The sequence below is a fragment of the Dipodomys merriami genome, unplaced genomic scaffold, assembly GCF_024711535.1.
Source record: "Dipodomys merriami isolate MVZ:Mamm:240054 unplaced genomic scaffold, mDipMer1.0.p SCAF_40, whole genome shotgun sequence".
NCBI classification, from domain to species: Eukaryota; Metazoa; Chordata; class Mammalia; order Rodentia; family Heteromyidae; genus Dipodomys; species Dipodomys merriami.
Window position 1 is genome coordinate 1,252,788 of NW_027205604.1, and position 71,691 is coordinate 1,324,478.

A 71,691-nucleotide genomic window follows, 5' to 3' on the forward strand; every position below is an offset into this window, starting at 1 on the left:
TACGGGGACCAGCCTATCTGGCTGCCAAGCCTGAATGTTTGCAACCGCGGCAGAGCTAGGCAGGCGCAATCGTGCAGCAATGGAAACTGCATAACCTGGCCAAATTTCACGGGTGTACAAGAAACCACGGGGGATTTACAAGGAGATGTTCACCCGGACCAGCTGGAGGCCTACGGGAAGCAAGATTCCGGAATTCTTCCTAAGAAGCCTTGAAAGCAGTGAAACGCTCCTATGTTGCAATAACTCAGAACCTCATTCTGACTGTTCCCGGCAGAGGTCATTCGGCTGAACACAACCGTGGACTAATTAGATCCAGATGTAGGCAGTGCCGTCCATAGTGCTGGATGGACAGTGGTGGCGTGCCCAACAACTGAGCTCTAGTTCTCAACACTGTCACAAAGTGCCATAAGTTGAGGTTCAGCTTACTGCTCCGGTTGAGTAGAGTGTAGCTGTCAAAGGTGGAATCAGTAGCACTCAGGTGAGAAGAACGAGAAGCAGATATACCCAGTCCGCTGGCAGTGTCTTCCGGGGACCAGCCTATCTGGCTGCCACGCCTGAATGTTTGCAACCGCGGCAGAGCTAGGCAGGCGCAATTGTGCAACAATGCAAACTGCATAACCTGGCCAAATTTCACGGGTGTACAAGAAACCACGGGGGATTTACAAGCAGATGTTCACCCGGAACCGCCGGAGGCCTCCGGGCAGCAAGATTCCGGAATTCTTCCTAAAAAGCCTTGAAAGCAGTGAAACGATCCTATGTTGCAATACCTCAGAACCTCATTCTGAGTGTTCCCGGCAGAGGTCATTCAGCTGAACACAACCGTGGACTAATTAGAGCCAGATGTAGGCAGTGCCGTCCATAGTGCTGGATGGACAGTGGTGGCGTGCCCAACAACTGAGCTCTAGTTCTCAACACTTTCACAAAGTGCCATAAGTTGAGGTTCAGCTTACTGCTCCGGTTGAGTAGAGTGTAGCTTTCAAAGCTGGAATCAGTAGCACTCAGGTTAGAAGAACGAGAAGCAGATATACCCAGTCTGCTGGCCGTGTCTTCTGGGGACCAGCCTATCTGGCTGCCACGCCTGAATGTTTGCAACCGCGGCAGAGCTAGGCAGGCGCAATTGTGCAGCAATGCAAACTGCATAACCTGGCCAAATTTCACGGGTGTACAAGAAACCTCGGGGCATTTACAAGGAGATGTTCACCCGGAACCGCCGTAGGCCGGTCGAGAGCAAGATTACGGAATTCTTCCTAAGAAGCCTTGAAAGCAATGAAACGCTCCCATGTTGCAATAACTCAGACCATCTTTCTGAGTGTTCCCGGCAGAGGTCATTCAGCTGAACACAACCGTGGACTAATTAGATCAAGATATAGGCAGTGCCGTCCATAGTGCTGGATGGACAGTGGTGGCGTGCCCAAAAACTGAGCTCTAGTTCTCAACACTTTCACAAAGTGCCATAAGTTGAGGTTCAGCTTACTGCTCCGGTTGAGTAGAGTGTAGCTGTCAAAGCTGGAATCAGTAGCACTCAGGTGAGAAGAACGAGAAGCAGATATACCCAGTCCGCTGGCCATGTCTTCCGGGGACCAGCCTATCTGGCTGCCACGCCTGAATGTTTGCAACCGTGGCAGAGCTAGGCAGGCGCAATTGTGCAGCAATGCAAACTGCATAACCTGGCTAAATTTCACGGGTGTACAAGAAACCACGGGGGATTTACAAGGAGATGTTCACCCGGAACCGCCGGAGGCTCGCCGGCAGCAAGATTCCGGAATTCTTCCTTAGAAGCCTTGAAAGCAGTGAAACGCTCCTATGTTGCAATAACTCAGAACCTCATTCTGAGTGTTCCCGGCAGAGGTCATTCAGCTGAACACAACCGTGGACTAATTAGAGCCAGATGTAGGCAGTGCCGTCCATAGTGCTGGATGGACAGTGTTAGCGTGCCCAACAACTGAGCTCTAGTTCTCAACACTTTCACAAAGTGCCATAAGTTGAGGTTCAGCTTACTGCTCCGGTTGAGTAGAGTGTAGCTTTCAAAGCTGGAATCAGTAGCACTCAGGTGAGAAGAACGAGAAGCAGATATACCCAGTCTGCTGGCCGTGTCTTCCGGGGACCAGCCTATCTGGCTGCCACGCCTGAATGTTTGCAACCGCGGCAGAGCTAGGCAGGCGCAATTGTGCAGCAATGCAAACTGCATAACCTGGCCAAATTTCACGGGTGTACAAGAAACCTCGGGGGATTTACAAGCAGATGTTCACCCGGAACCGCCGGAGGCCGGTCGGCAGCAAGATTCCGGAATTCTTCCTAAGAAGCCTTGAAAGCAATGAAACGCTCCCATGTTGCAATAACTCAGAACCTCTTTCTGAGTGTTCCCGGCAGAGGTCATTCAGCTGAACACAACCGTGGACTAATTAGATCAAGATATAGGTAGTGCCGTCCATAGTGCTGGATGGACAGTGGTGGAGTGCCCAACAACTGAGCTCTAGTTCTCAACACTTTCACAAAGTGCCATAAGTTGAGGTTCAGCTTACTGCTCCTGTTGAGTAGAGTGTAGCTGTCAAAGCTGGAATCAGTAGCACTCAGGTGAGAAGAACGAGAAGCAGGTATACCCAGTCCGCTGGCCCTGTCTTCCGGGGACCAGCCTATCTGGCTGCCATGCCTGAATGTTTGCAACTGTGGCAGAGCTAGGCAGGAGCAATTGTGCAGCAATGCAAACTGCATAACCTGGCCAAATTTCACGGGTGTACAAGAAACCATGGGGAATTTACAAGCAGATGTTCACCCGGAACCGCCGGAGGCCTTGCCTGCAGCAAGTTTCCGGAATACTTCCAAAGAAGCCTTGAAAGCCGTGAAACGATCCTATGTTGCAATACCTCAGAACCTCATTCTGACTGTTCCCGGCAGAGGTCATTCAGCTGAACACAACCGTGGACTAATTAGAGCCAGATGTAGGCAGTGCCGTCCATAGTGCTGGATGGACAGTGGTGGCGTGCCCAACAACTGATCTCTAGTTCTCAATACTTTCACAAAGTGCCATAAGTTGAGGTTCAGATTACTGCTCCGGTTGAGTAGAGTGTAGCTTTCAAAGCTGGAATCAGTAGCACTCAGGTGAGAAGAACGAGAAGCAGATATACCCAGTTCGCTGGCCTTGTCTTCCGGGGACCAGCCTATCTGGCTGCCACGCCTGAATGTTTGCAACCGCGGCAGAGCTAGGCAGGCGCAATTGTGCAGCAATGCAAACTGCATGACCTGGCCAAATTTCACGGGTGTACAAGAAACCACGGGGGATTTACAAGCAGATGTTCCCCCGGAACCGCCGGAGGCCTTGCCGGCAGCAAGATTCCGGAATTCTTCCTAAGAAGCCTTGAAAGCAGTGAAACGCTCCTATGTTGCAATAACTCAGAACCTCATTCTGAGTGATTCCGGCAGAGGTCATTCAGCTGAACACAACCGTGGACTAATTAGAGCCAGATGTAAGCAGTGCCGTCCATAGTGCTGGATGGACTGTGGTGGCGTGCCCAACAACTGAGCTCTAGTTCTCAACACTTTCACAAAGTGCCATAATTTGAGGTTCAGCTTACTGCTCCGGTTGAGTAGAGTGTAGCTGTCAAAGCTGGAATCAGTAGCACTCAGGTGAGAAGAACGAGAAGCAGATATACCCAGTCCGCTGGCCGTGTCCTACGGGGACCAGCCTATCTGGCTGCCACGCCTGAATGTTTGCAACCGCGGCAGAGCTAGGCAGGCGCAATTGTGCAGCAATGCAAACTGCATAACCTGGCCAAATTTCACCGGTGTACAAGAAACCACGGGGGATTTACAAGCAGATGTTCACCCAGAACAGCCGGAGGCCTGCCGGCAGCAAGATTCCGGAATACTTCCAAAGAAGCCTTGAAAGCAGTGAAACGCTCCTATGTTGCAATACTTCAGAACCTCATTCTGAGTGTTCCCGGCAGAGGTCATTCAGCTGAACACAACCGTGGACTAATTAGAGCCAGATGTAGGCAGTGCCGTCCATAGTGCTGGATGGACAGTGGTGGAGTGCCCAACAACTGAGCTCTAGTTCTCAACACTTTCACAAAGTGCCATAAGTTGAGGTTCAGCTTACTGCTCCGGTTGAGTAGAGTGTAGCTGTCAAAGCTGGAATCAGTAGCACTCAGGTGAGAAGAACGAGAAGCAGATATACCCAGTCTGCTGGCCGTGTCTTCTGGGGACCAGCCTATCTGGCTGCCACGCCTGAATGTTTGAAACCGCGGCAGAGCTAGGTAGGCGCAATTGTGCAGCAATGCAAACTGCATAACCTGGCCAAATTTCACGGGTGTACAAGAAACCTCGGGGGATTTACAAGGAGATGTTCACCCGGAACCGCCGGAGGCCGGTCGGCAGCAAGATTACGGAATTCTTCCTAAGAAGCCTTGAAAGCAATGAAACGCTCCCATGTTGCAATAACTCAGAACATCTTTCTGAGTGTTCCCGGCAGAGGTCATTCAGCTGAACACAACCGTGGACTAATTAGATCAAGATATAGGCAGTGCCGTCCATAGTGCTGGATGGACAGTGGTGGCGTGCCCAACAACTGAGCTCTAGTTCTCAACACTTTCACAAAGTGCCATAAGTTGAGGTTCAGCTTACTGCTCCGGTTGAGTAGAGTGTAGTTGTCAAAGCTGGAATCAGTAGCACTCAGGTGAGAAGAAGGAGAAGCAGATATACCCAGTCCGCTAGCCCTGTCTTCCGGGGACCAGCCTATCTGGCTGCCACGCCTGAATGTTTGCAACCGTGGCAGAGCTAGGCAGGCGCAATTGTGCAGCAATGCAAACTGCATAACCTGGCCAAATTTCACGGGTGTACAAGAAACCACGGGGGATTTACAAGCAGATGTTCACCCGGAACCGCCGGAGGCCCGCCGGCAGCAAGATTCCGGAATTCTTCCTAAGAAGCCTTGAAAGCAGTGAAACGCTCCTATGTTGCAATAACTCCGAACCTCATTCTGAGTGTTCCCGGCAGAGGTCATTCAGCTGAACACAACCGTGGACTAATTAGAGCCAGATGTAGGCAGTGCCGTCCATAGTGCTGGATGGACAGTGTTGGCGTGCACAACAACTGAGCTCTAGTTCTCAACACTTTCACAAAGTGCCATAAGTTGAGGTTCAGCTTACTGCTCCGGTTGAGTAGAGTGTAGCTGTCAAAGCTGGAATCAGTAGCACTCAGGTGAGAAGAACGAGAAGCAGATATACCCAGTCCGCTGGCCGTGTCTTCCGGGGACCAGCCTATCTGACTGCCACGCCTGAATGTTTGCAACCATGGCAGAGCTAGGCAGGCGCAATTGTGCAGCAATGCAAACTGCATAACCTGGCCAAATTTTACGGGTGTACAAGGAACCACGGGGGATTTACAAGCAGATGTTCACCCAGAACAGCCGGAGGCCTGCCGGCAGCAAGATTCCGGAATTCTTCCAAAGAAGCCTTGAAAGCAGTGAAAATCTCCTATGTTGCAATAACTCAGAACCTTATTCTGAGTGTTCCCGGCAGAGGTCATTCAGCTGAACACAACCATGGACTAATTAGAGCCAGATGTAGGCAGTGCCGTCCATAGTGCTGGATGGACAGTGGTGGCGTGCCCAACAACTGAGCTCTAGTTCTCAACACTTTCACAAAGTGCCATAAGTTGAGGTTCAGCTTACTGCTCCGGTTGAGTAGAGTGTAGCTGTCAAAGCTGGAATCAGTAGCACTCAGGTGAGAAGAACGAAAAGCAGATAGACCCAGTTCGCTGGCCGTGTCTTCCGGGGACCAGCCTATCTGGCTGCCACGCCTGAATGTTTGCAACCGTGTCAGAGGTAGGCAGGCCCAATTGTGCAGCAATGCAAACTGCATAACTTGGCCAAATTTCACGGGTGTACAAGAAACCACGGGGGATTTACAAGGAGATGTTCACCCGGAACCGCCGGAGGCCTGCCGGCAGCAAGATTCCGGAATTCTTCCTAAAAAGCCTTGAAAGCAGTGAAACGATCCTATGTTGCAATACCTCAGAACGTCATTCTGACTGTTCCCGGCAGAGGTCATTCGGCTGAACACAACCGTGGACTAATTAGAGCTAGATGTAGGCAGTGCCGTCCATAGTGCTGGATCGACAGTGGTGGCGTGCCCAACAACTGAGCTCTAGTTCTCAACACTTTCACAAAGTGCCATAAGTTGAGGTTCAGCTTACTGCTCCGGTTGAGTAGAGTGTAGCTTTCAAAGCTGGAATCAGTAGCACTCAGGTGAGAAGAACGAGAAGCAGATATACCCAGTCTGCTGGCCGTGTCTTCCGGGGACCAGCCTATCTGGCTGCCACGCCTGAATGTTTGCAACGGCGGCAGAGCTAGGCAGGCGCAATTGTGCAGCAATGCAAACTGCATAACCTGGCCAAATTTCACGGGTGTACAAGAAACCTCGGGGGATTTACAAGCAGATGTTCACCCGGAACCGCCGGAGGCCCGTCGGCAGCAAGATTCCGGAATTCTTCCTAAGAAGCCTTGAAAGCAATGAAACGCTCCCATGTTGCAATAACTCAGAACCTCTTTCTGAGTGTTCCCGGCAGAGGTCATTCAGCTGAACACAACCGTGAACTAATTAGATCAAGATATAGGCAGTGCCGTCCATAGTGCTGGATGGACAGTGGTGGAGTGCCCAACAACTGAGCTCTAGTTCTCAACACTTTCACAAAGTGCCATAAGTTGAGGTTCAGCTTACTGCTCCGGTTGAGTAGAGTGTAGCTGTCAAAGCTGGAATCAGTAGCACTCAGGTGAGAAGAACGAGAAGCAGGTATACCCAGTCCGCTGGCCCTGTCTTCCGGGGACCAGCCTATCTGGCTGCCACGCCTGAATGTTTGCAACTGTGGCAGAGCTAGGCAGGCGCAATTGTGCAGCAATGCAAACTGCATAACCTGGCCAAATTTCACGGGTGTACAATTAACCATGGGGGATTTACAAGCAGATGTTCACCCGGAACCGCCGGAGGCCTTGCCTGCAACAAGATTCCGGAATACTTCCAAAGAAGCCTTGAAAGCCGTGAAACGATCCTATGTTGCAATACCTCAGAACCTCATTCTGACTGTTCCCGGCAGAGGCCATTCAGCTGAAGACAACCGTGGACTAATTAGAGCCAGATGTAGGCAGTGCCGTCCATAGTGCTGGATGGACAGTGGTGGCGTGCCCAACAACTGAGCTCTAGTTCTCAACACTTTCACAAAGTGCCATAAGTTGAGGTTCAGCTTACTGCTCCGGTTGAGTAGAGTGTAGCTGTCAAAGCTGGAATCAGTAGCACTCAGGTGAGAAGAACGAGAAGCAGATATACCCAGTCCGCTGGCCTTGTCTTCCGGGGACCAGCCTATCTGGCTGCCACGCCTGAATGTTTGCAACCATGGCAGAGCTAGGCAGGCGCAATTGTGCAGCAATGCAAACTGCATGACCTGGCCAAATTTCACGGGTGTACAAGAAACCACGGGGGATTTACAAGCAGATGTTCACCCGGAACCGCCGGAGGCCTTGCCGGCAGCAAGATTCCGGAATTCTTCCTAAGAAGCCTTGAAAGCAGTGAAACGCTCCTATGTTGCAATAACTCAGAACCTCATTCTGAGTGATTCCGGCAGAGGTCATTCAGCTGAACACAACCGTGGACTAATTAGAGCCAGATGTAAGCAGTCCCGTCCATAGTGCTGGATGGACTGTGGTGGCGTGCCCAACAACTGAGCTCTAGTTCTCAACACTTTCACAAAGTGCCATAATTTGAGGTTCCGCTTACTGCTCCGGTTGAGTAGAGTGTAGCTGTCAAAGCTGGAATCAGTAGCACTCAGGTGAGAAGAACGAGAAGCAGATATACCCAGTCCGCTGGCCGTGTCCTACGGGGACCAGCCTATCTGGCTGCCACGCCTGAATGTTTGCAACCGCGGCAGAGCTAGGCAGGCGCAATTGTGCAGCAATGCAAACTGCATAACCTGGCCAAATTTCACCGGTGTACAAGAAACCACGGGGGATTTACAAGCAGATGTTCACCCAGAACAGCCGGAGGCCTGCCGGCAGCAAGATTCCGGAATACTTCCAAAGAAGCCTTGAAAGCAGTGAAACGCTCCTATGTTGCAATACCTCAGAACCTCATTCTGACTGTTCCCGGCAGAGGTCATTCAGCTGAACACAACCGTGGACTAATTAGAGCCAGATGTAGGCAGTGCCGTCCATAGTGCTGGATGGACAGTGGTGGCGTGCCCAACAACTGAGCTCTAGTTCTCAACACTTTCACAAAGTGCCATAAGTTGAGGTTCAGCTTACTGCTCCGGTTGAGTAGAGTGTAGCTTTCAAAGCTGGAATCAGTAGCATACAGGTGAGAAGAACGAGAAGCAGATATACCCAGTCTGCTGGACGTGTCTTCCGGGGACCAGCCTATCTGGCTGCCACGCCTGAATGTTTGCAACCGTGGCAGAGCTAGGCAGGCGCAATTGTGCAGCAATGCAAACTGCATAACCTGGCCAAATTTCACGGGTGTACAAGAAACCACGGGGGATTTACAAGGAGATGTTCACCCGGAACAGCTGGAGGCCGGTCGGCAGCAAGATTACCGAATTCTTCCTAAGAAGCCTTGAAAGCAATGAAACGCTCCCATGTTGCAGTAACTCAGAACATCTTTCTGAGTGTTCCCGGCAGAGGTCATTCAGCTGAACACAACCGTGGACTAATTAGAGCCAGATGTAGGCAGTGCCGTCCATAGTGCTGGATGGACAGTGGTGGCGTGCCCAACAACTGAGCTCTAGTTCTCAACACTTTCACAAAGTGCCATAAGTTGAGGTTCAGCTTACTGCTCCGGTTGAGTAGAGTGTAGCTGTCAAAGCTGGAATCAGTAGCACTCAGGTAAGAAGAACGAGAAGCAGATATACCCAGTCCGCTGGCCGTGTCTTCCGGGGACCAGCCTATCTGGCTGCCACGCCTGAATGTTTGCAACCATGGCAGAGCTAGGCAGGCGCAATTGTGCAGCAATGCAAACTGCATAACCTGGCCAAATTTCACGGGTGTACAATAAACCATGGGGGATTTACAAGCAGATATTCACCCGGAACCGCCGGAGGCCTTGCCGGCAGCAAGTTTCCGGAATTCTTCCTAAGAAGCCTTGAAAGCAGTGAAACGCTCCTATGTTGCAATAACTCGGAACCTCATACTGAGTGTTGCCGGCAGAAGTCATTCAGCTGAACAGAACCGTGGACTAATTAGAGCCAGATGTAAGCAATGCCGTCCATAGTGCTGGATGGACAGTGGTGGCGTGCCCAACAACTGAGCTCTAGTTCTCAACACTTTCACAAAGTGCCATAAGTTGAGGTTCAGCTTACTGCTCCGGTTGAGTAGAGTGTAGCTGTCAAAGCTGGAATCAGTAGCACTCAGGTGAGAAGAACGACAAGCAGATATACCCAGTCTGCTGGCCGTGTCTTCCGGGGACCAGCCTATCTGGCTGCCACGCCTGAATGTTTGCAACCGCGGCAGAGCTAGGCAGGCGCAATTGTGCAGCAATGCAAACTGCATAACCTGGCCAAATTTCACGGGTGTACAAGAAACCTCGGGGGATTTACCAGGAGATGTTCACCCGGAACCGCCGGAGGCCAGTCGGCAGCAAGATTCCGGAATTCTTCCTAAGAAGCCTTGAAAGCAATGAAACGCTCCCATGTTGCAATAACTCAGAACATCTTTCTGAGTGTTCCCGGCAGAGGTCATTCAGCTGAACACAACCGTGGACTAATTAGATCAAGATATAGGCAGTGCCGTCCATAGTGCTGGATGGACAGTGGTGGCGTGCCCAACAACTGAGCTCTAGTTCTCAACACTTTCACAAAGTGCCATAAGTTGAGGTTCAGCTTACTGCTCCGGTTGAGTAGAGTGTAGCTGTCAAAGCTGGAATCAGTAGCACTCAGGTAAGAAGAACGAGAAGCAGATATACCCAGTCCGCTGGCCGTGTCTTCCGGGGACCAGCCTATCTGGCTGCCACGCCTGAATGTTTGCAACCATGGCAGAGCTAGGCAGGCGCAATTGTGCAGCAATGCAAACTGCATAACCTGGCCAAATTTCACGGGTGTACAATAAACCATGGGGGATTTACAAGCAGATGTTCACCCGGAACCGCCGGTGGCCTTGCCGGCAGCAAGTTTCCGGAATTCTTCCTAAGAAGCCTTGAAAGCAGTGAAACGCTCCTATGTTGCAATAACTCGGAACCTCATACTGAGTGTTGCCGGCAGAAGTCATTCAGCTGAACAGAACCGTGGACTAATTAGAGCCAGATGTAAGCAATGCCGTCCATAGTGCTGGATGGACAGTGGTGGCGTGCCCAACAACTGAGCTCTAGTTCTCAACACTTTCACAAAGTGCCATAAGTTGAGGTTCAGCTTACTGCTCCGGTTGAGTAGAGTGTAGCTGTCAAAGCTGGAATCAGTAGCACTCAGGTGAGAAGAACGAGAAGCAGATATACCCAGTCTGCTGGCCGTGTCTTCCGGGGACCAGCCTATCTGGCTGCCACGCCTGAATGTTTGCAACCATGGCAGAGCTACGCAGGTGCAATTGTGCAGCAATGCAAACTGCATAACCTGGCCAAATTTCACCGGTGTACAAGAAACCACGGGGGATTTACAAGCAGATGTTCACCCGGAACCCCCGGAGGCCTTGCCGGCAGCAAGTTTCCGGGATTCTTCCTAAGAAGCCTTGAAAGCAGTGAAACGCTCCTATGTTGCAATAACTCAGAACCTCATTCTGAGTGTTCCCGGCAGAGGTCATTCAGCTGAACAGAACCGTGGACTAATTAGAGCCAGATGTAGGCAGTGCCGTCCATAGTGCTGGATGGACAGTGGTGGCGTGCCCAACAACTGAGCTCTAGTTCTCAACACTTTCACAAAGTGCCATCAGTTGAGGTTCCGCTTAGTGCTCCAGTTGAGTAGAGTGTAGCTGTCAAAGCTGGAATCAGTAGCACTCAGGTGAGAAGAACGAGAAGCAGATATACCCAGTCCACTGGCCGTGTCGTCCGGGGACCAGCCTATCTGGCTGCCACGCCTGAATGTTTGCAACAGCGGCAGAGCTAGGCAGGCGCAATTGTGCAGAATTGCAAACTGCATAACCTGGCCAAATTTCACGGGTGTACAAGAAACCTCGGGGGATTTACAAGGAGATGTTCACCCGGAACCGCCGGAGGCCGGTTGGCAGCAAGATTCCGGAATTCTTTCTAAGAAGCCTTGAAAGCAATGAATCGCTCCCATGTTGCAATAACTCAGAACATCTTTCTGAGTGTTCCCGGCAGAGGTCATTCAGCTGAACACAACCGTGGACTAATTAGATCAAGATATAGGCAGTGCCGTCCATAGTGCTGGATGGACAGTGGTGGCGTGCCCAACAACTGAGCTCTAGTTCTCAACACTTTCACAAAGTGCCATAAGTTGAGGTTCAGCTTACTGCTCCGGTTGAGTAGAGTGTAGCTGTCAAAGTTGGAATCAGAAGCACTCAGGTGAGAAGAACGAGAAGCAGATATACCCAGTCCACTGGCCCTGTCCTACGGGGACCAGCCTATCTGGCTGCCAAGCCTGAATGTTTGCAACCGCGGCAGAGCTAGGCAGGCGCAATCGTGCAGCAATGCAAACTGCATAACCTGGCCAAATTTCACGGGTGTACAAGCAACCACGGGGGATTTACAAGCAGATGTTCACCCGGAACAGCTGGAGGCCTGCGGTCAGCAAGATTCCGGAATTCTTCCTAAGAAGCCTTGAAAGCAGTGAAACGCTCCTATGTTGCAATAACTCAGAACCTCATTCTGACTGTTCCCGGCAGAGGTCATTCGGCTGAACACAACCGTGGACTAATTAGATCCAGATGTAGGCAGTGCCGTCCATAGTGCTGGATGGACAGTGGTGGCGTGCCCAACAACTGAGCTCTAGTTCTCAACACTGTCACAAAGTGCCATAAGTTGAGGTTCAGCTTACTGCTCCGGTTGAGTAGAGTGTAGCTGTCAAAGCTGGAATCAGTAGCACTCAGGTGAGAAGAACGAGAAGCAGATATACCCAGTCTGCTGGCCGTGTCTTCCGGGGACCAGCCTATCTGGCTGCCACGCCTGAATGTTTGCAATCATGGCAGAGCTACGCAGGTGCAATTGTGCAGCAATGCAAACTGCATAACCTGGCCAAATTTCACCGGTGTACAAGAAACCACGGGGGATTTACAAGCAGATGTTCACCCGGAACCGCCGGAGGCCTTGCCGGCAGCAAGTTTCCGGGATTCTTCCTAAGAAGCCTTGAAAGCAGTGAAACGCTCCTATGTTGCAATAACTCAGAACCTCATTCTGAGTGTTCCCGGCAGAGGTCATTCAGCTGAACAGAACCGTGGACTAATTAGACCCAGATGTAGGCAGTGCCGTCCATAGTGCTGGATGGACAGTGGTGGCGTGCCCAACAACTGAGCTCTAGTTCTCAACACTTTCACAAAGTGCCATCAGTTGAGGTTCCGCTTAGTGCTCCAGTTGAGTAGAGTGTAGCTGTCAAAGCTGGAATCAGTAGCACTCAGGTGAGAAGAACGAGAAGCAGATATACCCAGTCCACTGGCCGTGTCGTCCGGGGACCAGCCTATCTGGCTGCCACGCCTGAATGTTTGCAACAGCGGCAGAGCTAGGCAGGCGCAATTGTGCAGAATTGCAAACTGCATAACCTGGCCAAATTTCACGGGTGTACAAGAAACCTCGGGGGATTTACAAGGAGATGTTCACCCGGAACCGCCGGAGGCCGGTTGGCAGCAAGATTCCGGAATTCTTTCTAAGAAGCCTTGAAAGCAATGAATCGCTCCCATGTTGCAATAACTGAGAACATCTTTCTGAGTGTTCCCGGCAGAGGTCATTCAGCTGAACACAACCGTGGACTAATTAGATCAAGATATAGGCAGTGCCGTCCATAGTGCTGGATGGACAGTGGTGGCGTGCCCAACAACTGAGCTCTAGTTCTCAACACTTTCACAAAGTGCCATAAGTTGAGGTTCAGCTTACTGCTCCGGTTGAGTAGAGTGTAGCTGTCAAAGTTGGAATCAGAAGCACTCAGGTGAGAAGAACGAGAAGCAGATATACCCAGTCCACTGGCCCTGTCCTACGGGGACCAGCCTATCTGGCTGCCAAGCCTGAATGTTTGCAACCGCGGCAGAGCTAGGCAGGCGCAATTGTGCAGCAATGCAAACTGCATAACCTGGCCAAATTTCACGGGTGTACAAGCAACCACGGGGGATTTACAAGCAGATGTTCACCCGGAACAGCTGGAGGCCTGCGGTCAGCAAGATTCCGGAATTCTTCCTAAGAAGCCTTGAAAGCAGTGAAACGCTCCTATGTTGCAATAACTCAGAACCTCATTCTGACTGTTCCCGGCAGAGGTCATTCGGCTGAACACAACCGTGGACTAATTAGATCCAGATGTAGGCAGTGCCGTCCATAGTGCTGGATGGACAGTGGTGGCGTGCCCAACAACTGAGCTCTAGTTCTCAACACTGTCACAAAGTGCCATAAGTTGAGGTTCAGCTTACTGCTCCGGTTGAGTAGAGTGTAGCTGTCAAAGCTGGAATCAGTAGCACTCAGGTGATAAGAACGAGAAGCAGATATACCCAGTCTGCTGGCCGTGTCTTCTGGGGACCAGCCTATCTGGCTGCCACGCCTGAATGTTTGCAACCGTGGCAGAGCTAGGCAGGCGCAATTGTGCAGCAATGCAAACTGCATAACCTGGCCAAATTTCACGGGTATACAAGAAACCTCGGGGGATTTACAAGGAGATGTTCACCCGGAACCGCCGGAGGCCGGTCGGCAGCAAGATTCCGGAATTCTTCCTAAGAATCCTTGAAAGCAATGAAACGCTCCCATGTTGCAATAACTCAGAACATCTTTCTGAGTGTTCCCGGCAGAGGTCATTCAGCTGAACACAACCGTGGACTAATTAGATCAAGATATAGGCAGTGCCGTCCATAGTGCTGGATGGACAGTGGTGGAGTGCCCAACAACTGAGCTCTAGTTCTCAACACTTTCACAAAGTGCCATAATTTGAGGTTCAGCTTACTGTTCCGGTTGAGTAGAGTGTAGCTGTCAAAGCTGGAATCAGTAGCACTCAGGTGAGAAGAACGAGAAGCAGATATACCCAGTCCGCTGGCCCTGTCTTCCGGGGACCAGCCTATCTGGCTGCCACGCCTGAATGTTTGCAACCGTGGCAGAGCTAGGCAGGCGCAATTGTGCAGCAATGCTCCTGCATAACCTGGCCAAATTTCACGGGTGTACAAGAAACCACGGGGGATTTACAAGGAGATGTTCACCCGGAACCGCCGGAGGCCCGCCGGCAGCAAGATTCCGGAATTCTTCCTAAGAAGCCTTGAAAGCAGTGAAACGCTCCTATGTTGCAATAACTCAGAATCTCATTCTGAGTGTTCCCGGCAGAGGTCATTCAGCTGAACACAACCGTGGACTAATTAGAGCCAGATGTAGGCAGTGCCGTCCATAGTGCTGGATGGACAGTGGTGGTGTGCCCAACAACTGAGCTCTAGTTCTCAACACTTTCACAAAGTGCCATAAGTTGAGGTTCAGCTTACTGCTCCGGTTGAGTAGAGTGTAGCTGTCAAAGCTGGAATCAGTAGCACTCAGGTGAGAAGAACGAGAAGCAGATATACCCAGTCCGCTGGCCCTGTCTTCCGGGGACCAGCCTGTCTGGCTGCCACGCCTGAATGTTTGCAACCATGGCAGAGCTAGGCAGGCGCAATTGTGCAGCAATGCAAACTGCATAACCTGGCCAAATTTCACGGGTGTACAATAAACCATGGGGGATTTACAAGCAGATGTTCATCCGGAACCGCCGGAGGCCTTGCCGGCAGCAAGTTTCCGGAATTCTTCCTAAGAAGCCTTGATAGCAGTGAAACGCTCCTATGTTGCAATAACTCGGAACCTCATTCTGAGTGTTCCCGGCAGAAGTCATTCAGCTGAACAGAACCGTGGACTAATTAGAGCCAGATGTAAGCAATGCCGTCCATAGTGCTGGATGGACAGTGGTGGCGAGCCCAACAACTGAGCTCTAGTTCTCAACACTTTCACACAGTGCCATAAGTTGAGGTTCAGCTTACTGCTCCAGTTGAGTAGAGTGTAGCTGTCAAAGCTGGAATCAGTAGCACTCAGGTGAGAAGAACGAGAAGCAGATATACCCAGTCTGCTGGCCGTGTCTTCCGGGGACCAGCCAATCTGGCTGCCACGCCTGAATGTTTGCAACCATGGCAGAGCTAGGCAGGCGCAATTGTGCAGCAATGCAAACTGCATAACCTGGCCAAATTTCACGGGTGTACAATAAACCACGGGGGATTTACAAGGAGATGTTCACCCGGAACAGCCGGAGGCCTTCCGGCAGCAAGATTCCGGAATTGTTCCAAGGAAGCCTTGAAAGCACTGAAAAGCTCCTATGTTGCAGGAACTCAGAACCTTATTCTGAGTGTTCCCGGCAGAGGTCATTCAGCTGAACACAACCGTGGACTAATTAGAGCCAGATTTAGCAGTGCCGTCCATAGTGCTGGATGGACAGTGGTGGCGTGCCCAACAACTGAGCTCTAGTTCTCAACACTTTCACAAAGTGCCATAAGTTGAGGTTCAGTTTACTGCTCCGGTTTTGTAGAGTGTAGCCTTCAGAGCTGGAATCAGTAGCACTCAGGTGAGAAGAAGGGGAAGGAGATATACCCAGTCCGCTGTCCGTGTCCTACGGGGACCAGCCTATCTGGCTGCCACGACTGAATGTTTGCAACGGCGGCATAGCTAGGCAGGCGCAATTGTGCAGCAATGCAAACTGCATAACCTGGCCAAATTTCACGGGTGTACAAGAAACCTCGGGGGATTTACAAGGAGATGTTCACCCGGAACCTCCGGAGGCCGGTCGGCAGCAAGATTCCGGAATCCTTCCTAAGAAGCCTTGAAAGCAATGAAACGCTCCCATGTTGCAATAACTCAGAACCTCTTTCTGAGTGTTCCCGGCAGAGGTCATTCAGGTGAACACAACGGTGGACTAATTAGATCAATATATAGGCAGTGCCGTCCATAGTGCTGGATCGACAGTGGTGGCGTGCCCAACAACTGAGCTCTAGTTCTCAACACTTTCACAAAGTGCCATACGTTGAGGTTCAGCTTACTGCTCCGGTTGAGTAGAGTGTAGCTGTCAAAGCTGGAATCAGTAGCACTCAGGTGAGAAGAACGAGAAGCAGATATACCCAGTCCGCTGGCCGTGTCATCCGGGGACCAGCCTATCTGGCTGCCTCGCCTGAATGTTTGCAACCGCGGCAGAGCTAGGCAGGCGCAATTGTGCAGCAATGCAAACTGCATAACCTGGCCAAATTTCACGGGTGTACAAGGAACCACGGGGGATTTACAAGGAGATGTTCACCCGGTACCGCCGGAGGCCTGCCGGCAGCAAGATTCTGGGAATTCTTCCTAAGAAGCCTTGAAAGCAGTGAAACGCTCCTATGTTGCAATAACTCAGAACCTCATTCTGACTGTTCCCGGCAGAGGTCATTCAGCTGAACACAACCGTGGACTAATTAGAGGCAGATGTAGGCAGTGCCGTCCATAGTGCTGGATGGACAGTGGTGGCGTGCACAACATTGAGCTCTAGTTCTCAACACTTTCACAAAGTGCCATAAGTTGAGGTTCAGCTTACTGCTCCAGTTGAGTAGAGTGTAGCTGTCAAAGCTGGAATCAGAAGCACTCAGGTGAAAAGAACGAGAAGCAGATATACCCAGTCCTCTGGCCCTGTCCTACGGGGACCAGCCTATCTGGCTGCCACGCCTGAATGTTTGCAACCGCGGCAGAGCTAGGCAGGCGCAATTGTGCAGCAATGCAAACTGCATAACCTGGCCAAATTTCACGGGTGTACAAGAAACCACGGGGGATTTACAAGCAGATGTTCACCCGGAACCGCCGGAGGCCTTGCCGGCAGCAAGTTTCCGGAATTCTTCCTAAGAAGCCTTGAAAGCAGTGAAACGCTCCTATGTTGCAGTAACTCAGAACCTCATTCTGACGGTTCCCGGCAGAGGTCATTCAGCTGAACACAACCGTGGACTAATTAGAGCCAGATGTAGGCAGTGCCGTCCATAGTGCTGGATGGACAGTGGTGGCGTGCCCAACAACTGAGCTCTAGTTCTCAACACTTTCACAAAGTGCCATAAGTTGAGGTTCAGCTTACTGCTCCGGTTGAGTAGAGTGTAGCTGTCAAAGCTGGAATCAGTAGCACTCAGGTGAGAAGAACGAGAAGCAGATATACCCAGTCTGCTGGCCGTGTCTTCCGGGGACCAGCCTATCTGGCTGCCACGCCTGAATGTTTGCAACCGCGGCAGAGCTAGGCAGGCGCAATTGTGCAGCAATGCAAACTGCATAACCTGGCCAAATTTCACGGGTGTACAAGAAACCACGGGGGATTTACAAGGAGATGTTCACCCGGAACCGCCGGAGGCCGGTCGGCAGCAAGATTCCGGAATTCTTCCTAAGAATCCTTGAAAGCAATGAAACGCTCCCATGTTGCAATAACTCAGAACATCTTTCTGAGTGTTCCCGGCAGAGGTCATTCAGCTGAACACAACCGTGGACTAATTAGATCAAGATATAGGCAGTGCCGTCCATAGTGCTGGATGGACAGTGGTGGCGTGCCCAACTGAGCTCTAGTTCTCAACACTTTCACAAAGTGCCATAAGTTGAGGTTCAGCTTACTGCTCCGGTTGAGTAGAGTGTAGCTGTCAAAGCTGGAATCAGTAGCACTCAGGTGAGAAGAACGAGAAGCAGATATACCCAGTCCGCTGGCCCTGTCTTCCGGGGACCAGCCTATCTGGCTGCCACGCCTGAATGTTTGCAACTGTGGCAGAGCTAGGCAGGCGCAATTGTGCAGAATTGCAAACTGCATAACCTGGCCAAATTTCACGTTTGTACAAGAAACCACGGGGGATTTACAAGCAGATGTTCACCCAGAACAGCCGGAGGCCTGCCGGCAGCAAGATTCCGGAATACTTCCAAAGAAGCCTTGAAAGCAGTGAAACGATCCTATGTTGCAATACCTCAGAACTTCATTCTGACTGTTCCCGGCAGAGGTCATTCAGCTGAACACAACCGTGGACTAATTAGAGCCAGATGTAGGCAGTGCCGTCCATAGTGCTGGAGGGACAGTGGTGGCGTGCCCAACAACTGAGCTCTAGTTCTCAACACTTTCACAAATTGCCATAAGTTGAGGTTCAGCTTACTGCTCCGGTTGAGTAGAGTGTAGCTGTCAAAGCTGGAATCAGTAGCACTCAGGTGAGAAGAACAAGAAGCAGATATACCCAGTCCGCTGGCCTTGTCTTCCGGGGACCAGCCTATCTGGCTGCCACGCCTGAATGTTTGCAACCATGGCAGAGCTAGGCAGGCGCAATTGTGCAGCAATGCAAACTGCATAACCTGGCCAAATTTCACGGGTGTACAAGAAACCACGGGGGATTTATAAGCAGATGTTCACCCGGAACCGCCGGAGGCCTTGCCGGCAGCAAGATTCCGGAATTCTTCCTAAGAAGCCTTGAAAGCAATGAAACGCTCCTAAGTTGCAATAACTCAGAACCTCATTCTGAGTGATTCCGGCAGAGGTCATTCAGCTGAACACAACCGTGGACTAATTAGAGCCAGATGTAGGCAGTGCCGTCCATAGTGCTGGATGGACAGTGGTGGCGTGCCCAACAACTGAGCTCTAGTTCTCAACACTTTCACAAAGTGCCATAATTTGAGGTTCCGCTTACTGCTCCGGTTGAGTAGAGTGTAGCTGTCAAAGCTGGAATCAGTAGCACTCAGGTGAGAAGAACGAGAAGCAGATATACCCAGTCCGCTGGCCGTGTCCTACGGGGACCAGCCTATCTGGCTGCCACGCCTGAATGTTTGCAACCGCGGCAGAGCTAGGCAGGCGCAATTGTGCAGCAATGCAAACTGCATAACCTGGCCAAATTTCACCGGTGTACAAGAAACCACGGGGGATTTACAAGCAGATGTTCACCCAGAACAGCCGGAGGCCTGCCGGCAGCAAGATTCCGGAATACTTCCAAAGAAGCCTTGAAAGCAGTGAAACGCTCCTATGTTGCAATACCTCAGAACCTCATTCTGACTGTTCCCGGCAGAGGTCATTCAGCTGAACACAACCTTGGACTAATTAGAGCCAGATGTAGGCAGTGCCGTCCATAGTGCTGGATGGACAGTGGTGGCGTGCCCAACAACTGAGCTCTAGTTCTCAACACTTTCACAAAGTGCCATAAGTTGAGGTTCAGCTTACTGCTCCGGTTGAGTAGAGTGTAGCTGTCAAAGCTGGAATCAGTAGCACTCAGGTGAGAAGAACGAGAAGCAGATATACCCAGTCTGCTGGCCGTATCTTCCGGGGACCAGCCTATCTGGCTGCCACGCCTGAATGTTTGCAACCATGGCAGAGCTAGGCAGGTGCAATTGTGCAGCAATGCAAACTGCATAACCTGGCCAAATTTCACGGGTGTACAAGAAACCACGGGGGATTTACAAGCAGATGTTCACCGGGAACCGCCGGAGGCCGTGCCGGCAGCAAGTTTGCGGGATTCTTCCTAAGAAGCCTTGAAAGCAGTGAAACGCTCCTATGTTGCAATAACTCAGAACATCTTTCTGAGTGTTCCCGGCAGAGGTCATTCAGCTGAACACAACCGTGGACTAATTAGATCAAGATATAGGCAGTGCCGTCCATAGTGCTGGATGGACAGTGGTGGCGTGCCCAACAACTGAGCTCTAGTTCTCAACACTTTCACAAAGTGCCATAAGTTGAGGTTCAGCTTACTGCTCCGGTTGAGTAGAGTGTAGGTGTCAAAGCTGGAATCAGTAGCACTCAGGTGAGAAGAACGAGAAGCAGATATACCCAGTCCGCTGGCCCTGTCTTCCGGGGACCAGCCTATCTGGCTGCCACGCCTGAATGTTTGCAACCGTGGCAGAGCTAGGCAGGCGCAATTGTGCAGCAATGCAAACTGCATAACCTGGCCAAATTTCACGGGTGTACAAGAAACCACGGGGGATTTACAAGCAGATGTTCACCCGGAACCGCCGGAGTCCCGCCGGCAGCAAGATTCCGGAATTCTTCCTAAGAAGCCTTGAAAGCAGTGAAACGCTCCTATGTTGCAGTAACTCAGAATCTCATTCTGACTGTTCCCGGCAGACGTCATTCAGCTGAACACAACCGTGGACTAATTAGAGCCAGATGTAGGCAGTGCCGTCCATAGTGCTGGATGGACAGTGGTGGCGTGCACAACATTGAGCTCTAGTTCTCAACACTTTCACAAAGTGCCATAAGTTGAGGTTCAGCTTACTGCTCCAGTTGAGTAGAGTGTAGCTGTCAAAGCTGGAATCAGAAGCACTCAGGTGAGAAGAACGAGAAGCAGATATACCCAGTCCACTGGCCCTGTCCTACGGGGACCAGCCTATCTGGCTGCCAAGCCTGAATGTTTGCAACCGCGGCAGAGCTAGGCAGGCGCAATCGTGCAGCAATGCAAACTGCATAACCTGGCCAAATTTCACGGGTGTACAAGAAACCACGGGGGATTTACAAGCAGATGTTCACCCGGAACAGCTGGAGGCCTGCCGGCAGCAAGATTCCGGAATTCTTCCTAAGAAGCCTTGAAAGCAGTGAAACGCTCCTATGTTGCAATAACTGAGAACCTCATTCTGACTGTTCCCGGCAGAGGTCATTCGGCTGAACACAACCGTGGACTAATTAGATCCAGATGTAGGCAGTGCCGTCCATAGTGCTGGATGGACAGTGGTGGCGTGCCCAACAACTGAGCTCTAGTTCTCAACACTGTCACAAAGTGCCATAAGTTGAGGTTCAGCTTACTGCTCCGGTTGAGTAGAGTGTAGCTGTCAAAGCTGGAATAAGTAGCACTCAGGTGAGAAGAACGAGAAGCAGATATACCCAGTCCGCTGGCCGTGTCTTCCGGGGACCAGCCTATCTGGCTGCCACGCCTGAATGTTTGCAACCGCGGCAGAGCTAGGCAGGCGCAATTGTGCAGCAATGCAAACTGCATAACCTGGCCAAATTTCACGGGTGTACAAGAAACCACGGGGGATTTACAAGCAGATGTTCACCTGGAACCGCCGGAGGCCTCCGGGCAGCAAGATTCCGGAATTCTTCCTAAAAAGCCTTGAAAGCAGTGAAACGCTCCTATGTTGCAATACCTCAGAAGCTCATTCTGAGTGTTCCCGGCAGAGGTCATTCAGCTGAACACAACCGTGGACTAATTAGAGCCAGATGTAGGCAGTGCCGTCCATAGTGCTGGATGGACAGTGGTGGCGTGCCCAACAACTGAGCTCTAGTTCTCAACACTTTCACAAAGTGCCATAAGTTGAGGTTCAGCTTACTGCTCCGGTTGAGTAGAGTGTAGCTGTCAAAGCTGGAATCAGTAGCACTCAGGTGAGAAGAACGAGAAGCAGATATACCCAGTCTGCTGGCCGTGTCTTCCGGGGAGCAGCCTATCTGGCTGCCACGCCTGAATGATTGCAACCGCGGCAGAGCTAGGCAGGCGCAATTGTGCAGCAATGCAAACTGCATAACCTGGCCAAATTTCACGGGTGTACAAGAAACCTCGGGTGATTTACAAGGAGATGTTCACCCGGAACCGCCGGAGGCCGGTCGGCAGCAAGATTCCGGAATTCTTCCTAAGAAGCCTTGAAAGCAATGAAACGCTCCCATGTTGCAATAACTCAGAACATCTTTCTGAGTGTTCCCGGCAGAGGTCATTCAGCTGAACACAACCGTGGACTAATTAGAGCCAGATGTAGGCAGTGCCGTCCATAGTGCTGGATGGACAGTGGTGGCGTGCCCAACAACTGAGCTCTAGTTCTCAACACTTTCACAAAGTGCCATAAGTTGAGGTTCAGCTTACTGCTCCGGTTGAGTAGAGTGTAGCTGTCAAAGCTGGAATCAGTAGCACTCAGGTGAGAAGAACGAGAAGCAGATATACCCAGTCCGCTGGCCCTGTCTTCCGGGGACCAGCCTATCTGGCTGCCACGCCTGAATGTTTGCAACCGTGGCAGAGCTAGGCAGGCGCAATTGTGCAGCAATGCACCTACATAACCTGGCCAAATTTCACGGGTGTACAAGAAACCACGGGGGATTTACAAGGAGATGTTCACCCGGAACCGCCGGAGGCCCGCCGGCAGCAAGATTCCGGAATTCTTCCTAAGAAGCCTTGAAAGCAGTGAAACGCTCCTATGTTGCAATAACTCAGAACCTCATTCTGAGTGTTCCCGGCAGAGGTCATTCAGCTGAACACAACCGTGGACTAATTAGAGCCAGATGTAGGCAGTGCAGTCCATAGTGCTGGATGGACAGTGGTGGCGTGCCCAACAACTGAGCTCTAGTTCTCAACACTTTCACAAAGTGCCATAAGTTGAGGTTCAGCTTACTGCTCCGGTTGAGTAGAGTGTAGCTGTCAAAGCTGGAATCAGTAGCACTCAGGTGAGAAGAACGAGAAGCAGATATACCCAGTCCGCTGGCCCTGTCTTCCGGGGACCAGCCTGTCTGGCTGCCACGCCTGAATGTTTGCAACTGTGGCAGAGCTAGGCAGGCGCAATTGTGCAGCAATGCAAACTGCATAACCTGGCCAAATTTCACGGGTGTACAATAAACCATGGGGGATTTACAAGCAGATGTTCACCCGGAACCGCCGGAGGCCTTGCCGGCAGCAAGTTTCCGGAATTCTTCCTAAGAAGCCTTGAAAGCAGTGAAACGCTCCTATGTTGCAATAACTCGGAACCTCATTCTGAGTGTTCCCGGCAGAAGTCATTCAGCTGAACAGAACCGTGGACTAATTAGAGCCAGATGTAAGCAGTCCCGTCCATAGTGCTGGATGGACAGTGGTGGCGTGCCCAACAACTGAGCTCTAGTTCTTAACACTTTCACACAGTGCCATAAGTTGAGGTTCAGCTTACTGCTCCAGTTGAGTAGAGTGTAGCTGTCAAAGCTGGAATCAGTAGCACTCAGGTGAGAAGAACGAGAAGCAGATATACCCAGTCTGCTGGCCGTGTCTTCCGGGGATCAGCCAATCTGGCTGCCACGCCTGAATGTTTGCAACCATGGCAGAGCTAGGCAGGTGCAATTGTGCAGCAATGCAAACTGCATAACCTGGCCAAATTTCACGGGTGTACAAGAAACCACGGGGGATTTACAAGGAGATGTTCACCCGGAACAACCGGAGGCCTTCCGGCAGCAAGATTCCGGAATTGTTCCAAGGAAGCCTGGAAAGCACTGAAAAGCTCCTTGTTGCAGTAACTCAGAACCTTATTCTGAGTGTTCCCGGCAGAGGTCATTCAGCTGAACACAACCGTGGACTAATTAGATCCAGATGTAGGCAGTGCCGTCCATAGTGCTGGATGGACAGTGGTGGCGTGCCCAACAACTGAGCTCTAGTTCTCAACACTTTCACAAAGTGCCATAAGTTGAGGTTCAGTTTACTGCTCCGGTTTTGTAGAGTGTAGCCTTCAGAGCTGGAATCAGTAGCACTCAGGTGAGAAGAAGGGGAAGGAGATATACCCAGTCCGCTGTCCGTGTCCTACGGGGACCAGCCTATCTGGCTGCCACGACTGAATGTTTGCAACGGCGGCATAGCTAGGCAGGCGCAATTGTGCAGCAATGCAAACTGCATAACCTGGCCAAATTTCACGGGTGTACAAGAAACCTCGGGGGATTTACAAGGAGATGTTCACCCGGACCCTCCGGAGGCCGGTCGGCAGCAAGATTCCGGAATCCTTCCTAAGAAGCCTTGAAAGCAATGAAACGCTCCCATGTTGCAATAACTCAGAACCTCTTTCTGAGTGTTCCCGGCAGAGGTCATTCAGGTGAACACAACCGTGGACTAATTAGAGCCAGATGTAAGCAGTGCCGTCCATAGTGCTGGATGGACTGTGGTGGCGTGCCCAACAACTGAGCTCTAGTTCTCAACACTTTCACAAAGTGCCATAATTTGAGGTTCCGCTTACTGCTCCGGTTGAGTAGAGTGTAGCTGTCAAAGCTGGAATCAGTAGCACTCAGGTGAGAAGAACGAGAAGCAGATATACCCAGTCCGCTGGCCGTGTCCTACGGGGACCAGCCTATCTGGCTGCCACGCCTGAATGTTTGCAACCGCGGCAGAGCTAGGCAGGCGCAATTGTGCAGCAATGCAAACTGCATAACCTGGCCAAATTTCACCGGTGTACAAGAAACCACGGGGGATTTACAAGCAGATGTTCACCCAGAACAGCCGGAGGCCTGCCGGCAGCAAGATTACCGAATTCTTCCTAAGAAGCCTTGAAAGCAATGAAACGCTCCCATGTTGCAGTAACTCAGAACATCTTTCTGAGTGTTCCCGGCAGAGGTCATTCAGCTGAACACAACCGTGGACTAATTAGAGCCAGATGTAGGCAGTGCCGTCCATAGTGCTGGATGGACAGTGGTGGCGTGCCCAACAACTGAGCTCTAGTTCTCAACACTTTCACAAAGTGCCATAAGTTGAGGTTCAGCTTACTGCTCCGGTTGAGTAGAGTGTAGCTGTCAAAGCTGGAATCAGTAGCACTCAGGTAAGAAGAACGAGAAGCAGATATACCCAGTCCGCTGGCCGTGTCTTCCGGGGACCAGCCTATCTGGCTGCCACGCCTGAATGTTTGCAACCATGGCAGAGCTAGGCAGGCGCAATTGTGCAGCAATGCAAACTGCATAACCTGGCCAAATTTCACGGGTGTACAATAAACCATGGGGGATTTACAAGCAGATATTCACCCGGAACCGCCGGAGGCCTTGCCGGCAGCAAGTTTCCGGAATTCTTCCTAAGAAGCCTTGAAAGCAGTGAAACGCTCCTATGTTGCAATAACTCGGAACCTCATACTGAGTGTTGCCGGCAGAAGTCATTCAGCTGAACAGAACCGTGGACTAATTAGAGCCAGATGTAAGCAATGCCGTCCATAGTGCTGGATGGACAGTGGTGGCGTGCCCAACAACTGAGCTCTAGTTCTCAACACTTTCACAAAGTGCCATAAGTTGAGGTTCAGCTTACTGCTCCGGTTGAGTAGAGTGTAGCTGTCAAAGCTGGAATCAGTAGCACTCAGGTGAGAAGAACGAGAAGCAGATATACCCAGTCTGCTGGCCGTGTCTTCCGGGGACCAGCCTATCTGGCTGCCACGCCTGAATGTTTGCAACCGCGGCAGAGCTAGGCAGGCGCAATTGTGCAGCAATGCAAACTGCATAACCTGGCCAAATTTCACGGGTGTACAAAAAACCTCGGGGGATTTACCAGGAGATGTTCACCCGGAACCGCCGGAGGCCAGTCGGCAGCAAGATTCCGGAATTCTTCCTAAGAAGCCTTGAAAGCAATGAAACGCTCCCATGTTGCAATAACTCAGAACATCTTTCTGAGTGTTCCCGGCAGAGGTCATTCAGCTGAACACAACCGTGGACTAATTAGATCAAGATATAGGCAGTGCCGTCCATAGTGCTGGATGGACAGTGGTGGCGTGCCCAACAACTGAGCTCTAGTTCTCAATACTTTCACAAAGTGCCATAAGTTGAGGTTCAGCTTACTGCTCCGGTTGAGTAGAGTGTAGCTGTCAAAGCTGGAATCAGTAGCACTCAGGTAAGAAGAACGAGAAGCAGATATACCCAGTCCGCTGGCCGTGTCTTCCGGGGACCAGCCTATCTGGCTGCCACGCCTGAATGTTTGCAACCATGGCAGAGCTAGGCAGGCGCAATTGTGCAGCAATGCAAACTGCATAACCTGGCCAAATTTCACGGGTGTACAATAAACCATGGCGGATTTACAAGCAGATGTTCACCCGGAACCGCCGGAGGCCTTGCCGGCAGCAAGTTTCCGGAATTCTTCCTAAGAAGCCTTGAAAGCAGTGAAACGCTCCTATGTTGCAATAACTCGGAACCTCATACTGAGTGTTGCCGGCAGAAGTCATTCAGCTGAACAGAACCGTGGACTAATTAGAGCCAGATGTAAGCAATGCCGTCCATAGTGCTGGATGGACAGTGGTGGCGTGCCCAACAACTGAGCTCTAGTTCTCAACACTTTCACAAAGTGCCATAAGTTGAGGTTCAGCTTACTGCTCCGGTTGAGTAGAGTGTAGCTGTCAAAGCTGGAATCAGTAGCACTCAGGTGAGAAGAACGAGAAGCAGATATACCCAGTCTGCTGGCCGTGTCTTCCGGGGACCAGCCTATCTGGCTGCCACGCCTGAATGTTTGCAACCATGGCAGAGCTAAGCAGGTGCAATTGTGCAGCAATGCAAACTGCATAACCTGGCCAAATTTGACCGGTGTACAAGAAACCACGGGGGATTTACAAGCAGATGTTCACCCGGAACCGCCGGAGGCCTTGCCGGCAGCAAGTTTCCGGGATTCTTCCTAAGAAGCCTTGAAAGCAGTGAAACGCTCCTATGTTGCAATAACTCAGAACCTCATTCTGAGTGTTCCCGGCAGAGGTCATTCAGCTGAACAGAACCGTGGACTAATTAGAGCCAGATGTAGGCAGTGCCGTCCATAGTGCTGGATGGACAGTGGTGGCGTGCCCAACAACTGAGCTCTAGTTCTCAACACTTTCACAAAGTGCCATCAGTTGGGGTTCCGCTTAGTGCTCCAGTTGAGTAGAGTGTAGCTGTCAAAGCTGGAATCAGTAGCACTCAGGTGAGAAGAACGAGAAGCAGATATACCCAGTCCGCTGGCCGTGTCGTCCGGGGACCAGCCTATCTGGCTGCCACGCCTGAATGTTTGCAACAGCGGCAGAGCTAGGCAGGCGCAATTGTGCAGAATTGCAAACTGCATAACCTGGCCAAATTTCACGGGTGTACAAGAAACCTCGGGGGATTTACAAGGAGATGTTCACCCGGAACCGCCGGAGGCCAGTTGGCAGCAAGATTCCGGAATTCTTTCTAAGAAGCCTTGAAAGCAATGAATCGCTCCCATGTTGCAATAACTCAGAACATCTTTCTGAGTGTTCCCGGCAGAGGTCATTCAGCTGAACACAACCGTGGACTAATTAGATCAAGATATAGGCAGTGCCGTCCATAGAGCTGGATGGACAGTGGTGGCGTGCCCAACAACTGAGCTCTAGTTCTCAACACTTTCACAAAGTGCCATAAGTTGAGGTTCAGCTTACTGCTCCGGTTGAGTAGAGTGTAGCTGTCAAAGTTGGAATCAGAAGCACTCAGGTGAGAAGAACGAGAAGCAGATATACCCAGTCCACTGGCCCTGTCCTACGGGGACCAGCCTATCTGGCTGCCAAGCCTGAATGTTTGCAACCGCGGCAGAGCTAGGCAGGCGCAATCGTGCAGCAATGCAAACTGCATAACCTGGCCAAATTTCACGGGTGTACAAGCAACCACGGGGGATTTACAAGCAGATGTTCACCCGGAACAGCTGGAGGCCTGCGGTCAGCAAGATTCCGGAATTCTTCCTAAGAAGCCTTGAAAGCAGTGAAACGCTCCTATGTTGCAATAACTCAGAACCTCATTCTGACTGTTCCCGGCAGAGGTCATTCGGCTGAACACAACCGTGGACTAATTAGATCCAGATGTAGGCAGTGCCGTCCATAGTGCTGGATGGACAGTGGTGGCGTGCCCAACAACTGAGCTCTAGTTCTCAACACTGTCACACAGTGCCATAAGTTGAGGTTCAGCTTACTGCTCCGGTTGAGTAGAGTGTAGCTGTCAAAGCTGGAATCAGTAGCACTCAGGTGAGAAGAACGAGAAGCAGATATACCCAGTCTGCTGGCCGTGTCTTCTGGGGACCAGCCTATCTGGCTGCCACGCCTGAATGTTTGCAACCGTGGCAGAGCTAGGCAGGCGCAATTGTGCAGCAATGCAAACTGCATAACCTGGCCAAATTTCACGGGTGTACAAGAAACCTCGGGGGATTTACAAGGAGATGTTCACCCGGAACCGCCGGAGGCCGGTCGGCAGCAAGATTACGGAATTCTTCCTAAGAAGCCTTGAAAGCAATGAAACGCTCCCATGTTGCAATAACTCAGAACATCTTTCTGAGTGTTCCCGGCAGAGGTCATTCAGCTGAACACAACCGTGGACTAATTAGATCAAGATATAGGCAGTGCCGTCCATAGTGCTGGATGGACAGTGGTGGAGTGCCCAACAACTGAGCTCTAGTTCTCAACACTTTCACAAAGTGCCATAAGTTGAGGTTCAGCTTACTGCTCCGGTTGAGTAGAGTGTAGCTGTCAAAGCTGGAATCAGTAGCACTCAGGTGAGAAGAAGGGGAAGGAGATATACCCAGTCCGCTGTCCGTGTCCTACGGGGACCAGCCTATCTGGCTGCCACGACTGAATGTTTGCAACGGCGGCATAGCTAGGCAGTCGCAATTGTGCAGCAATGCAAACTGCATAACCTGGCCAAATTTCACGGGTGTACAAGAAACCTCGGGGGATTTACAAGGAGATGTTCACCCGGAACCTCCGGAGGCCGGTCGGCAGCAAGATTCCGGAATCCTTCCTAAGAAGCCTTGAAAGCAATGAAACGCTCCCATGTTGCAATAACTCAGAACCTCTTTCTGAGTGTTCCCGGCAGAGGTCATTCAGGTGAACACAACCGTGGACTAATTAGATCAATATATAGGCAGTGCCGTCCATAGTGCTGGATCGACAGTGGTGGCATGCCCAACAACTGAGCTCTAGTTCTCAACACATTCACAAAGTGCCATACGTTGAGGTTCAGCTTACTGCTCCGGTTGAGTAGAGTGTAGCTGTCAAAGCTGGAATCAGTAGCACTCAGGTGAGAAAAACGAGAAGCAGATATACCCAGTCCGCTGGCCGTGTCTTCCGGGGACCAGCCTATCTGGCTGCCACGCCTGAATGTTTGCAACCGCGGCAGAGCTAGGCAGGCGCAATTGTGCAGCAATGCAAACTGCATAACCTGGCCAAATTTCACGGGTGTACAAGGAACCACGGGGGATTTACAAGGAGATGTTCACCCGGTACCGCCGGAGGCCTGCCGGCAGCAAGATTCTGGGAATTCTTCCTAAGAAGCCTTGAAAGCAGTGAAACCCTCCTATGTTGCAATAACTGAGAACCTCATTCTGACTGTTCCCGGCAGAGGTCATTCAGCTGAACACAACCGTGGACTAATTAGAGGCAGATGTAGGCAGTGCCGTCCATAGTGCTGGATGGACAGTGGTGGCGTGCACAACATTGAGCTCTAGTTCTCAACACTTTCACAAAGTGCCATAAGTTGAGGTTCAGCTTACTGCTCCGGTTGAGTAGAGTGTAGCTGTCAAAGCTGGAATCAGAAGCACTCAGGTGAAAAGAACGAGAAGCAGATATACCCAGTCCCCTGGCCCTGTCCTACGGGGACCAGCCTATCTGGCTGCCAAGCCTGAATGTTTGCAACCGCGGCAGAGCTAGGCAGGCGCAATCGTGCAGCAATGCAAACTGCATAACCTGGCCAAATTTCCCGGGTGTACAAGAAACCACGGGGGATTTACAAGCAGATGTTCACCCGGAACAGCTGGAGGCCTGCCGGCAGCAAGATTCCGGAATTCTTCCTAAAAAGCCTTGAAAGCAGTGAAACGCTCCTATGTTGCAATACCTCAGAACCTCATTCTGAGTGTTCCCGGCAGAGGTCATTCAGCTGAACACAACCGTGGACTAATTAGAGCCAGATGTAGGCAGTGCCGTCCATAGTGCTGGATGGACAGTGGTGGAGTGCCCAACAACTGAGCTCTAGTTCTCAACACTTTCACAAAGTGCCATAAGTTGAGGTTCAGCTTACTGCTCCGGTTGAGTAGAGTGTAGCTGTCAAAGCTGGAATCAGTAGCACTCAGGTGAGAAGAAGGAGAAGCAGATATACCCAGTCTGCTGGCTGTGACTTCCGGGGACCAGCCTATCTGGCTGCCACGCCTGAATGTTTGCAACCGCGGCAGAGCTAGGCAGGCGCAATTGTGCAGCAATGCAAACTGCATAACCTGGCCAAATTTCACGGGTGTACAAGAAACCTCGGGGGATTTACAAGGAGATGTTCACCCGGAACCGCCGGAGGCCGGTCGGCAACAAGATTCCGGAATTCTTCCTAAGAAGCCTTGAAAGCAATGAAACGCTCCCATGTTGCAATAACTCAGAACATCTTTCTGAGTGTTCCCGGCAGAGGTCATTCAGCTGAACACAACCGTGGACTAATTAGGTCAAGATATAGGCAGTGCCGTCCATAGTGCTGGATGGACAGTGGTGGCGTGCCCAACAACTGAGCTCTAGTTCTCAACACTTTCACAAAGTGCCATAAGTTGAGGTTCAGCTTACTGCTCCGGTTGAGTAGAGTGTAGCTGTCAAAGCTGGAATCAGTAGCACTCAGGTGAGAAGAACGAGAAGCAGATATACCCAGTCCGCTGGCCCTGTCTTCCGGGGACCAGCCTATCTGGCTGCCACGCCTGAATGTTTGCAACCGTGGCAGAGCTAGGCAGGCGCAATTGTGCAGCAATGCAAACTGCATAACCTGGCCAAATTTCACGGGTGTACAAGAAACCACGGGGGATTTACAAGCAGATGTTCACCCGGAACCGCCGGAGGCCTTGCCGGCAGCAAGTTTCCGGAATTCTTCCTAAGAAGCCTTGAAAGCAGTGAAACGCTCCTATGTTGCAGTAACTCAGAACCTCATTCTGACGGTTCCCGGCAGAGGTCATTCAGCTGAACACAACCGTGGACTAATTAGAGCCAGATGTAGGCAGTGCCGTCCATAGTGCTGGATGGACAGTGGTGGCGTGCCCAACAACTGAGCTCTAGTTCTCAACACTTTCACAAAGTGCCATAAGTTGAGGTTCAGCTTACTGCTCCGGTTGAGTAGAGTGTAGCTGTCAAAGCTGGAATCAGTAGCACTCAGGTGAGAAGAACGAGAAGCAGATATACCCAGTCCGCTGGCCCTGTCTTCCGGGGACCAGCCTATCTGGTTGCCACGCCTGAATGTTTGCAACCGTGGCAGAGCTAGGCAGGCGCAATCGTGCAGCAATGCAAACTGCATAACCTGGCCAAATTTCACGGGTGTACAAGAAACCACGGGGGATTTACAAGCAGATGTTCACCCGGAACAGCTGGAGGCCTGCCGGCAGCAAGATTCCGGAATTCTTCCTAAGAAGCCTTGAAAGCAGTGAAACGCTCTTATGTTGCAATAACTCAGAACCTCATTCTGACTGTTCCCGGCAGAGGTCATTCGGCTGAACACAACCGTGGACTAATTAGATCCAGATGTAGGCAGTGCCGTCCCTAGTGCTGGATGGACAGTGGTGGCGTGCCCAACAACTGAGCTCTAGTTCTCAACACTGTCACAAAGTGCCATAAGTTGAGGTTCAGCTTACTGCTCCGGTTGAGTAGAGTGTAGCTGTCAAAGCTGGAATCATTAGCACTCAGGTGAGAAGAACGAGAAGCAGATATACCCAGTCCGCTGGCCGTGTCTTCCGGGGACCAGCCTATCTGGCTGCCACGCCTGAATGTTTGCAACCGCGGCAGAGCTAGGCAGGCGCAATTGTGCAGCAATGCAAACTGCATAACCTGGCCAAATTTCACGGGTGTACAAGAAACCACGGGGGATTTACAAGCAGATGTTCACCCGGAACCGCCGGAGGCCTCCGGGCAGCAAGATTCCGGAATTCTTCCTAAAAAGCCTTGAAAGCAGTGAAACGCTCCTATGTTGCAATACCTCAGAACCTCATTCTGAGTGTTCCCGGCAGAGGTCATTCAGCTGAACACAACCGTGGACTAATTAGATCAAGATATAGGCAGTGCCGTCCATAGTGCTGGATGGACAGTGGTGGAGTGCCCAACAACTGAGCTCTAGTTCTCAACACTTTCACAAAGTGCCATAAGTTGAGGTTCAGCTTACTGCTCCGGTTGAGTAGAGTGTAGCTGTCAAAGCTGGAATCAGTAGCACTCAGGTGAGAAGAACGAGAAGCAGATATACCCAGTCCGCTGGCCCTGTCTTCCGGGGACCAGCCTATCTGGCTGCCACGCCTGAATGTTTGCAACCGTGGCAGAGCTATGCAGGCGCAATTGTGCAGCAATGCTCCTGCATAACCTGGCCAAATGTCACGGGTGTACAAGAAACCACGGGGGATTTACAAGGAGATGTTCACCCGGAACCGCCGGAGGCCCGCCGGCAGCAAGATTCCGGAATTCTTCCTAAGAAGCCTTGAAAGCAGTGAAACGCTCCTATGTTGCAATAACTCAGAACCTCATTCTGAGTGTTCCCGGCAGAGGTCATTCAGCTGAACACAACCGTGGACTAATTAGAGCCAGATGTAGGCAGTGCCGTCCATAGTGCTGGATGGACAGTGGTGGTGTGCCCAACAACTGAGCTCTAGTTCTCAACACTTTCACAAAGTGCCATAAGTTGAGGTTCAGCTTACTTCTCCGGTTGAGTAGATTGTAGCTGTCAAAGCTGGAATCAGTAGCACTCAGGTGAGAAGAACGAGAAGCAGATATACCCAGTCCGCTGGCCCTGTCTTCCGGGGACCAGCCTGTCTGGCTGCCACGCCTGAATGTTTGCAACCATGGCAGAGCTAGGCAGGCGCAATTGTGCAGCAATGCAAACTGCATAACCTGGCCAAATTTCACGGGTGTACAATAAACCATGGGGGATTTACAAGCAGATGTTCACCCGGAACCGCCGGAGGCCTTGCCGGCAGCAAGTTTCCGGAATTCTTCCTAAGAAGCCTTGAAAGCAGTGAAACGCTCCTATGTTGCAATAACTCGGAACCTCATTCTGAGTGTTCCCGGCAGAAGTCATTCAGCTGAACAGAACCGTGGACTAATTAGAGCCAGATGTAAGCAGTGCCGTCCATAGTGCTGGATGGACAGTGGTGGCGTGCCCAACAACTGAGCTCTAGTTCTCAACACTTTCACACAGTGCCATAAGTTGAGGTTCAGCTTACTGCTCCAGTTGAGTAGAGTGTAGCTGTCAAAGCTGGAATCAGTAGCACTCAGGTGAGAAGAACGAGAAGCAGATATACCCAGTCTGCTGGCCGTGTCTTCCGGGGACCAGCCAATCTGGCTGCCACGCCTGAATGTTTGCAACCATGGCAGAGCTAGGCAGGTGCAATTGTGCAGCAATGCAAACTGCATAACCTGGCCAAATTTCACGGGTGTACAAGAAACCACGGGGGATTTACAAGGAGATGTTCACCCGGAACAGCCGGAGGCCTTCCGGCAGCAAGATTCCGGAATTGTTCCAAGGAAGCCTTGAAAGCACTGAAAAGCTCCTATGTTGCAGTAACTCAGAACCTCATTCTGAGTGTTCCCGGCAGAAGTCATTCAGCTGAACAGAACCGTGGACTAATTAGAGCCAGATGTAAGCAGTGCCGTCCATAGTGCTGGATGGACAGTGGTGGCGTGCCCAACAACTGAGCTCTAGTTCTCAACACTTTCACACAGTGCCATAAGTTGAGGTTCAGCTTACTGCTCCAGTTGAGTAGAGTGTAGCTGTCAAAGCTGGAATCAGTAGCACTCAGGTGAGAAGAACGAGAAGCAGATATACCCAGTCTGCTGGCCGTGTCTTCCGGGGACCAGCCAATCTGGCTGCCACGCCTGAATGTTTGCAACCATGGCAGAGCTAGGCAGGTGCAATTGTGCAGCAATGCAAACTGCATAACCTGGCCAAATTTCACGGGTGTACAAGAAACCACGGGGGATTTACAAGGAGATGTTCACACGGAACAGCCGGAGGCTTTCCGGCAGCAAGATTCCGGAATTGTTCCAAGGAAGCCTTGAAAGCACTGAAAAGCTCCTATGTTGCAGTAACTCAGAACCTCATTCTGAGTGTTCCCGGCAGAAGTCATTCAGCTGAACAGAACCGTGGACTAATTAGAGCCAGATGTAAGCAGTGCCGTCCATAGTGCTGGATGGACAGTGGTGGCGTGCCCAACAACTGAGCTCTAGTTCTCAACACTTTCACAAAGTGCCATAAGTTGAGGTTCAGTTTACTGCTCCGGTTTTGTAGAGTGTAGCCTTCAGAGCTGGAATCAGTAGCACTCAGGTGAGAAGAAGGGGAAGGAGATATACCCAGTCCGCTGTCCGTGTCCTATGGGGACCAGCCTATCTGGCTGCCACGACTGAATGTTTGCAACGGCGGCATAGCTAGGCAGGCGCAATTGTGCAGCAATGCAAACTGCATAACCTGGCCAAATTTCACGGGTGTACAAGAAACCTCGGGGGATTTACAAGGAGATGTTCACCCGGAACCTCCGGAGGCCGGTCGGCAGCAAGATTCCGGAATCCTTCCTAAGAAGCCTTGAAAGCAATGAAACGCTCCCATGTTGCAATAACTCAGAACCTCTTTCTGAGTGTTCCCGGCAGAGGTCATTCAGGTGAACACAACCGTGGACTAATTAGATCAATATATAGGCAGTGCCGTCCATAGTGCTGGATCGACAGTGGTGGCGTGCCCAACAACTGAGCTCAAGTTCTAAACACTTTCACAAAGTGCCATACGTTGAGGTTCAGCTTACTGCTCCGGTTGAGTAGAGTGTAGCTGTCAAAGCTGGAATCAGTAGCACTCAGGTGAGAAGAACGAGAAGCAGATATACCCAGTCCCTTGGCCGTGTGTTCCCTGGACCAGCCTATCTGGCTGCCACGCCTGAATGTTTGCAACCGCGGCAGAGCTAGGCAGGCGCAATTGTGCAGCAATGGAAACTGCATAACCTGGCCAAATTTCACGGGTGTACAAGGAACCACGGGGTATTTACAAGGAGATGTTCACCGGTACCGCCGGAGGCCTGCCGGCAGCAAGATTCCGGGAATTCTTCCTAAGAAGCCTTGAAAGCAGTGAAACCCTCCTATGTTGCAATAACTGAGAACCTCATTCTGACTGTTCCCGGCAAAGGTCATTAAGCTGAACACAACCGTGGACTAATTAGAGGCAGATGTAGGCAGTGCCGTCCATAGTGCTGGATGGACAGTGGTGGCGTGCCCAAAAACTGAGCTCTAGTTCTCAACACTTTCACAAAGTGCCATAAGTTGAGGTTCAGCTTACTGCTCCGGTTGAGTAGAGTGTAGCTGTCAAAGCTGGAATCAGTAGCACTCAGGTGAGAAGAACGAGAAGCAGATATACCCAGTCCGCTGGCCCTGTCTTCCGGGGACCAGCCTATCTGGCTGCCACGCCTGAATGTTTGCAACTGTGGCAGAGCTAGGCAGGCGCAATTGTGCAGCAATGCAAACTGCATAACCTGGCCAAATTTCACGGGTGTACAAGAAACCACGGGGGATTTACAAGGAGATGTTCACCCGGAACCGTCGGAGGCCTTGCCGGCAGCAAGTTTCCGGAATTCTTCCTAAGAAGCCTTGAAAGCAGTGAAACGCTCCTATGTTGCAGTAACTCAGAACCTCATTCTGACGGTTCCCGGCAGAGGTCATTCAGCTGAACACAACCGTGGACTAATTAGAGCCAGATGTAGGCAGTGCCGTCCATAGTGCTGGATGGACAGTGGTGGCGTGCCCAACAACTGAGCTCTAGTTCTCAACACTTTCACAAAGTGCCATAAGTTGAGGTTCAGCTTACTGCTCCGGTTGAGTAGAGTGTAGCTGTCAAAGCTGGAATCAGTAGCACTCAGGTGAGAAGAACGAGAAGCAGATATACCCAGTCTGCTGGCCGTGTCTTCCGGGGACCAGCCTATCTGGCTGCCACGCCTGAATGTTTGCAACCGCGGCAGAGCTAGGCAGGCGCAATTGTGCAGCAATGCAAACTGCATAACCTGGCCAAATTTCACGGGTGTACAAGAAACCACGGGGGATTTACAAGCAGATGTTCACCCGGAACCGCCGGAGGCCTCCGGGCAGCAAGATTCCAGAATTCTTCCTAAAAAGCCTTGAAAGCAGTGAAACGCTCCTATGTTGCAATACCTCAGAACCTCATTCTGAGTGTTCCCGGCAGAGGTCATTCAGCTGAACACAACCGTGGACTAATTAGAGCCAGATGTAGGCAGTGCCGTCCATAGTGCTGGATGGACAGTGGTGGAGTGCCCAACAACTGAGCTCTAGTTCTCAACACTTTCACAAAGTGCCATAAGTTGAGGTTCAGGTTACTGCTCCGGTTGAGTAGAGTGTAGCTGTCAAAGCTGGAATCAGTAGCACTCAGGTGAGAAGAAGGAGAAGCAGATATACCCAGTCTGCTGGCTGTGACTTCCGGGGACCAGCCTATCTGGCTGCCACGCCTGAATGTTTGCAACCGCGGCAGAGCTAGGCAGGCGCAATTGTGCAGCAATGCAAACTGCATAACCTGGCCAAATTTCACGGGTGTACAAGAAACCTCGGGGGATTTACAAGGAGATGTTCACCCGGAACCGCCGGAGGCCGGTCGGCAGCAAGATTCCGGAATTCTTCCTAAGAATCCTTGAAAGCAATGAAACGCTCCCATGTTGCAATAACTCAGAACATCTTTCTGAGTGTTCCCGGCAGAGGTCATTCAGCTGAACACAACCGTGGACTAATTAGATCAATATATAGGCAGTGCCGTCCATAGTGCTGGATGGACAGTGGTGGCGTGCCCCACAACTGAGCTCTAGTTCTCAACACTTTCACAAAGTGCCATAAGTTGAGGTTCAGCTTACTGCTCCGGTTGAGTAGAGTGTAGCTGTCAAAGCTGGAATCAGTAGCACTCAGGTGAGAAGAACGAGAAGCAGATATACCCAGTCCGCTGGCCCTGTCTTCCGGGGACCAGCCTATCTGGCTGCCACGCCTGAATGTTTGCAACTGTGGCAGAGCTAGGCAGGCGCAATTGTGCAGCAATGCAAACTGCATAACCTGGCCAAATTTCACGGGTGTACAAGAAACCACGGGGGATTTACAAGCAGATGTTTACCCGGAACCGCCGGAGGCCTTGCCGGCAGCAAGTTTCCGGAATTCTTCCTAAGAAGCCTTGAAAGCAGTGAAACGCTCCTATGTTGCAATAACTCAGAACCTCATTCTGAGTGTTCCCGGCAGAGGTCATTCAGCTGAACACAACCGTGGACTAATTAGAGCCAGATATAGGCAGTGCCGTCCATAGTGCTGGATGGACAGTGGTGGCGTGCCCAACAACTGAGCTCTAGTTCTCAACACTTTCACAAAGTGCCATCAGTTTAGGTTCCGCTTAGTTCTCCAGTTGAGTAGATTGTAGCTGTCAAAGCTGGAATCAGTAGCACTCAGGTGAGAAGAACGAGAAGCAGATATACCCAGTCCGCTGGCCGTGTCTTCCGGGGACCAGCCTATCTGGCTGCCACGCCTGAATGCTTGCAACAGCGGCAGAGCTAGGCAGGCGCAATTGTGAAGAATTGCAAACTGCATAACCTGGCCAAATTTCACGTTTGTACAAGAAACCACGGGGGATTTACAAGCAGATGTTCACCCAGAACAGCCGGAGGCCTGCCGGCAGCAAGATTCCGGAATACTTCCAAAGAAGCCTTGAAAGCAGTGAAACGATCCTATGTTGCAATACCTCAGAACCTCATTCTGACTGTTCCCGGCAGAGGTCATTCAGCTGAACACAACCGTGGACTAATTAGAGCCAGATGTAGGCAGTGCCGTCCATAGTGCTGGATGGACAGTGGTGGCGTGCCCAACAACTGAGCTCTAGTTCTCAACACTTTCACAAATTGCCATAAGTTGAGGTTCAGCTTACTGCTCCGGTTGAGTAGAGTGTAGCTGTCAAAGCTGGAATCAGTAGCACTCAGGTGAGAAGAACAAGAAGCAGATATACCCAGTCCGCTGGCCTTGTCTTCCGGGGACCAGCCTATCTGGCTGCCACGCCTGAATGTTTGCAACCATGGCAGAGCTAGGCAGGCGCAATTGTGCAACAATGCAAACTGCATAACCTGGCCAAATTTCACGGGTGTACAAGAAACCACGGGGGATTTATAAGCAGATGTTCACCCGGAACCGCCGGAGGCCTTGCCGGCAGCAAGATTCCGGAATTCTTCCTAAGAAGCCTTGAAAGCAATGAAACGCTCCTAAGTTGCAATAACTCAGAACCTCATTCTGAGTGATTCCGGCAGAGGTCATTCAGCTGAACACAACCGTGGACTAATTAGAGCCAGATGTAGGCAGTGCCGTCCATAGTGCTGGATGGACAGTGGTGGCGTGCCCAACAACTGAGCTCTAGTTCTCAACACTTTCACAAAGTGCCATAATTTGAGGTTCCGCTTACTGCTCCGGTTGAGTAGAGTGTAGCTGTCAAAGCTGGAATCAGTAGCACTCAGGTGAGAAGAACGAGAAGCAGATATACCCAGTCCGCTGGCCGTGTCCTACGGGGACCAGCCTATCTGGCTGCCACGCCTGAATGTTTGCAACCGCGGCAGAGCTAGGCAGGCGCAATTGTGCAGCAATGCAAACTGCATAACCTGGCCAAATTTCACCGGTGTACAAGAAACCACGGGGGTTTAAAAGCAGATGTTCACCCAGAACAGCCGGAGGCCTGCCGGCAGCAAGATTCCGGAATACTTCCAAAGAAGCCTTGAAAGCAGTGAAACGCTCCTATGTTGCAATACCTCAGAACCTCATTCTGACTGTTCCCGGCAGAGGTCATTCAGCTGAACACAACCTTGGACTAATTAGAGCCAGATGTCGGCAGTGCCGTCCATAGTGCTGGATGGACAGTGGTGGCGTGCCCAACAACTGAGCTCTAGTTCTCAACACTTTCACAAAGTGCCATAAGTTTAGGTTCAGCTTACTGCTCCGGTTGAGTAGAGTGTAGCTGTCAAAGCTGGAATCAGTAGCACTCAGGTGAGAAGAACGAGAAGCAGATATACCCAGTCTGCTGGCCGTATCTTCCGGGGACCAGCCTATCTGGCTGCCACGCCTGAATGTTTGCAACCATGGCAGAGCTAGGCAGGTGCAATTGTGCAGCAATGCAAACTGCATAACCTGGCCAAATTTCACGGGTGTACAAGAAACCACGGGGGATTTAACGCAGATGTTCACCGGGAATCGCCGGAGGCCGTGCCGGCAGCAAGTTTGCGGGATTCTTCCTAAGAAGCCTTGAAAGCAGTGAAACGCTCCTATGTTGCAATAACTCAGAACATCTTTCTGAGTGTTCCCGGCAGAGGTCATTCAGCTGAACACAACCGTGGACTAATTAGATCAAGATATAGGCAGTGCCGTCCATAGTGCTGGATGGACAGTGGTGGCGTGCCCAACAACTGAGCTCTAGTTCTCAACACTTTCACAAAGTGCCATAAGTTGAGGTTCAGCTTACTGCTCCGGTTGAGTAGAGTGTAGGTGTCAAAGCTGGAATCAGTAGCACTCAGGTGAGAAGAACGAGAAGCAGATATACCCAGTCCGCTGGCCCTGTCTTCCGGGGACCAGCCTATCTGGCTGCCACGCCGGAATGTTTGCAACCGTGGCAGAGCTAGGCAGGCGCAATTGTGCAGCAATGCAAACTGCATAACCTGGCCAAATTTCACGGGTGTACAAGAAACCACGGGGGATTTACAAGGAGATGTTCACCCGGAACCGCCGGAGGCCGGTCGGCAGCAAGATTACGGAATTCTTCCTAAGAAGCCTTGAAAGCAATGAAACGCTCCCATGTTGCAGTAACTCAGAACATCTTTCTGAGTGTTCCCGGCAGAGGTCATTCAGCTGAACACAACCGTGGACTAATTAGAGCCAGATGTAGGCAGTGCCGTCCATAGTGCTGGATGGACAGTGGTGGCGTGCCCAACAACTGAGCTCTAGTTCTCAACACTTTCACAAAGTGCCATAAGTTGAGGTTCAGCTTACTGCTCCGGTTGAGTAGAGTGTAGCTGTCAAAGCTGGAATCAGTAGCACTCAGGTGAGAAGAACGAGAAGCAGATATACCCAGTCCGCTGGCCCTGTCTTCCGGGGACCAGCCTATCTGGCTGCCACGCCTGAATGTTTGCAACCGTGGCAGAGCTAGGCAGGCGCAATTGTGCAGCAATGCACCTACATAACCTGGCCAAATTTCACGGGTGTACAAGAAACCACGGGGGATTTACAAGGAGATGTTCACCCGGAACCGCCGGAGGCCCGCCGGCAGCAAGATTCCGGAATTCTTCCTAAGAAGCCTTGAAAGCAGTGAAACGCTCCTATGTTGCAATAACTCAGAACCTCATTCTGAGTGTTCCCGGCAGAGGTCATTCAGCTGAACACAACCGTGGACTAATTAGAGCCAGATGTAGGCAGTGCAGTCCATAGTGCTGGATGGACAGTGGTGGCGTGCCCAACAACTGAGCTCTAGTTCTCAACACTTTCACAAAGTGCCATAAGTTGAGGTTCAGCTTACTGCTCCGGTTGAGTAGAGTGTAGTTGTCAAAGCTGGAATCAGTAGCACTCAGGTGAGAAGAACGAGAAGCAGATATACCCAGTCTGCTGGCCGTGTCCTACGGGGAACAGCCTATCTGGCTGCCACGCCTGAATGTTTGCAACCGCGGCAGAGCTAGGCAGGCGCAATTGTGCAGCAATGCAAACTGCATAACCTGGCCAAATTTCACGGGTGTACAAGAAACCACGGGGGATTTACAAGGAGATGTTCACCCGGAACAGCCGGAGGCCTTCCGGCAGCAAGATTCCGGAATTGTTCCAAGGAAGCCTGGAAAGCACTGAAAAGCTCCTATGTTGCAGTAACTCAGAACCTTATTCTGAGTGTTCCCGGCAGAGGTCATTCAGCTGAACACAACCGTGGACTAATTAGAGCCAGATGTAGGCAGTGCCGTCCATAGTGCTGGATGGACAGTGGTGGCGTGCCCAACAACTGAGCTCTAGTTCTCAACACTTTCACAAAGTGCCATAAGTTGAGGTTCAGTTTACTGCTCCGGTTTTGTAGAGTGTAGCCTTCAGAGCTGGAATCAGTAGCACTCAGGTGAGTAGAAGGGGAAGGAGATATACCCAGTCCGCTGTCCGTGTCCTACGGGGACCAGCCTATCTGGCTGCCACGACTGAATGTTTGCAACGGCGGCATAGCTAGGCAGGCGCAATTGTGCAGCAATGCAAACTGCATAACCTGGCCAAATTTCACGGGTGTACAAGAAACCTCGGGGGATTTACAAGGAGATGTTCACCCGGACCCTCCGGAGGCCGGTCGGCAGCAAGATTCCGGAATCCTTCCTAAGAAGCCTTGAAAGCAATGAAACGCTCCCATGTTGCAATAACTCAGAACCTCTTTCTGAGTGTTCCCGGCAGAGGTCATTCAGGTGAACACAACCGTGGACTAATTAGACCAATATATGTGCAGTGCCGTCCTTAGTGCTGGATCAACAGTGTTGGCGTGTCCAACAACTGAGCTCTAGTTCTCAACACTTTCACAAAGTGCCATAAGTTGAGGTTCAGCTTACTGCTCCGGTTGAGTAGAGTGTAGCTGTCAAAGCTGGAATCAGTAGCACTCAGGTGAGAAGAACGAGAAGCAGATATACCCAGTCCGCTGGCCGTGTCTTCCCTGGACCAGCCTATCTGGCTGCCACGCCTGAATGTTTGCAACCGCGGCAGAGCTAGGCAGGCGCAATTGTGCAGCAATGCAAACTGCATAACCTGGCCAAATTTCACGGGTGTACAAGGAACCACGGGGTATTTACAAGGAGATGTTCACCCGGTACCACCGGAGGCCTGCCGGCAGCAAGATTCCGGGAATTCTTCCTAAGATGCCTTGAAAGCAGTGACACCCTCCTATGTTGCAATAACTGAGAACCTCATTCTGACTGTTCCCGGCAGAGGTCATTAAGCTGAACACAACCGTGGACTAATTAGAGGCAGATGTAGGCAGTGCCGTCCATAGTGCTGGATGGACAGTGGTGGCGTGCACAACATTGAGCTCTAGTTCTCAACACTTTCACAAAGTGCCATAAGTTGAGGTTCAGCTTACTGCTCCGGTTGAGTAGAGTGTAGCTGTCAAAGCTGGAATCAGTAGCACTCAGGTGAGAAGAACGAGAAGCAGATAAACCCAGTCCGCTGGCCGTGTCTTCCGGGGACCAGCCTATCTGGCTGCCTCGCCTGAATGTTTGCAACCGCGGCAGAGCTAGGCAGGCGCAATTGTGCAGCAATGCAAACTGCATAACCTGGCCAAATTTCACGGGTGCACAAGAAACCACGGGGGATTTACAAGGAGATGTTCACCCGGAACAGCCGGAGGCCTTCCGGCAGCAAGATTCCGGAATTGTTCCAAGGAAGCCTGGAAAGCACTGAAAAGCTCCTATGTTGCAGTAACTCAGAACCTTATTCTGAGTGTTCCCGGCAGAGGTCATTCAGCTGAACACAACCGTGGACTAATTAGAGCCAGATGTAGGCAGTGCCGTCCATAGTGCTGGATGGACAGTGGTGGCGTGCCCAACAACTGAGCTCTAGTTCTCAACACTTTCACAAAGTGCCATAAGTTGAGGTTCAGTTTACTGCTCCGGTTTTGTAGAGTGTAGCCTTCAGAGCTGGAATCAGTAGCACTCAGGTGAGAAGAAGGGGAAGGAGATATACCCAGTCCGCTGTCCGTGTCCTACGGGGACCAGCCTATCTGGCTGCCACGACTGAATGTTTGCAACGGCGGCATAGCTAGGCAGGCGCAATTGTGCAGCAATGCAAACTGCATAACCTGGCCAAATTTCACGGGTGTACAAGAAACCTCGGGGGATTTACAAGGAGATGTTCACCCGGACCCTCCGGAGGCCGGTCGGCAGCAAGATTCCGGAATCCTTCCTAAGAAGCCTTGAAAGCAATGAAACGCTCCCATGTTGCAATAACTCAGAACCTCTTTCTGAGTGTTCCCGGCAGAGGTCATTCAGGTGAACACAACCGTGGACTAATTAGATCAATATATGGGCAGTGCCGTCCATAGTGCTGGATCGACAGTGGTGGCGTGTCCAACAACTGAGCTCTAGTTCTCAACACTTTCACAAAGTGCCATAAGTTGAGGTTCAGCTTACTGCTCCGGTTGAGTAGAGTGTAGCTGTCAAAGCTGGAATCAGTAGCACTCAGGTGAGAAGAACGAGAAGCAGATATACCCAGTCCGCTGGCCGTGTCTTCCCTGGACCAGCCTATCTGGCTGCCACGCCTGAATGTTTGCAACCGCGGCAGAGCTAGGCAGGCGCAATTGTGCAGCAATGCAAACTGCATAACCTGGCCAAATTTCACGGGTGTACAAGGAACCACGGGGTATTTACAAGGAGATGTTCACCCGGTACCACCGGAGGCCTGCCGGCAGCAAGATTCCGGGAATTCTTCCTAAGAAGCCTTGAAAGCAGTGAAACCCTCCTATGTTGCAATAACTGAGAACCTCATTCTGACTGTTCCCGGCAGAGGTCATTAAGCTGAACACAACCGTGGACTAATTAGAGGCAGATGTAGGCAGTGCCGTCCATAGTGCTGGATGGACAGTGGTGGCGTGCACAACATTGAGCTCTAGTTCTCAACACTTTCACAAAGTGCCATAAGTTGAGGTTCAGCTTACTGCTCCGGTTGAGTAGAGTGTAGCTGTCAAAGCTGGAATCAGTAGCACTCAGGTGAGAAGAACGAGAAGCAGATATACCCAGTCCGCTGGCCGTGTCTTCCGGGGACCAGCCTATCTGGCTGCCACGCCTGAATGTTTGCAACCGCGGCAGAGCTAGGCAGGCGCAATTGTGCAGCAATGCAAACTGCATAACCTGGCCAAATTTCACGGGTGTACAAGAAACCTCGGGGGATTTACAAGGAGATGTTCACCCGGAACCGCCGGAGGCCGGTCGGCAGCAAGATTCCGGAATTCTTCCTAAGAAGCCTGGAAAGCAATGAAACGCTCCCATGTTGCAATAACTCAGAACATCTTTCTGAGTGTTCCCGGCAGAGGTCATTCAGCTGAACACAACCGTGGACTAATTAGATCAAGATATAGGCAGTGCCGTCCTCAGTGCTGGATGGACAGTGGTGGCGTGCCCAACAACTGAGCTCTAGTTCTCAACACTTTCACAAAGTGCCATAAGTTGAGGTTCAGCTTACTGCTCCGGTTGAGTAGAGTGTAGCTGTCAAAGCTGGAATCAGTAGCACTCAGGTGAGAAGAACGAGAAGCAGATATACCCAGTCCGCTGACCCTGTCTTCCGGGGACCAGCCTATCTGGCTGCCACGCCTGAATGTTTGCAACCGTGGCAGAGCTAGGTAGGCGCAATTGTGCAGCAATGCAAACTGCATAACCTGGCCAAATTTCACGGGTGTACAAGAAACCCCGGGGGATTTACAAGGAGATGTTCACCCGGAACCGCCGGAGGCCGGTCGGCAGCAAGATTACGGAAATCTTCCTAAGAAGCCTTGAAAGCAATGAAACGCTCCCATGTTGCAGTAACTCAGAACATCTTTCTGAGTGTTCCCGGCAGAGGTCATTCAGCTGAACACAACCGTGGACTAATTAGAGCCAGATGTAGGCAGTGCCGTCCATAGTGCTGGATGGACAGTGGTGGCGTGCCCAACAACTGAGCTCTAGTTCTCAACACTTTCACAAAGTGCCATAAGTTGAGGTTCAGCTTACTGCTCCGGTTGAGTAGAGTGTAGCTGTCAAAGCTGGAATCAGTAGCACTCAGGTAAGAAGAACGAGAAGCAGATATACCCAGTCCGCTGGCCGTGTCTTCCGGGGACCAGCCTATCTGGCTGCCACGCCTAAATGTTTGCAACCATGGCAGAGCTAGGCAGGCGCAATTGTGCAGCAATGCAAACTGCATAACCTGGCCAAATTTCACGGGTGTACAATAAACCATGGGGGATTTACAAGCAGATGTTCACCCGGAACCGCCGGAGGCCTTGCCGGCAGCAAGTTTCCGGAATTCTTCCTAAGAAGCCTTGAAAGCAGTGAAACGCTCCTATGTTGCAATAACTCGGAACCTCATTCTGAGTGTTCCCGGCAGAAGTCATTCAGCTGAACAGAACCGTGGACTAATTAGAGCCAGATGTAAGCAATGCCGTCCATAGTGCTGGATGGACAGTGGTGGCGTGCCCAACAACTGAGCTCTAGTTCTCAACACTTTCACAAAGTGCCATCAGTTGAGGTTCCGCTTAGTGCTCCAGTTGAGTAGAGTGTAGCTGTCAAAGCTGGAATCAGTAGCACTCAGGTGAGAAGAACGAGAAGCAGATATACCCAGTCCGCTGGCCGTGTCTTCCGGGGACCAGCCTATCTGGCTGCCACGCCTGAATGTTTGCAACAGCGGCAGAGCTAGGCAGGCGCAATTGTGCAGAATTGCAAACTGCATAACCTGGCCAAATTTCACGGGTGTACAAGAAACCACGGGGGATTTACAAGCAGATGTTCACCCAGAACAGCCGGAGGCCTGCCTGAAGCAAGATTCCGGAATACTTCCAAAGAAGCCTTGAAAGCAGTGAAACGATCCTATGTTGCAATACCTCAGAAACTCATTCTGACTGTTCCCGGCAGAGGTCATTCAGCTGAACACAACCGTGGACTAATTAGAGCCAGATGTAGGCAGTGCCGTCCATAGTGCTGGAAGGACAGTGGTGGCGTGCCCAACAACTGAGCTCTAGTTCTCAACACTTTCACAAAGTGCCATAATTTGAGGTTCTGCTTACTGCTCCGGTTGAGTAGAGTGTAGCTGTCAAAGCTGGAATCAGTAGCACTCAGGTGAGAAGAACGAGAAGCAGATATACCCAGTCCGCTGGCCGTGTCCTACGGGGACCAGCCTATCTGGCTGCCACGCCTGAATGTTTGCAACCGCGGCAGAGCTAGGCAGGCGCAATTGTGCAGCAATACAAACTGCATAACCTGGCCAAATATCACCGGTGTACAAGAAACCACGGGGGATTTACAAGCAGATGTTCACCCAGAACAGCCGGAGGCCTGTCGGCAGCAAGATTCCGGAATACTTCCAAAGAAGCCTTGAAAGCAGTGAAACGCTCCTATGTTGCAATACCTCAGAACCTCATTCTGACTGTTCCCGGCAGAGGTCATTCAGCTGAACACAACCGTGGACTAATTAGAGCCAGATGTAGGCAGTGCCGTCCATAGTGCTGGATGGACAGTGGTGGCGTGCCCAACAACTGAGCTCTAGTTCTCAACACTTTCACAAAGTGCCATAAGTTGAGGTTCAGCTTACTGCTCCGGTTGAGTAGAGTGTAGCTTTCAAAGCTGGAATCAGTAGCATTCAGGTGAGAAGAACGAGAAGCAGATATTCCCAGTCTGCTGGACGTGTCTTCCGGGGACCAGCCTATCTGGCTGCCACGCCTGAAAGTTTGCAACCGGGGCAAAGCTAGGCATGCGCAATTGTGCAGCAATGCAAACTGCATAACCTGGCCAAATTTCACGGGTGTACAAGAAACCTCGGGGGATTTACAAGGAGATGTTCACCCGGAACCGCCGGAGGCCGGTCGGCAGCAAGATTCCGGAATTCTTTCTAAGAAGCCTTGAAAGCAATGAAACGCTCCCATGTTGCAATAACTCAGAACATCTTTCTGAGTGTTCCCGGCAGAGGTCATTCAGCTGAACACAACCGTGGACTAATTAGATCAAGATATAGGCAGTGCCGTCCATAGTGCTGGATGGACAGTGGTGGCGTGCCCAACAACTGAGCTCTAGTTCTCAACACTTTCACAAAGTGCCATAAGTTGAGGTTCAGGTTACTGCTCCGGTTGAGTAGAGTGTAGCTGTCAAAGCTGGAATCAGAAGCACTCAGGTGAGAAGAACAAGAAGCACATATACCCAGTCCACTGGCCCTGTCCTATGGGGACCAGCCTATCTGGCTGCCAAGCCTGAATGTTTGCAATCGCGGCAGAGCTAGGCAGGCGCATTCGTGCAGCAATGCAAACTGTATAACCTGGCCAAATTTCACGGGTGTACAAGAAACCACGGGGGATTTACAAGCAGATGTTCACCCGGAACAGCTGGAGGCCTGCGGTCAGCAAGATTCCGGAATTCTTCCTAAGAAGCCTTGAAAGCAGTGAAACGCTCCTATGTTGCAATAACTCAGAACCTCATTCTGACTGTTCCCGGCAGAGGTCATTCGGCTGAACACAACCGTGGACTAATTAGATCCAGATGTAGGCAGTGCCGTCCATAGTGCAGGATGGACAGTGGTGGCGTGCCCAACAACTGAGCTCTAGTTCTCAACACTGTCACAAAGTGCCATAAGTTGAGGTTCAGCTTACTGCTCCGGTTGAGTAGAGTGTAGCTGTCAAAGCTGGAATCAGTAGCACTCAGGTGAGAAGAACGAGAAGCAGATATACCCAGTCCGCTGGCCGTGTCTTCCGGGGACCAGCCTATCTGGCTGCCACGCCTGAATGTTTGCAACCGCTTCAGAGCTAGGCAGGCGCAATTGTGCAGCAATGCAAACTGCATAACCTGGCCAAATTTCACGGCTGTACAAGAAACCACGGGGGATTTACAAGCAGATGTTCACCCAGAACAGCCGGAGGCCTGCCTGAAGCAAGATTCCGGAATACTTCCAAAGAAGCCTTGAAAGCAGTGAAACGATCCTATGTTGCAATACCTCAGAAACTCATTCTGACTGTTCCCGGCAGAGGTCATTCAGCTGAACACAACCGTGGACTAATTAGAGCCAGATGTAGGCAGTGCCGTCCATAGTGCTGGAAGGACAGTGGTGGCGTGCCCAACAACTGAGCTCTAGTTCTCAACACTTTCACAAAGTGCCATAATTTGAGGTTCCGCTTACTGCTCCGGTTGAGTAGAGTGTAGCTGTCAAAGCTGGAATCAGTAGCACTCAGGTGAGAAGAACGAGAAGCAGATATACCCAGTCCGCTGGCCGTGTCCTACGGGGACCAGCCTATCTGGCTGCCACGCCTGAATGTTTGCAACCGCGGCAGAGCTAGGCAGGCGCAATTGTGCAGCAATACAAACTGCATAACCTGGCCAAATATCACCGGTGTACAAGAAACCACGGGGGATTTACAAGCAGATGTTCACCCAGAACAGCCGGAGGCCTGTCGGCAGCAAGATTCCGGAATACTTCCAAAGAAGCCTTGAAAGCAGTGAAACGCTCCTATGTTGCAATACCTCAGAACCTCATTCTGACTGTTCCCGGCAGAGGTCATTCAGCTGAACACAACCGTGGACTAATTAGAGCCAGATGTAGGCAGTGCCGTCCATAGTGCTGGATGGACAGTGGTGGCGTGCCCAACAACTGAGCTCTAGTTCTCAACACTTTCACAAAGTGCCATAAGTTGAGGTTCAGCTTACTGCTCCGGTTGAGTAGAGTGTAGCTTTCAAAGCTGGAATCAGTAGCATTCAGGTGAGAAGAACGAGAAGCAGATATTCCCAGTCTGCTGGACGTGTCTTCCGGGGACCAGCCTATCTGGCTGCCACGCCTGAAAGTTTGCAACCGGGGCAAAGCTAGGCATGCGCAATTGTGCAGCAATGCAAACTGCATAACCTGGCCAAATTTCACGGGTGTACAAGAAACCTCGGGGGATTTACAAGGAGATGTTCACCCGGAACCGCCGGAGGCCGGTCGGCAGCAAGATTCCGGAATTCTTTCTAAGAAGCCTTGAAAGCAATGAAACGCTCCCATGTTGCAATAACTCAGAACATCTTTCTGAGTGTTCCCGGCAGAGGTCATTTAGCTGAACACAACCGTGGACTAATTAGATCAAGATATAGGCAGTGCCGTCCATAGTGCTGGATGGACAGTGGTGGCGTGCCCAACAACTGAGCTCTAGTTCTCAACACTTTCACAAAGTGCCATAAGTTGAGGTTCAGGTTACTGCTCCGGTTGAGTAGAGTGTAGCTGTCAAAGCTGGAATCAGAAGCACTCAGGTGAGAAGAACGAGAAGCACATATACCCCGTCCACTGGCCCTGTCCTATGGGGACCAGCCTATCTGGCTGCCAAGCCTGAATGTTTGCAATCGCGGCAGAGCTAGGCAGGCGCATTCGTGCAGCAATGCAAACTGTATAACCTGGCCAAATTTCACGGGTGTACAAGAAACCACGGGGGATTTACAAGCAGATGTTCACCCGTAACAGCTGGAGGCCTGCGGTCAGCAAGATTCCGGAATTCTTCCTAAGAAGCCTTGAAAGCAGTGAAACGCTCCTATGTTGCAATAACTCAGAACCTCATTCTGACTGTTCCCGGCAGAGGTCATTCGGCTGAACACAACCGTGGACTAATTAGATCCAGATGTAGGCAGTGCCGTCCATAGTGCAGGATGGACAGTGGTGGCGTGCCCAATAACTGAGCTCTAGTTCTCAACACTGTCACAAAGTGCCATAAGTTGAGGTTCAGCTTACTGCTCCGGTTGAGTAGAGTGTAGCTGTCAAAGCTGGAATCAGTAGCACTCAGGTGAGAAGAACGAGAAGCAGATATACCCAGTCCGCTGGCCGTGTCTTCCGGGGACCAGCCTATCTGGCTGCCACGCCTGAATGTTTGCAACCGAGGCATAGCTAGGCAGGCGCAATTGTGCAGCAATGCAAACTGCATAACCTGGCCAAATTTCACGGGTGTACAAGAAACCACGGGGGATTTACAAGCAGATGTTCACCCGGAACCGCCGGAGGCCTCCGGGAAGCAAGATTCCGGAATTCTTCCTAAAAAGCCTTGAAAGCAGTGAAACGCTCCTATGTTGCAATACCTCAGAACCTCATTCTGAGTGTTCCCAGCAGAGGTCATTCAGCTGAACACAACCGTGGACTAATTAGAGCCAGATGTAGGCAGTGCCGTCCATAGTGCTGGATGGACAGTGGTGGCGTGCCCAACAACTGAGCTCTAGTTCTCAACACTGTCACAAAGTGCCATAAGTTGAGGTTCAGCTTACTGCTCCGGTTGAGTAGAGTGTAGCTGTCAAAGCTGGAATCAGTAGCACTCAGGTGAGAAGAACGAGAAGCAGATATACCCAGTCCGCTGGCCGTGTCTTCCGGGGACCAGCCTATCTGGCTGCCACGCCTGAATGTTTGCAACCGCGGCATAGCTAGGCAGGCGCAATTGTGCAGCAATGCAAACTGCATAACCTGGCCAAATTTCACGGGTGTACAAGAAACCACGGGGGATTTACAAGCAGATGTTCACCCGGAACCGCCGGAGGCCTCCGGGCAGCAAGATTCCAGAATTCTTCCTAAAAAGCCTTGAAAGCAGTGAAACGTTCCTATGTTGCAATACCTCAGAACCTCATTCTGAGTGTTCCCGGCAGAGGTCATTCAGCTGAACACAACCGTGGACTAATTAGAGCCAGATGTAGGCAGTGCCGTCCATAGTGCTGGATGGACAGTGGTGGCGTGCCCAACAACTGAGCTCTAGTTCTCAACACTGTCACAAAGTGCCATAAGTTGAGGTTCAGCTTACTGCTCCGGTTGAGTAGAGTGTAGCTGTCAAAGCTGGAATCAGTAGCACTCAGGTGAGAAGAACGAGAAGCAGATATACCCAGTCTGCTGGCCCTGTCTTCCGGGGACCAGCCTATCTGGCTGCCACGCCTGAATGTTTGCAACCGAGGCATAGCTAGGCAGGCGCAATTGTGCAGCAATGCAAACTGCATAACCTGGCCAAATTTCACGGGTGTACAAGAAACCACGGGGGATTTACAAGCAGATGTTCACCCGGAACCGCCGGAGGCCTCCGGGCAGCAAGATTCCAGAATTCTTCCTAAAAAGCCTTGAAAGCAGTGAAACGCTCCTATGTTGCAATACCTCAGAACCTCATTCTGAGTGTTCCCGGCAGAGGTCATTCAGCTGAACACAACCGTGGACTAATTAGAGCCAGATGTAGGCAGTGCCGTCCATAGTGCTGGATGGACAGTGGTGGCGTGCCAAACAACTGAGCTCTAGTTCTCAACACTGTCACAAAGTGCCATAAGTTGAGGTTCAGCTTACTGCTCCGGTTGAGTAGAGTGTAGCTGTCAAAGCTGGAATCAGTAGCACTCAGGTGAGAAGAACGAGAAGCAGATATACCCAGTCCGCTGGCCGTGTCTTCCGGGGACCAGCCTATCTGGCTGCCACGCCTGAATGTTTGCAACCGCGGCATAGCTAGGCAGGCGCAATTGTGCAGCAATGCAAACTGCATAACCTGGCCAAATTTCACGGGTGTACAAGAAACCACGGGGGATTTACAAGCAGATGTTCACCCGGAACCGCCGGAGGCCTCCGGGCAGCAAGATTCCGGAATTCTTCCTAAAAAGCCTTAAAAGCAGTGAAACGTTCCTATGTTGCAATACCTCAGAACCTCATTCTGAGTGTTCCCGGCAGAGGTCATTCAGCTGAACACAACCGTGGACTAATTAGAGCCAGATGTAGGCAGTGCCGTCCATAGTGCTGGATGGACAGTGGTGGCGTGCCCTACAACTGAGCTCTAGTTCTCAACACTTTCACAAAGTGCCATAAGTTGAGGTTCAGCTTACTGCTCCGGTTGAGTAGAGTGTAGCTGTCAAAGCTGGAATCAGTAGCACTCAGGTGAGAAGAAGGAGAAGCAGATATACCCAGTCCGCTGGCCCTGTCTTCCGGGGACCAGCCTATCTGGCTGCCACGCCTGAATGTTTGCAACCGTGGCAGAGGTAGGCAGGCGCAATTGTGCAGCAATGCAAACTGCATAACCTGGCCAAATTTCACGGGTGTACAAGAAACCACGGGGGATTTACAAGCAGATGTTCACCCGGAACAGCCGGAGGCCTTCCGGCAGCAAGATTCCGGAATTGTTCCAAGGAAGCCTTGAAAGCACTGAAAAGCTCCTATGTTGCAGTAACTCAGAACCTTATTCTGAGTGTTCCCGGCAGAGGTCATTCAGCTGAACACAACCGTGGACTAATTAGAGCCAGATGTAGGCATTGCCGTCCATAGTGCTGGATCGACAGTGGTGGCGTGCCCAACAACTGAGCTCTAGTTCTCAACACTTTCACAAAGTGCCATAAGTTGAGGTTCAGTTTACTGCTCCGGTTTTGTAGAGTGTAGCCTTCAGAGCTGGAATCAGTAGCACTCAGGTGAGAAGAAGGGGAAGGAGATATACCCAGTCCGCTGTCCGTGTCCTACGGGGACCAGCCTATCTGGCTGCCACGACTGAATGTTTGCAACGGCGGCATAGCTAGGCAGGCGCAATTGTGCAGCAATGCAAACTGCATAACCTGGCCAAATTTCACGGGTGTACAAGAAACCTCGGGGGATTTACAAGGAGATGTTCACCCGGAACCGCCGGAGGCCGGTTGGCAGCAAGATTCCGGAATCCTTCCTAAGAAGCCTTGAAAGCAATGAAACGCTCCCATGTTGCAATAACTCAGAACCTCTTTCTGAGTGTTCCCGGCAGAGGTCATTCAGGTGAACACAACCGTGGACTAATTAGATGAATATATAGGCAGTGCCGACCATAGTGCTGGATGGACAGTGGTGGCGTGCCCAACAACTGAGCTCTAGTTCTCAACACTTTCAAAAAGTGCCATAAGTTGAGGTTCAGCTTACTGCTCCGGTTGAGTAGAGTGTAGCTGTCAAAGCTGGAATCAGTAGCACTCAGGTGAGAAGAACGAGAAGCAGATATACCCAGTCCGCTGGCCGTGTCTTCCGTGGACCAGCCTATCTGGCTGCCACGCCTGAATGTTTGCAACCGCGGCAGAGCTAGGCAGGCGCAATTGTGGAGCAATGCAATCTGCATAACCTGGCCAAATTTCACGGGTGTACAAGGAACCACGGGAGATTTACAAGGAGATGTTCACCCGGTACCGCCGGAGGCCTGCCGGCAGCAAGATTCCGGGAATTCTTCCTAAGAAGCCTTGAAAGCAGTGAAACCGTCCTATGTTGCAATAACTGAGAACCTCATTCTGACTGTTCCCGGCAGAGGTCATTCAGCTGAACACAACCGTGGACTAATTAGAGGCAGATGTAGGCAGTGCCGTCCATAGTGCTGGATGGACAGTGGTGGCGAGCACAACATTGAGCTCTAGTTCTCAACACTTTCACAAAGTGCCATAAGTTGAGGTTCAGCTTACTGCTCCGGTTGAGTAGAGTGTAGCTGTCAAAGCTGGAATCAGAAGCACTCAGGTGAGAAGAACGAGAAGCAGATATACCCAGTCCACTGGCCCTGTCCTACGGGGACCAGCCTATCTGGCTGCCAAGCCTGAATGTTTGCAACCGCGGCAGAGCTAGGCAGGCGCAATCGTGCAGCAATGCAAACTGCATAACCTGGCCAAATTTCCCGGGTGTACAAGAAACCACGGGGGATTTACAAGCAGATGTTCACCCGGAACAGCTGGAGGCCTGCCGGCAGCAAGATTCCGGAATTCTTCCTAAGAAGCCTTGAAAGCAGTGAAACGCTCCTATGTTGCAATAATTCAGAACCTCATTCTGACTGTTCCCGGCAGAGGTCATTCGGCTGAACACAACCGTGGACTAATTAGATCCAGATGTAGGCAGTGCCGTCCATAGTGCTGGATGGACAGTGGTGGCGTGCCCAACAACTGAGCTCTAGTTCTCAACACTTTCACAAAGTGCCATAAGTTGAGGTTCAGCTTGCTGCTCCGGTTGAGTAGAGTGTAGCTGTCAAAGCTGGAATCAGTAGCACTCAGGTGAGAAGAACGAGAAGCAGATATACCCATTCCGCTGGCCGTGTCTTCCGGGGACCAGCCTATCTGGCTGCCACGCCTGAATGTTTGCAACCGCGGCAGAGCTAGGCAGGCGCAATTGTGCATCAATGCAAACTGCATAACCTGGCCAAATTTCACGGGTGTACAAGAAACCACGGGGGATTTACAAGCAGATGTTCACCCGGAACCGCCGGAGGCCTTGCCGGCAGCTAGTTTCCGGAATTCTTCCTAAGAAGCCTTGAAAGCAGTGAAACGCTCCTATGTTGCAGTAACTCAGAACCTCATTCTGACTGTTCCCGGCAGAGGTCATTCAGCTGAACACAACCGTGGACTAATTAGAGCCAGATGTAAGCAGTGCCGTCCATAGTGCTGGATGGACAGTGGTGGCGTGCCCAACAACTGAGCTCTAGTTCTCAACACTTTCACAAAGTGCCATAAGTTGAGGTTCAGCTTACTGCTCCGGTTGAGTAGAGTGTAGCTGTCAAAGCTGGAATCAGTAGCACTCAGGTGAGAAGAACGAGAAGCAGATATACCCAGTCCGCTGTCCCTGTCTTCCGGGGACCAGCCTATCTGGTTGCCACGCCTGAATGTTTGCAACCGTGGCAGAGCTAGGCAGGCGCAATCGTGCAGCAATGCAAACTGCATAACCTGTCCAAATTTCACGGGTGTACAAGAAACCACGGGGGATTTACAAGGAGATGTTCACCCGGAACAGCCGGAGGCCTTCCGGCAGCAAGATTCCGGAATTGTTCCAAGGAAGCCTTGAAAGCACTGAAAAGCTCCTATGTTGCAGTAACTCAGAACCTTATTCTGAGTGTTCCCGGCAGAGGTCATTCAGCTGAACACAACCGTGGACTAATTAGAGCCAGATGTAGGCAGTGCCGTCCATAGTGCTGGATCGACAGTGGTGGCGTGCCCAACAACTGAGCTCTAGTTCTCAACACTTTCACAAAGTGCCGTAAGTTGAGGTTCAGTTTACTGCTCCGGTTTTGTAGAGTGTAGCCTTCAGAGCTGGAATCAGTAGCACTCAGGTGAGAAGAAGGGGAAGGAGATATACCCAGTCCGCTGTCCGTGTCCTACGGGGACCAGCCTATCTGGCTGCCACGCCTGAATGTTTGAAACCATGGCAGAGCTAGGCAGGCGCAATTGTGCAGCAATGCAAACTGCATAACCTGGCCAAATTTCACGGGTGTACAATAAACCATGGGGGATTTACAAGCAGATGTTCACCTGGAACCGCCGGAGGCCTTGCCGGCAGCAAGTTTCCTGAATTCTTCCTAAGAAGCCTTGAAAGCAGTGAAACGCTCCTATGTTGCAATAACTCGGAACCTCACTCTGAGTGTTCCCGGCAAAGGTCATTCAGCTGAACAGAACCGTGGACTAATTAGAGCCAGATGTAAGCAGTGCCGTCCATAGTGCTGGATGGACAGTGGTGGCGTGCCCAACAACTGAGCTCTAGTTCTCAACACTTTCACAAAGTGCCATAAGTTGAGGTTCAGCTTACTGCTCCGGTTGAGTAGAGTGTAGCTGTCAAAGCTGGAATCAGTAGCACTCAGGTGAGAAGAACGAGAAGCAGATATACCCAGTCTGCTGGCCGTGTCTTCCGGGGACCAGCCTATCTGGCTGCCACGCCTGAATGTTGGCAACCATGGCAGAGCTAGGCAGGCGCAATTGTCCAGCAATGCAAACTTCATAACCTGGCCAAATTTCACCGGTGTACAAGAAACCAGGGGGGATTTACAAGCAGATGTTCACACGGAACCGCCGGAGGCCTTGCCGGCAGCAAGTTTCCGGAATTCTTCCTAAGAAGCCTTGAAAGCAGTGAAACGCTCCTATGTTGCAATAACTCAGAACCTCATTCTGAGTGTTCCCGGCAGAGGTCATTCTGCTGAACACAACCGTGGACTAATTAGAGCCAGATGTAGGCAGTGCTGTCCATAGTGCTGGATGGACAGTGGTGGCGTGCCCAACAACTGAGCTCTAGTTCTCCACACTTTCACAAAGTGCCATAAGTTGAGGTTCAGCTTACTGCTCCGGTTGAGTAGAGTGTAGCTGTCAAAGCTGGAATCAGTAGCACTCAGGTGAGAAGAACGAGAAGCAGATATACCCAGTCCGCTGTCGTGTCTTCCGGGGACCAGCCTATCTGGCTGCCACGCCTGAATGTTTGCAACCAAGGCAGAGCTAGGCAGGCGCAATTGTGCAGCAATGCAAACTGCATAACCTGGCCAAATTTCACGGGTGTACAAGAAACCACGGGGGATTTACAAGCAGATGTTCACCCGGAACCGCCAGAGGCCTTGCCGGCAGCAAGATTCCGGAATTCTTCCTAAGAAGCCTTGAAAGCAGTGAAACGCTCCTATGTTGCAATAACTCAGAACCTCATTCTGAGTGTTTCCGTCAGAGGTCATTCAGCTGAACACAACCGTGGACTAATTAGAGCCAGATGTAAGCAGTGCCGTCCATAGTGCTGGATGGACTGTGGTGGCGTGCCCAACAACTGAGCTCTAGTTCTCAACACTTTCACAAAGTGCCATAATTTGAGGTTCCGCTTACTGCTCCGGTTGAGTAGAGTGTAGCTGTCAAAGCTGGAATCAGTAGCACTCAGGTGAGAAGAACGAGAAGCAGATATACCCAGTCCGCTGGCCGTGTTCTACGGGGACCAGCCTATCTGGCTGCCACGCCTGAATGTTTGCAACCGCGGCAAATAGGCAGGCGCAATTGTGCAGCAATTCAAACTGCATAACCTGGCCAAATTTTACGGGTGTACAAGGAACCAACGGGGATTTACAAGCAGATGTTCACCCGGAACCGCCGGAGGCCTGCCGGCTGCAAGATTCCGGAATTCTTCCAAAGAAGCCTTGAAAGCAGTGAAAACCTCCTATGTTGCAATAACTCAGAACCTTATTCTGAGTGTTCCCGGCAGAGGTCATTCAGCTGAACACAACCGTGGACTAATTAGAGCCAGATGTAGGCAGTGCCGTCCATAGTGCTGGATGGACAGTGGTGGCGTGCCCAACAACTGAGCTCTAGTTCTCAACACTTTCACAAAGTGCCATAAGTTGAGGTTCAGCTTACTGCTCCGGTTGAGTAGAGTGTAGCTTTCAAAGCTGGAATCAGTAGCACTCAGGTGAGAAGAACGAGAAGCAGATATACCCAGTCTGCTGGCCGTGTCTTCCGGGGACCAGCCTATCTGGCTGCCACGCCTGAATGTTTGCAACCGCGGCAGAGCTAGGCAGGCGCAATTGTGCAGCAATGCAAACTGCATAACCTGGCCAAATTTCACGGGTGTACAAGAAACCTCGGGGGATTTACAAGGAGATGTTCACCCGGAACCGCCGGAGGCCGGTCGGCAGCAAGATTACGGAATTCTTCCTAAGAAGCCTTGAAAGCAATGAAACGCTCCCATGTTGCAATAACTCAGAACATCTTTCTGAGTGTTCCCGGCAGAGGTCATTCAGCTGAACACAACCGTGGACTAATTAGATCAAGATATAGGCAGTGCCGTCCATAGTGCTCGATGGACAGTGGTGGCGTGCCCAACAACTGAGCTCTAGTTCTCAACACTTTCACAAAGTGCCATAAGTTGAGGTTCAGCTTACTGCTCCGGTTGAGTAGAGTGTAGCTGTCAAAGCTGGAATCAGTAGCACTCAGGTGAGAAGAACGAGTAGCAGATATACCCAGTCCGCTGGCCCTGTCTTCCGGGGACCAGCCTATCTGGCTGCCACGCCTGAATGTTTGCAACCGTGGCAGAGCTAGGCAGGCGCAATTGTGCAGCAATGCAAACTGCATAACCTGGCCAAATTTCACCGGTGTACAAGAAACCACGGGGGATTTACAAGGAGATGTTCACCCGGAACCGCCGGAGGCCCGCCGGCAGCAAGATTCCGGAATTCTTCCTAAGAAGCCTTGAAAACAGTGAAACGCTCCTATGTTGCAATAAGTCGGAACCTCATTCTGAGTGTTCCCGGCAGAAGTCATTCAGCTGAACAGAACCGTGGACTAATTAGAGCCAGATGTAAGCAGTGCTGTCCATAGTGCTGGATGGACAGTGGTGGCGTGCCCAACAACTGAGCTCTAGTTCTCAACACTTTCACAAAGTGCCATAAGTTGAGGTTCCGCTTACTGCTCCGGTTGAGTAGAGTGTAGCTGTCAAAGCTGGAATCAGTAGCACTCAGGTGAGAAGAACGAGAAGCAGATATACCCAGTCTGCTGGCCGTGTCTTCCGGGGACCAGCCTATCTGGCTGCCACGCCTGAATGTTTGCAACCATGGCAGAGCTAGGCAGGTGCAATTGTGCAGCAATGCAAACTGCATAACCTGGCCAAATTTCACGGGTGTACAAGAAACCACGGGGGATTTACAAGCAGATGTTCACCGGGAACCGCCGGAGGCCTTGCCGGCAGCAAGTTTCTGGGATTCTTCCTAAGAAGCCTTGAAAGCAGTGAAACGCTCCTATGTTGCAATAACTCAGAACCTCATTCTGAGTGTTCCCGGCAGAGGTCATTCAGCTGAACACAACCATGGACTAATTAGAGCCAGATATAGGCAGTGCCATCCATAGTGCTGGATGGACAGTGGTGGCGTGCCCAACAACTGAGCTCTAGTTCTCAACACTTTCACAAAGTGCCATCAGTTGAGGTTCCGTTTAGTTCTCCAGTTGAGTAGATTGTAGCTGTCAAAGCTGGAATCAGTAGCACTCAGGTGAGAAGAACGAGAAGCAGATATACCCAGTCCGCTGGCCGTGTCTTCCGGGGACCAGCCTATCTGGCTGCCACGCCTGAACGTTTGCAACCGCGGCAGAGCTAGGCAGGCGCAATTGTGCAGCAATGCAAACTGCATAACCTGGCCTAATTTCACGGGTGTACAAGAAACCTCGGGGGATTTACAAGGAGATGTTCACCCGGAACCGCCGGAGGCCGGTCGGCAGCAAGATTCCGGAATTCTTCCTAAGAAGCCTTGAAAGCAATGAAACGCTCCCATGTTGCAATAACTCAGAACCTCTTTCTGAGTGTTCCCGGCAGAGGTCATTCAGCTGAACACAACCGTGGACTAATTAGATCAAGATATAGGCAGTGCCGTCCATAGTGCTGGATGGACAGTGGTGGCGTGCCCAACAACTGAGCTCTAGTCCTCAACACTTTCACAAAGTGCCATAAGTTGAGGTTCAGCTTACTGCTCCGGTTGAGTAGAGTGTAGCTGTCAAAGCTGGAATCAGTAGCACTCAGGTGAGAAGAACGAGAAGCAGATATACCCAGTCCGCTGGCCCTGTCTTCTGGGGACCAGCCTATCTGGCTGCCACGCCTGAATGTTTGCAACTGTGGCAGAGCTAGGCAGGCGCAATTGTGCAGCAATGCAAACTGCATAACCTGGCCAAATTTCACGGGTGTACAAGAAACCACGGGGGATTTACAAGGAGATGTTCACCCGGAACCGCCGGAGGCCCGCCGGCAACAAGATTCCGGAATTCTTCCTAAGAAGCCTTGAAAGCAGTGAAACGCTCCTATGTTGCCGTAACTCAGAACCTCATTCTGACTGTTCCCGGCAGAGGTCATTCAGCTGAACACAACCGTGGACTAATTAGATCAAGATATAGGCAGTGCCGTCCATAGTGCTGGATGGACAGTGGTGGCGTGCCCAACAACTGAGCTCTAGTTCTCAACACTTTCACAAAGTGCCATAAGTTGAGGTTCAGCTTACTGCTCCGGTTGAGTAGAGTGTAGCTGTCAAAGCTGGAATCAGTAGCACTCAGGTGAGAAGAACGAGAAGCAGATATACCCAGTCTGCTGGCCGTGTCTTCCGGGGACCAGCCTATCTGGCTCCCACGCCTGAATGTTGGCAACCATGGCAGAGCTGGGCAGGCGCAATTGTCCAGCAATGGAAACTTCATAACCTGGCCAAATTTCACCGGTGTACAAGAAACCACGGGGGATTTACAAGCAGATGTTCACCCGGAACCGCCGGAGGCCTTGCCGGGAGCAAGTTTCCGGAATTCTTCCTAAGAAGCCTTGAAAGCAGTGAAACGCTCCTATGTTGCAATAACTCGGAACCTCATTCTGAGTGTTCCCGGCAAAGGTCATTCAGCTGAACAGAACCGTGGACTAATTAGAGCCAGATGTAAGCTGTGCCGTCCATAGTGCTGGATGGACAGTGGTGGCGTGCCCAACAACTGAGCTCTAGTTCTCAACACTTTCACAAAGTGCCATAAGTTGAGGTTCAGCTTACTGCTCCGGTTGAGTAGAGTGTAGCTGTCAAAGCTGGAATCAGTAGCACTCAGGTGAGAAGAACGAGAAGCAGATATACCCAGTCTGCTGGCCGTGTCTTCCGGGGACGAGCCTATCTGGCTGCCACGCCTGAATGTTGGCAACCATGGCAGAGCTAGGCAGGCGCAATTGTCCAGCAATGCAAACTTCATAACCTGGCCAAATTTCACCGGTGTACAAGAAACCACGGGGGATTTACAAGCAGATGTTCACCCGTAACCGCCGGAGGCCTTGCCGGCAGCAAGTTTCCGGAATTCTTCCTAAGAAGCCTTGAAAGCAGTGAAACGCTCCTATGTTGCAATAACTCAGAACCTCATTCTGAGTGTTTCCGTCAGAGGTCATTCAGCTGAACACAACCGTGGACTAATTAGAGCCAGATGTAACTAGTGCCGTCCATAGTGCTGGATGGACAGTGGTGGCGTGCCCAACAACTGAGCTCTAGTTCTCAACACTTTCACAAAGTGCCATAATTTGAGGTTCCGCTTACTGCTCCGGTTGAATAGAGTGTAGCTGTCAAAGCTGGAATCAGTAGCACTCAGGTGAGAAGAACGAGAAGCAGATATACCCAGTCCGCTGGCCGTGTTCTACGGGGACCAGCCTATCTGGGTGCCACGCCTGAATGTTTGCAACCGCGGCAGAGCTAGGCAGGCGCAATTGTGCAGCAATTCAAACTGCATAACCTGGCCAAATTTTACGGGTGTACAAGGAACCAACGGGGATTTACAAGCAGATGTTCACCCGGAACCGCCGGAGGCCTGCCGGCAGCAAGATTCCGGAATTCTTCCTAAGAAGCCTTGAAAGCAGTGAAACGCTCTTATGTTGCAGTAACTCAGAACCTCATTCTGACTGTTCCCGGCAGAGGTCATTCAGCTGAACACAACCGTGGACTAATTAGAGCCAGATGTAAGCAGTGCCGTCCATAGTGCTGGATGGACAGTGGTGGCGTGCCCAACAACTGAGCTCTAGTTCTCAACACTTTCACAAAGTGCCATAAGTTGAGGTTCAGCTTACTGCTCCGGTTGAGTAGAGTGTAGCTGTCAAAGCTGGAATCAGTAGCACTCAGGTGAGAAGAACGAGAAGCAGATATACCCAGTCTGCTGGCCGTGTCTTCCGGGGACCAGCCTATCTGGCTGCCACGCCTGAATGTTTGCAACCATGGCAGAGCTACGCAGGTGCAATTGTGCAGCAATGCAAACTGCATAACCTGGCCAAATTTCACGGGTGTACAAGAAACCACGGGGGATTTACAAGCAGATGTTCACCCGGAACCGCCGGAGGCCTTGCCGGCAGCAAGTTTCCGGGATTCTTCCTAAGAAGCCTTGAAAGCAGTGAAACGCTCCTATGTTGCTATAACTCAGAACCTCATTCTGAGTGTTCCCGGAAGAGGTCATTCAGCTGAACACAACCGTGGACTAATTAGAGCCAGATATAGGCAGTGCCGTCCATAGTGCTGGATGGACAGTGGTGGCGTGCCCAACAACTGAGCTCTAGTTCTCAACACTTTCACAAAGTGCCATCAGTTGAGGTTCCGCTTAGTTCTCCAGTTGAGTAGATTGTAGCTGTCAAAGCTGGAATCAGTAGCACTCAGGTGAGAAGAACGAGAAGCAGATATACCCAGTCCGCTGTCCGTGTCTTCCGGGGACCAGCCTATCTGGCTGCCACGCCTGAATGTTTGCAACAGCGGCAGAGCTAGGCAGGTGCAATTGTGCAGAATTGCAAACTGCATAACCTGGCCAAATTTCACGGGTGTACAAGAAACCACGGGGGATTTACAAGCAGATGTTCACCCAGAACAGCCGGAGGCCTGCCGGCAGCAAGATTCCGGAATTCTTCCTAAGAAGCCTTGAAAGCAATGAAACGCTCCCATGTTGCAATAACTCAGAACCTCTTTCTGAGTGTTCCCGGCAGAGGTCATTCAGCTGAACACAACCGTGGACTAATTAGATCAAGATATAGGCAGTGCCGTCCATAGTGCTGGATGGACAGTGGTGGCGTGCCCAACAACTGAGCTCTAGTTCTCAACACTTTCACAAAGTGCCATAAGTTGAGGTTCAGCTTACTGCTCCGGTTGAGTAGAGTGTAGCTGTCAAAGCTGGAATCAGTAGCACTCAGGTGAGAAGAACGAGAAGCAGATATACCCAGTCCGCTGGCCCTGTCTTCCGTGGACCAGCCTATCTGGCTGCCACGCCTGAATGTTTGCAACCGTGGCAGAGCTAGGCAGGTGCAATTGTGCAGCAATCCAAACTGCATAACCTGGCCAAATTTCACGGGTGTACAAGAAACCACGGGGGATTTACAAGGAGATGTTCACCCGGAACCGCCGGAGGCCCGCCGGCAGCAAGATTCCGGAATTCTTCCTAAGAAGCCTTGAAAGCAGTGAAACGCTCCTATGTTGCAGTAACTCAGAACCTCATTCTGACTGTTCCCGGCAGAGGTCATTCAGCTGAACACAACCGTGGACTAATTAGAGCCAGATGTAGGCAGTGCCGTCCATAGTGCTGGATGAACAGTGGTGGCGTGCCCAACAACTGAGCTCTAGTTCTCAACACTTTCACAAAGTGCCATAAGTTGAGGTTCAGCTTACTGCTCCGGTTGAGTAGAGTGTAGCTGTCAAAGCTGGAATCAGTAGCACTCAGGTAAGAAGAACAAGAAGCAGATATACCCAGTCCGCTGGCCCTGTCTTCCGGGGACCAGCCTATCTGGCTGCCACGCCTGAATGTTTGCAACCATGGCAGAGCTAGGCAGGCGCAATTGTGCAGCAATGCAAACTGCATAACCTGGCCAAATTTCACGGGTGTACAATAAACCTTGGGGGATTTACAAGCAGATGTTCACCCGGAACCGTCGGAGGCCTTGCCGGCAGCAAGTTTCCGGAATTCTTCCTAAGAAGCCTTGAAAGCAGTGAAACGCTCCTATGTTGAAATAACTCGGACCCTCATTCTGAGTGTTCCCGGCAGAAGTCATTCAGCTGAACAGAACCGTGGACTAATTAGAGCCAGATGTAAGCAGTGCCGTCCATAGTGCTGGATGGACAGTGGTGGCGTGCCCAACAACTGAGCTCTAGTTCTCAACACTTTCACAAAGTGCCATAAGTTGAGGTTCAGCTTACTGCTCCGGTTGAGTAGAGTGTAGCTGTCAAAGCTGGAATCAGTAGCACTCAGGTGAGAAGAACGAGAAGCAGATATACCCAGTCTGCTGGCCGTATCTTCCGGGGACCAGCCTATCTGGCTGCCACGCCTGAATGTTTGCAACCATGGCAGAGCTTGGCAGGTGCAATTGTGCAGCAATGCAAACTGCATAACCTGGCCAAATTTCACCGGTGTACAAGAAACCACGGGGGATTTACAAGCAGATGTTCACCGGGAACCGCCGGAGGCCTTGCCGGCAGCAAGTTTGCGGAATTCTTCCTAAGAAGCCTTGAAAGCAGTGAAACGCTCCTATGTTGCAATAACTCAGAACATCTTTCTGAGTGTTCCCGGCAGAGGTCATTCAGCTGAACACAACCGTGGACTAATTAGATCAAGATATAGGCAGTGCCGTCCATAGTGCTGGATGGACAGTGGTGGCGTGCGCAACAACTGAGCTCTAGTTCTCAACACTTTCACAAAGTGCCATAAGTTGAGGTTCAGCTTACTGCTCCGGTTGAGTAGAGTGTAGCTGTCAAAGCTGGAATCAGTAGCACTCAGGTGAGAAGAACGAGAAGAAGATATACCCAGTCCGCTGGCCCTGTCTTCCGGGGACCAGCCTATCTGGCTGCCACGCCTGAATGTTTGCAACTGTGGCAGAGCTAGGCAGGCGCAATTGTGCAGCAATGCAAACTGCATAACCTGGCCAAATTTCACGGGTGTACAAGAAACCACGGGGGATTTACAAGGAGATGTTCACCCGGAACCGCCGGAGGCCCGCCGGCAGCAAGATTCCGGAATTCTTCCTAAGAAGCCTTGAAAGCAGTGAAACGCTCCTATGTTGCAGTAACTCAGAACCTCATTCTGACTGTTCCCGGCAGAGGTCATTCAGCTGAACACAACCGTGGACTAATTAGAGCCACATGTAGGCAGTGCCGTCCATAGTGCTGGATGGACAGTGGTGGCGTGCCCAACAACTGAGCTCTAGTTCTCAACACTTTCACAAAGTGCCATAAGTTGAGGTTCAGCTTACTGCTCCGGTTGAGTAGAGTGTAGCTGTCAAAGCTGGAATCAGTAGCACTCAGGTGAGAAGAACGAGAAGCAGATATACCCAGTCCGCTGGCCCTGTCTTCCGGGGACCAGCCTATCTGGTTGCCACGCCTGAATGTTTGCAACCGTGGCAGAGCTAGGCAGGCGCAATTGTGCAGCAATGCAAACTGCATAACCTGGCCAAATTTCACGGGTGTACAAGAAACCACGGGGGATTTACAAGCAGATGTTCACCCGGAACCGCCGGAGGCCCGCCGGCAGCAAGATTCCGGAATTCTTCCTAAGAAGCCTTGAAAGCAGTGAAACGCTCCTATGTTGCAGTAACTCAGAATCTCATTCTGACTGTTCCCGGCAGACGTCATTCAGCTGAACACAACCGTGGACTAATTAGAGCCAGATGTAGGCAGTGCCGTCCATAGTGCTGGATGGACAGTGGTGGCGTGCACAACATTGAGCTCTAGTTCTCAACACTTTCACAAAGTGCCATAAGTTGAGGTTCAGCTTACTGCTCCGGTTGAGTAGAGTGTAGCTGTCAAAGCTGGAATCAGAAGCACTCAGGTGAGAAGAACGAGAAGCAGATATACCCAGTCCACTGGCCCTGTCCTACGGGGACCAGCCTATCTGGCTGCCAAGCCTGAATGTTTGCAACCGCGGCAGAGCTAGGCAGGCGCAATTGTGCAGCAATGCAAACTGCATAACCTGGCCAAATTTCACGGGTGTACAAGAAACCTCGGGGGATTTACAAGGAGATGTTCACCCGGAACCGCCGGAGGCCGGTCGGCAGCAAGATTACGGAATTCTTCCTAAGAAGCCTTGAAAGCAATGAAACGCTCCCATGTTGCAATAACTCAGAACATCTTTCTGAGTGTTCCCGGCAGAGGTCATTCAGCTGAACACAACCGTGGACTAATTAGATCAAGATATAGGCAGTGCCGTCCATAGTGCTGGATGGACAGTGGTGGCGTGCCCATCAACTGAGCTCTAGTTCTCAACACTTTCACAAAGTGCCATAAGTTGAGGTTCAGCTTACTGCTCCGGTTGAGTAGAGTGTAGCTGTCAAAGCTGGAATCAGTAGCACTCAGGTGAGAAGAACGAGAAGCAGATATACCCAGTCCGCTGGCCCTGTATTCCGGGGACCAGCCTATCTGGCTGCCACGCCTGAATGTTTGCAACTGTGGCAGAGCTAGGCAGGCGCAATTGTGCAGCAATGCAAACTGCATAACCTGGCCAAATTTCACGGGTGTACAAGAAACCACGGGGGATTTACAAGGAGATGTTCACCCGGAACCGCCGGAGGCCCGCCGGCAGCAAGATTCCGGAATTCTTCCTAAGAAGCCTTGAAAGCAGTGAAACGCTCCTATGTTGCAGTAACTCAGAACCTCATTCTGAGTGTTCCCGGCAGAGGTCATTCAGCTGAACACAACCGTGGACTAATTAGAGCCAGATGTAGGCAGTGCCGTCCATAGTGCTGGATGGACAGTGGTGGCGTGCCCAACAACTGAGCTCTAGTTCTCAACACTTTCACAAAGTGCCATAAGTTGAGGTTCAGCTTACTACTCGGGTTGAGTAGAGTGTAGCTGTCAAAGCTGGAATCAGTAGCACTCAGGTAAGAAGAACGAGAAGCAGATATACCCAGTCCGCTGGCCGTGTCTTCCGGGGACCAGCCTATCTGGCTGCCACGCCTGAATGTTTGCAACCATGGCAGAGCTAGGCAGGCGCAATTGTGCAGCAATGGAAACTGCATAACCTGGCCAAATTTCACGGGTGTACAATAAACCATGGGGGATTTACAAGCAGATGTTCACCCGGAACCGCCGGAGGCCTTGCCGGCAGCAAGATTCCGGAATTCTTCCTAAGAAGCCTTGAAAGCAGTGAAACGCTCCTATGTTGCAGTAACTCAGAATCTCATTCTGACTGTTCCCGGCAGACGTCATTCAGCTGAACACAACCGTGGACTAATTAGAGCCAGATGTAGGCAGTGCCGTCCATAGTGCTGGATGGACAGTGGTGGCGTGCACAACATTGAGCTCTAGTTCTCAACACTTTCACAAAGTGCCATAAGTTGAGGTTCAGCTTACTGCTCCGGTTGAGTAGAGTGTAGCTGTCAAAGCTGGAATCAGAAGCACTCAGGTGAGAAGAACGAGAAGCAGATATACCCAGTCCACTGGCCCTGTCCTACGGGGACCAGCCTATCTGGCTGCCAAGCCTGAATGTTTGCAACCGCTGCAGAGCTAGGCAGGCGCAATCGTGCAGCAATGCAAACTGCATAACCTGGCCAAATTTCACGGGTGTACAAGAAACCACGGGGGATTTACAAGCAGATGTTCACTCGGAACAGCTGGAGGCCTGCCGGCAGCAAGATTCCGGAATTCTTCCTAAGAAGCCTTGAAAGCAGTGAAACGCTCCTATGTTGCAATAACTGAGAACCTCATTCTGACTGTTCCCGGCAGAGGTCATTCGGCTGAACACAACCGTGGACTAATTAGATCCAGATGTAGGCAGTGCCGTCCATAGTGCTGGATGGACAGTGGTGGCGTGCCCAACAACTGAGCTCTAGTTCTCAACACTGTCACAAAGTGCCATAAGTTGAGGTTCAGCTTACTGCTCCGGTTGAGTAGAGTGTAGCTGTCAAAGCTGGAATCAGTAGCACTCAGGTAAGAAGAACAAGAAGCAGATATACCCAGTCCGCTGGCCCTGTCTTCCGGGGACCAGCCTATCTGGCTGCCACGCCTGAATGTTTGCAACCATGGCAGAGCTAGGCAGGCGCAATTGTGCAGCAATGCAAACTGCATAACCTGGCCAAATTTCACGGGTGTACAATAAACCATGGGGGATTTACAAGCAGATGTTCACCCGGAACCGCCGGAGGCCTTGCCGGCAGCAAGTTTCCGGAATTCTTCCTAAGAAGCCTTGAAAGCAGTGAAACGCTCCTATGTTGAAATAACTCGGACCCTCATTCTGAGTGTTCCCGGCAGAAGTCATTCAGCTGAACAGAACCGTGGACTAATTAGAGCCAGATGTAAGCAGTGCCGTCCATAGTGCTGGATGGACAGTGGTGGCGTGCCCAACAACTGAGCTCTAGTTCTCAACACTTTCACAAAGTGCCATAAGTTGAGGTTCAGCTTACTGCTCCGGTTGAGTAGAGTGTAGCTGTCAAAGCTGGAATCAGTAGCACTCAGGTGAGAAGAACGAGAAGCAGATATACCCAGTCTGCTGGCCGTATCTTCCGGGGACCAGCCTATCTGGCTGCCACGCCTGAATGTTTGCAACCATGGCAGAGCTAGGCAGGTGCAATTGTGCAGCAATGCAAACTGCATAACCAGGCCAAATTTCACCGGTGTACAAGAAACCACGGGGGATTTACAAGCAGATGTTCACCGGGAACCGCCGGAGGCCTTGCAGGCAGCAAGTTTGCGGGATTCTTCCTAAGAAGCCTTGAAAGCAGTGAAACGCTCCTATGTTGCAATAACTCAGAACATCTTTCTGAGTGTTCCCGGCAGAGGTCATTCAGCTGAACACAACCGTGGACTAATTAGATCAAGATATAGGCAGTGCCGTCCATAGTGCTGGATGGACAGTGGTGGCGTGCGCAACAACTGAGCTCTAGTTCTCAACACTTTCACAAAGTGCCATAAGTTGAGGTTCAGCTTACTGCTCCGGTTGAGTAGAGTGTAGCTGTCAAAGCTGGAATCAGTAGCACTCAGGTGAGAAGAACGAGAAGCAGATATACCCAGTCCGCTGGCCCTGTCTTCCGGGGACCAGCCTATCTGGCTGCCACGCCTGAATGTTTGCAACTGTGGCAGAGCTAGGCAGGCGCAATTGTGCAGCAATGCAAACTGCATAACCTGGCCAAATTTCACGGGTGTACAAGAAACCACGGGGGATTTACAAGGAGATGTTCACCCGGAACCGCCGGAGGCCCGCCGGCAGCAAGATTCCGGAATTCTTCCTAAGAAGCCTTGAAAGCAGTGAAACGCTCCTATGTTGCAGTAACTCAGAACCTCATTCTGACTGTTCCCGGCAGAGGTCATTCAGCTGAACACAACCGTGGACTAATTAGAGCCACATGTAGGCAGTGCCGTCCATAGTGCTGGATGGACAGTGGTGGCGTGCCCAACAACTGAGCTCTAGTTCTCAACACTTTCACAAAGTGCCATAAGTTGAGGTTCAGCTTACTGCTCCGGTTGAGTAGAGTGTAGCTGTCAAAGCTGGAATCAGTAGCACTCAGGTGAGAAGAACGAGAAGCAGATATACCCAGTCCGCTGGCCCTGTCTTCCGGGGACCAGCCTATCTGGTTGCCACGCCTGAATGTTTGCAACCGTGGCAGAGCTAGGCAGGCGCAATTGTGCAGCAATGCAAACTGCATAACCTGGCCAAATTTCACGGGTGTACAAGAAACCACGGGGGATTTACAAGCAGATGTTCACCCGGAACCGCCGGAGGCCCGCCGGCAGCAAGATTCCGGAATTCTTCCTAAGAAGCCTTGAAAGCAGTGAAACGCTCCTATGTTGCAGTAACTCAGAATCTCATTCTGACTGTTCCCGGCAGACGTCATTCAGCTGAACACAACCGTGGACTAATTAGAGCCAGATGTAGGCAGTGCCGTCCATAGTGCTGGATGGACAGTGGTGGCGTGCACAACATTGAGCTCTAGTTCTCAACACTTTCACAAAGTGCCATAAGTTGAGGTTCAGCTTACTGCTCCGGTTGAGTAGAGTGTAGCTGTCAAAGCTGGAATCAGAAGCACTCAGGTGAGAAGAACGAGAAGCAGATATACCCAGTCCACTGGCCCTGTCCTACGGGGACCAGCCTATCTGGCTGCCAAGCCTGAATGTTTGCAACCGCGGCAGAGCTAGGCAGGCGCAATTGTGCAGCAATGCAAACTGCATAACCTGGCCAAATTTCACGGGTGTACAAGAAACCTCGGGGGATTTACAAGGAGATGTTCACCCGGAACCGCCGGAGGCCGGTCGGCAGCAAGATTACGGAATTCTTCCTAAGAAGCCTTGAAAGCAATGAAACGCTCCCATGTTGCAATAACTCAGAACATCTTTCTGAGTGTTCCCGGCAGAGGTCATTCAGCTGAACACAACCGTGGACTAATTAGATCAAGATATAGGCAGTGCCGTCCATAGTGCTGGATGGACAGTGGTGGCGTGCCCAATAACTGAGCTCTAGTTCTCAACACTTTCACAAAGTGCCATAAGTTGAGGTTCAGCTTACTGCTCCGGTTGAGTAGAGTGTAGCTGTCAAAGCTGGAATCAGTAGCACTCAGGTGAGAAGAACGAGAAGCAGATATACCCAGTCCGCTGGCCCTGTCTTCCGGGGACCAGCCTATCTGGCTGCCACGCCTGAATGTTTGCAACTGTGGCAGAGCTAGGCAGGCGCAATTGTGCAGCAATGCAAACTGCATAACCTGGCCAAATTTCACGGGTGTACAAGAAACCACGGGGGATTTACAAGGAGATGTTCACCAGGAACCGCCGGAGGCCCGCCGGCAGCAAGATTCCGGAATTCTTCCTAAGAAGCCTTGAAAGCAGTGAAACGCTCCTATGTTGCAGTAACTCAGAACCTCATTCTGACTGTTCCCGGCAGAGGTCATTCAGCTGAACACAACCGTGGACTAATTAGAGCCAGATGTAGGCAGTGCCGTCCATAGTGCTGGATGGACAGTGGTGGCGTGCCCAACAACTGAGCTCTAGTTCTCAACACTTTCACAAAATGCCATAAGTTGAGGTTCAGCTTACTACTCGGGTTGAGTAGAGTGTAGCTGTCAAAGCTGGAATCAGTAGCACTCAGGTAAGAAGAACGAGAAGCAGATATACCCAGTCCGCTGGCCGTGTCTTCCGGGGACCAGCCTATCTGGCTGCCACGCCTGAATGTTTGCAACCATGGCAGAGCTAGGCAGGCGCAATTGTGCAGCAATGCAAACTGCATAACCTGGCCAAATTTCACGGGTGTACAATAAACCATGGGGGATTTACAAGCAGATGTTCACCCGGAACCGCCGGAGGCCTTGCCGGCAGCAAGTTTCTGGAATTCTTCCTAAGAAGCCTTGAAAGCAGTGAAACGCTCCTATGTTGCAATAACTCAGAACCTCATTCTGAGTGTTCCCGGCAAAGGTCATTCAGCTGAACAGAACCGTGGACTAATTAGAGCCAGATATAAGCAGTGCCGTCCACAGTGCTGGATGGACAGTGGTGGCGTGCCCAACAACTGAGCTCTAGTTCTCAACACTTTCACAAAGTGCCATAAGTTGAGGTTCAGCTTACTGCTCCGGTTGAGTAGAGTGTAGCTGTCAAAGCTGGAATCAGTAGCACTCAGGTGAGAAGAACGAGAAGCAGATATACCCAGTCCGCTGGCCGTGTTCTACGGGGACCAGCCAATCTGGCTGCCACGCCTGAATGTTTGCAACAGCGGCAGAGCTAGGCAGCCGCAATTGTGCAGAATTGCAAACTGCATAACCTGGCCAAATTTCACGGGTGTACAAGAAACCACTGGGGATTTACAAGCAGATGTTCACCCAGAACAGCCGGAGGCCTGCCGGCAGCAAGATTCCGGAATACTTCCAAAGAAGCCTTGAAAGCAGTGAAACGATCCTATGTTGCAATACCTCAGAACCTCATTCTGACTGTTCCCGGCAGAGGTCATTCAGCTGAACACAACCGTGGACTAATTAGAGCCAGATGTAGGCAGTGCCGTCCATAGTGCTGGATGGACAGTGGTGGCGTGCCCAACAACTGAGCTCTAGCTCTCAACACTTTCACAAAGTGACATAAGTTGAGGTTCAGCTTACTGCTCCGGTTGAGTAGAGTGTAGCTGTCAAAGCTGGAATCAGTAGCACTCAGGTGAGAAGAACGAGAAGCAGATATACCCAGTCCGCTGGCCTTGTCTTCCGGGGACCAGCCTATCTGGCTGCCACGCCTGAATGTTTGCAATCATGGCAGAGCTAGGCAGGCGCAATTGTGCAGCAATGCAAACTGCATAACCTGGCCAAATTTCACGGGTGTACAAGAAACCACGGGGGATTTATAAGCAGATGTTCACCCGGAACCGCCGGAGGCCTTGCCGGCAGCAAGATTCCGGAATTCTTCCTAAGAAGCCTTGAAAGCAGTGAAACGCTCCTAAGTTGCAATAACTCAGAACCTCATTCTGAGTGATTCCGGCAGAGGTCATTCAGCTGAACACAACCGTGGACTAATTAGAGCCAGATGTAAGCAGTGCCGTCCATAGTGCTGGATGGACATTGGTGGCGTGCCCAACAACTGAGCTCTAGTTCTCAACACTTTCACAAAGTGCCATAATTTGAGGTTCCGCTTACTGCTCCGGTTGAGTAGAGTGTAGCTGTCAAAGCTGGAATCAGTAGCACTCAGGTGAGAAGAACGAGAAGCAGATATACCCAGTCCGCTGGCCGTGTCCTACGGAGACCAGCCTATCTGGCTGCCACGCCTGAATGTTTGCAACCGCGGCAGAGCTAGGCAGGCGCAATTGTGCAGCAATGCAAACTGCATAACCTGGCCAAATTTCACCGGTGTACAAGAAACCACGGGGGATTTACAAGGAGATGTTCACCCGGAACCGCCGGAGGCCCGCCGGCAGCAAGATTCCGGAATTCTTCCTAAGAAGCCTTGAAAGCAGTGAAACGCTCCTATGTTGCAGTAACTCAGAACCTCATTCTGACTGTTCCCGGCAGAGGTCATTCAGCTGAACACAACCGTGGACTAATTAGAGCCACATGTAGGCAGTGCCGTCCATAGTGCTGGATGGACAGTGGTGGCGTGCCCAACAACTGAGCTCTAGTTCTCAACACTTTCACAAAGTGCCAT